Here is a 72,089-nt window from a genome sequence, read left to right as displayed (position 1 = left end):
GAACCAGCATTTGAGATACTTCACCAAGGTGCTGGGACTCAGAGAAGGTCTATAGCCCTATAGGGCTATATAGGTCTATGTGTTAGACCTTCTTGTCTTCTATGGGTGCATCTTGCCCGTGGTCAGGGGTGTGAAGGACACCCATTGGTCTCTATGACACATCTGTCATAATATTTGTTTGACCACTGCCAACAGTGACATCCACTAGTCTCAAGGCTGGTGTGTTCCTGCAGGATGGGGAGATTCCTGATGGTCTTCTCCAAAACCTTTTCATGCCCACATTTCTGGGATTTCCTTTCCTTCTTTACACTCCTCTCCCAGGATCCCAGGCAAGTTTCCCTTCTCCAGACCCACCTGCCCAGAAATCCCCAGCACCACACCTTCCAGCCCAGGAGGAGGCCACAGGAATGGTGGACCTGAGAAGGTTCCTAAAGGGATGTCCTGGTCAAAAACCATCTCTGATACCCTCAAGCCCCGAAAAGGTTGCACCGAACGGGAACCACCCATCTGTCTTTCATCTAAAAATCTGGTCCAAGGTTGGGCCTGCCTGGAAGAGACACATCTCAAAGACCAATGACCAAGAATGCAAGATGGTGGGACAAAATGACGAGGAGCAAGAGCACCTCTTTTGCCACCGTGGTTCATGTGCGTATTCATCTGGATACGATGCTCACTTCAATACTCACCTCGATGCTCACCTCGGAGCCTGCTCCAAGCCCTTGGGGATGGGGTCCTTTGGGGGCAAGCCCGGGGGGAGGCAGGGGGAGCTGGGTGGCTCCGAGGAGAAGGAGGAGGAGGAGGTGAAGAAGGAGGAGGAGGAGGAGGAAGAGGCAGCGAGGGCAGCCCCGGGGGGGGCGGGGGCGGCCAGCGCTGCTCTCAACCGAGCCGAGCCGAGCTGTATCGGGCCGTATCGCCGAGTCCAGCCGGGCGGAGTCCAGCCAAACCGTGCCAAGCCGAGACGGGGTGAGCCGCGCTCAAGCCGTGCCAAGCCGAGCCAAAGCAAACTGCGCCGAGCCGTGCCAAGCCGAGACAAACCAGGCTGCGCCGAGCCATGCCAAGCTAAACCAGGCTACACCGAGCCAAGCGGAGCTTCCCTGAGCCGAGCCGAGCCGAGCCGAGCCGTGCGGGCAGCAGGTACCCCCGGGCCGGGCATCCATCCGTCTCCGGGCATAGGCGGTGCGCGGTGTTTGCGCGGTGTTTGCGCGGTGTTTGCGCGCTGGATGCAGGCAGGAGGGGAAAAAAAAAAAAAAAAAAAAAACAAGCTGGAGAAAGCTGGAGAGCAGAGGGTCTGGAGGAGGCTGCCCAGGCACCGGCAAAAAGAAAGTTTGGGGCGCTGTTGGTGCTGTTGGTACCCGGGATGCTGCTCAGGACACTCTGCTTCAGTGATCAGTTTTGGTTCTGGTGCAGGATTTAGAGGCTGACAACCTGAAATCTAGCCAGAGGTCTTTTTTTTTTCTTTCTTTCTTTCTTTCTTTTTTTTTTTTTTTTTCATTTTTTCTTTCTATTTTCTTAAATAAGCGTTTATATTACTTTCAGGTCCTACACCTGATGCCTGTTGCAAGTGTTTGTGGTTTCATAATCACATTTTCCTCCCTTTAAAAAGTGTTGTTTTCTCCCTTGTGACTTCATGCAATACAAAGAAGAGGGGAAAATGAGAAAAACAATGAAAACTGATTATGACCAGAGTGTTATTCAACACATACACACAGTAAACAAACTGGAAAAAAAAAAAAAAAAAAAGAGAGAGGGAAAATAATTTCCTCTGCTAGCGTCTTTGATGTATTTGTGGTGTTTCTTGGCTACAGCAGTATGCAATAAGGCAGTCATGTAGAAGTTGAGTTTTACTGCGGATGATGTATCTCGCTTGCTGGGTAAATCATTTTTGGGTCAAATTTGCAATATTCAGCAAACTAGCACAGTAATAAGTTTGAAAGCAGATTTGAGCGGTAAAGAGAAAGGAGCGGTGTCTGTCCCTCCTCCGCTGAGCAGTGTTGTGAGCGACATTTCCTTCTGAAGGAGGGGACTCAAAAACCCAGCCCAGCTGCTCGGTCTTGAGACTTGGGTTATGTTCCCTCCATGCACGTTGGATGCTAATGAAGTTAAACTCTTGGGTGTAATCAGATCCTTTTTAATGAGGCCTTATCGCTGTAGTGGAACTAACTTCTCGGCTGTACTTTTCTTCAGTCTCCAGTAGTGTGATACTTTGCAGAAAGCAAAGCTTTGCAGAAAGGCAGAAATCTTTTCACGGGCCCTTTTTTTTAAATTTCCACCAATGAAATGGCAGTGGCAAAGAAAAGGACATGAGCAGCTGAAAGCAACTCAATTGAGTCATGCTAATAGCAGATTATTTAGTAAGGTTACCAGGGCAGGAAGAGATAAAGTTTCACTGAACTCGCTATTAAAAAAAAAAAAAAAAAAAAGAAAAAAAAAAAGTGGCGGGGGGAGGGAGAAGCAGAACTGTTTGCAGCAAATAGGTCAATATTCTGACTTTTGTATTTTTGAACAGACAAATCTTTGAGATCTTGGACCTGTCCTTTGATATTTCTTTGTTTGTTTCTTATTGATTGGGAAAAAAAAAAAAAAAAAAGGATCCCACATCCCAGCTGAAGCCATGTGGCATTTAGGGTCTCTGGGGAATGCATGTGAGGAGCCCAGTGGAGGGACCAGCAAGGAGCAGCTGCTCCAAGGAGGTCCCTGTCCCACCTGATTGTGGTGGAGTAGGGCTGCACGGAGCTGGAGGTATCACAGGGGCTCCTAGGACAGTCACTTGCCTGGAGCTCAGTGACCTGCTGAGCTGTGCACCTGAAATTGGTTGAATCTGGATCTTAGTGGAGGCTCTGGGTACCTGCTTCTGTTTCTTTGGTGGTGTTTAGGCTGATCATGAGACTGAGCTGTGCATCCCTGAGCTGTGCTGCACTCCTTAGTTTCTTTCCATGACTTTCTGGCCAGCCCCTAGGACACAGGATGAATGAAGCAAATAATGCTTCAGAGGTTTCAGAGATGGAAGACTCCCTTCTTTAAGCTGATGGCATAGCTGCACTGGTATAGATGATGCAAAGCTTAGCTGGGCTTTCTCCCCACTTCTACATATCCTTTGGGATTTTTTCCAAAGCCCCATCAAGGCTTCAGATCCCCCTCCTGAACCTCCACCCTGCGTCTCAGCACTCCCCCTCTGCTCAGGCTGTTTTTATAATCACCCCACTGCACGGGGCAAAACTTTTCACTTTTTTTTTTTTTTTTTTTTTTTTTTTCACAGCAAGGAGTGCTAAGAACAGAGGGTTGTTCCTCAGCCTGGGTGGAGCTAACACTTTTTTTTTTTTTTTTTTTTTCTGCCTCAAGGGTGCTTCCTTTCAAAGAAAGTCACTCAGTCAGCTCTCAGAGCTTCTCACGGATGCACTGTGCGCCTCCGCATCACATCAGAGGTGGAGGGCCTCAAAAGAAAAGCTTAGAGGGAGAGACGAGGAAGGATGGAGGGAAGGAGAGCCCCAGCATCTTAGTTTCCCAGCATGACAAGTTCTTGCTTTTCCTCCTTTGAAACTTTTCCAGGTTAGTCCCTCTATTATCCTCCCAGTCTGGTTGTTCCAAAGGAGGTGATATGGTGAATATAACTTTTGTTGGCAACTTTTTGGTTTCTTCTCTTATTGCCTGGGTTTAATTGCAAAGAACAGGCAGATCTGTAGCAGCCCAGGAAGGAGGCGAAACATTAGATTTCTTCTAGGGCTTTGTCAGAAGGGCTGCTCTCAAATCTGGTCTTGGCTTTTGGCATATATGTTTATGGATCTAAGTTTAAAAACCTGGTTGCAAGTTCTGTTGTTGCTTCCCATTGCTGAGGCTGGGGTTTGTATGAGTGGAGTGTTGTTCTTTGCCTAAGCTTTGAAAAAGGGATTCTTGAAATAGAAAAAGAAGAGAAAGTCAATACAGTGGTATGAACACCCAAAACCTGTATGCATGGAAGTGTTTATAGGACTAGCCAGGACCTTGGTCCTTTTATCACAGGTATGTGCAGCTTACAAATGCATGAACAGTTCCTTTGCAGGGTTACTCACGTGCCATCTGCTAACGCTCACACAGAAATGTTCACGGGATCATGTTCTTGCTGAACACCAGACAGCAGTCTGTGAGATCCTACAAGCTCATCTGGAGTTTCTGTTCTGCTGCATTGTTTTCTGTTTGCCTGTATTGCATCCTAACCAGAGCATCTGACTCCTGCTTGTAGGCCTGGCTAGAAGGAAAGCAGTGACAATTGCAGAGTGCTTCCCGTATCATTGCTTGTTTGTGTTCATTTTGTGATTTATTAGGCCAGGTTTTTAATTTGTCGTCACCTACCAGATCACATCCAGCAGAAGAGACAGCATTTATTAACTATGATGTGTGAAGAACAAACCAGGATTGATTTTTAATTTACGCACAGCTGTCTTAGGAGCAGATAATTCCTCTGGTTTGTCTGGTACCTTGCAGCAACACCACTGCTTTGAGGCAGCTTGCTGGGGCAGAGTTGTGCCATCCCACTTGGGGATATTTTTAGTTCCACCTGTGTGTAAAAATACTTTCCTGTGTTTGGTCTTTCGGGGCAGAAGTGCTGAATGGAAGAAGTATGTGGTGGTATAGGATGTATTCAGGATGAGATGAAAGGAAAATGGTGCAGCTTTCACAGAGCTGTACCTTGTCTCTCTCACCCTGTCAGCGTGGTGCCGTGTGGTGCGGATGTAGGGTTCAGTTATCTCTAAAATGAATTTCTTGATATTCATCTGAGCCGTAAAGAGCCCTGAGATTTACAGGTGATAAACTCTATGTAGCATTTTCATGGGTTTTGTGAATGGTCATTGCCTTACTGACCTATTTTGGGATGCTTCTCAGTAGTGAGCTGCCTCAATTTTTATATCTTTAGATTTGTTTGACTCTTGTTCAAAAGACAAGCATCCCCTTTTCGTTATCACTGTCAAGTACAAATGCCCTGCTTATCTCCAATAGATGCAACAATAGTCAGAGCATATGCATAGGAAATACCAGCCTTAAAAGACAAATATTTCAGATCGATAAATAACGGAGAACAGGGACGTTGTTAATCTTGTGACCATCTGAGCAAAGTACTCAGTGTGATTATGTTCGTCTCGTGACTCCTGTTTTATCTTCATCAGGGAAGTGCAGGGGGTCGTAATGCTATGCCCAGTTTAAGGCATCCTCACCCTGCCAGTTCCACAGGGAGAGAAGGGCTGCTGGATACAGCTCATCATGTCAATCCTTCATGCTGCACCCTCTGAAATGCATTTCCTGCATGACCAAGTGTTTTGCCCTTGCAAGCGTTTGACTCACACCATCGCTAAGCTGTTCAGGACCTGAGCTGTGTGTCAGTCTGGACCTGGCTGTAAAACAGCAGTAAAACTTTCATGCTTTGCACAAAGATTAGAGAGAAAGTAGCCCTGAACTGCCTGGGAGGTTATGTAAGCAAAGAGGGGCCTCAGCCACCAGAACAGTGTGAAAAACCTCAGCATATCTACAAAACCAGGCCATGAACTTCACTGAGCAGTGTCACTGGGGCTGTGTGTAGACCTCAGATGAAACAGAACAGAAAAGTTCAATCTGCCCTGTTCTGCCCAAGGCCAGGGAACTTTTACCCTTCCATCAGGAGATGACTCCACTTCTTCAGGAGCTCTTTTGCTATCTATTTCTGGAGAAAACGTATCTTTCAATGCATAATTTTTTGATTTGTATCTCATCAGGAATGCCTGATGAATACCCAAGATTAGAAAAAGAAGAAGCCCTGCATGGTTGTGAACTAGAAAACAGAAAGCACAACTGTGTCAGATTTTTCACGAGAAATATGTATTTTAGCAAACTGTTGCTACGTTGAAATAATCTCCTAGCATAAACAAGGCAGCTACAATGATGAAAAAATTCACACAGTTTTCATTCAGGGTTGCCAGACAGTAAAGAGTTAAAGGAAAGAAGCTAATGTGACATCAAAGAGAGGTGCCTATAGGAGATGGTTGAAACATCAGTGTGTAAAGGCATTCAAAGACAGCAATAACAACACTTCTCTACTTAGCACATCATAATTATCAGCAAACATGACAGTAGAAGGACTCCGTAACTACTACAGATCTGATCAGGAGATGAGGATGAAATAGTGCAGGAAGAAAGCATTAGAAAAGATCATCGTAGTCAGTTTAAAATATACGTAGGAGCAAAGGTACATTATAGCAGTGGTAGCAAAACCATTATACATATGGAAGTAGAAATCATGAGTGAAGTTAGTGGAAGGAAAAAGGAAGCTTCAGGGTTACAGACTGGGTTGGTTTTAATGGACAAGAGAAACGAATAGTAGTAATAAAAATGTTTTTCTTTCCAATGCACAGAAAAAAATATATATATTTTTTTTGGTTCTTTAGTGGAAATATTTTGGTCCAGAAAAAAAAAAACTGTTTGGATTCTGAATGCTGTTATTGTGTGACACAGGAATTTAGTTAGGGATGGTGTGCACTCCTCTGTTCAGCTGGTCTCCTGGATGCATTGTGACCTCTGTTATGTGGTGTAGAAAGATGCTGGCCCTGTCCCAGCACCCCTGGAAATAGTGCTCATGGAAGATGTGATCCTCTGGATGAACCTGCCTGGCAGAAAGAAGGAGAATATGGGGGAACTGTATCTATAGTTTCAGCCATGAGGCTGGTTGAATCAAAACATCTGATTTTGTACATGTTTCCTGGAGCAAAAGTTAACTTTTCTTCAGAAAATACTTCCTTTTTCTTTAGTTGAAAAAGTGGTTCTGTATCAAAAAAATTGACGGAATTTTCTGTGACAATGAAAACCACTGCCTCACCACCAGTTGTCTATGGAGAGTTTTATTATTTAAAAGGAAAAGGGTTGAAAAGGTCATTCGAGGTGCTGGGGGTAACATGGGAAAAGATGTGAGCCCGCCTGCAGAAGTAGATCACTGAGGGGTGGAGATAGGGTAAACCTCAGACCCAACACAACAGCGATCTGGGACTGGAAAATCCCTGTATAGACAGACTAAGAAGGAGATGGTTGTGAGATGGGCGGAAGATACTTAGGTTTATGGTGAGTGGTGATTTGGGGGCTGGAGGTGGCTAATAGGTTTCTCCCTGTTGCCAAAAGGTGAAGGTTTAAGCTTCTGAGTCACGTATTTAGGTCTAGCATACAATAGGGAAGCACTCTTCAGATTCCTCAGCTCTTTCCTTGGCTTCATTAGCATCATTCCCTGGCATGAGGATTGATACCTACACACCTTACTGGAATGGCTAAGACTAAAGCACTCCTGTTCCTTGCTCCTTTTAAAAAAAGAAAGAGATATCTCAGTCCATCCTAGGCCCATTTTATGGAGGTAACTGCATCCTCTTAGGTGATATCCATGACAAAGGACCTTTTTACTCATTACTTTTTTACGGAAAGGAGGCCTTGTAGCCCCAGTACCAGAGCACAGCCATTCAGACTCTGGAGCAATGCAAGCATTCCTTTTCCTCAAACGCCCAATTTGTAGGCAACATGGAGCCATCGTTTACTTTCAGAGTGCTCTCTAGAGATAGATATTAATTTAGTAGACTCAAATGTTCATCTTATATTGTCCAAAGCAAGTCCCAGTCCCAAAATAAAGCTCTTAACACGTGTCTACAGCAACACTGCTCCTTGCTGGCATATCTTTGGTGTTAAGCAAAAGATTGGACCTGCTGTCCATCCTTTCCTGCTGGGCCACTAGATGAGGGCAAACATGTCCAGTTCTTTATTACGTCTGGATTTATTGACAATGCTAATAAAATATGAAGTTTGAGCACTATGCTCCAGTCAGTGAGAACATGTATGTGTTAACGTGGTCCCTGGTTGTGGTCTGCTTGAGTAGCACTCTGGAAGGTCTGCTTTAAGTCACAGTGTACAGAGGAGGCATCTTGGTCCACTCAGTGCAGGACATAGGTGCCCCTGCACTGCTAATCCCAATGGTATCAGCTTCACTTCACATGCTCAGACTGTCCAGTTTGGGTTCAGTGGGGCCTTAATGACCTTGAATGGCCAGGCTTATCACAGAATTTCTAGGTTGGAAGAGACCTCAAGATCATCGAGTCCAACCTCTGACCTAACACTAACAGTCCCCACTAAACCATATCCCTAAGCTCTACATCTAAACGTCTTTTATGGTACATGTGCCAGTCAGGACAGAAAAAAAGATATGCCCTTGCTCTCAGGAAAGGTTGTAGCCAGAAAGGGATAATGAAACTGATGAACTGCCATTGTGTGGTAAGTTTAGGACCTCAGCGGGGAAAGTAAGAACAAATGTTTCTTCCTGGTCATCAGCATGGGTCTGTTCCTCACGGCTCTGTCTGGGCCAGATGTTGTAGTCTAAAGCATGGCCCTAAAAAGTCATCTATGGGGATAGGGCTGTGGACGGAATACTCTGTTTGCTTCCGTGAGGCATTTGAAAGATCCAATAAAACAGTATAACACGCAACTCTTAATCTAAGCTGTAGCTCTAAGTCAAATACAAACACTTTTTTCTGTCGTCACATGTAGATATCTCATTCCAGAGCAGACACCCACCCAGGCCAGGAAGTGTAATTCCCCTCCTACGTGTCACCATACCAGATGTTTTCTGGAAACAAACAAACAGAAAATAAGCACAGCCCATCCCAGAGAGTGTAAGTGCTGTTGCACCACTACAAATGCACACATTAGCTGGGAGCATGGATTTAAGGCAGTTCATCTCAGGGGGGCATGGATCAAGAGCGATATATTTTCAAAGCAGACTGGTTGTAGGGCTTTTGTTAACTAGTTGTTTTGTGGAGCTATTCTCATGTTTTGTGGGAGGAGAACCCCTCTAAAAAAATGTATCCATAGCTTTGGACTGACAGTAAGGTTTTTTTTTGGTTTGGTAATGTATACTTTGTTCATGTTGCCAATTAATGAAGCAGCTCAATGCTTCAGACCAAATTCTGTCCTCAGCACCGAACAGACAGCAGCAGTAGCCTCACTGTGTGCTGAATGTGTGCATCTGAGAGGACAAATTTAGCCTGTAATCTAAATAAACTGCCCAAGTGTGTGGCTTTAATACTATTTTTAAGAGAGAGAGAGAGAGAGAGATGCTAGTGGCAGTAGAATTATTTGCAAATACAGAAGTGTAAGTAACTTTCTGAAGCCTGCAGACTTGTTGCAGATTTTCTTTAGCACAAGTGAAGCAGTAATACAGCTTAGTCTTCTAGTGATCCCATGACTTTATGAAGTAGCAGACAATCTTCAGGGATACCCAAGGACACTGCAGCCAGAGACAAGATGGCTGTCACAATAATGAGGAGGCCAAGCTTTAAAGTCCGCTAGTGCCAAAGTTCCCTGGGAACCTCACTCCAGACTTTTGTGAGCATTTTGGGAGTAGAAACATAACTTCTATATTGTTTCAAAAGTAAAATTAATGTTTAATTTTTCACTTGCATTCAAGCCTTTTCAGGACGTTTTTGATGTGGTCATTTGAATTTTCTGTGGAGTTTCTATATGTTGGTGAGCATGTAACACAAGTCAGGAATAGTTGGAGTGGGAGAAGAATCCATCTGAGTGAAAGCGGAGGCATTTTGGACTTGATATGTTGAGAACAGAAGGAACAGCTGAGGCTTACAGACATTTGTTGTCTTGTGAATGGGATTTAGGCAAGGTTGTACCCTACTTATCCATGGAAACCAGAGAGACTAATAGTGATGAGGGAGTCACCATTATTTCTCTTGAAGCACTGTACACCCACTAAGAGCTGAATTTAGCCAGGTTTTCCCCTCCCACTGTTGCTTTCTGCAACAGAGCAGTGACAGTTGCTATTTATGTTCTGATTTATAACGTGGGTAAAACAGTAAAGAACATGCATCCCCCAGCTTCCGTTTTCAGCTCTCCTGTCCCCTCCTTCCCTTCCTACAAGGGGAGGGTGTTTATCAAGGCAACCGTAGCCATTGTCACTAAAACTTTTGAGTAAATTATTTCCAATATACAAGGTATCTGAAAAACAACCCGCTTTCTCCCTGTCCCCCCCTGCAAAGCAAGGTGATGCTCTGTAATGTGTTTTCTAGCAAGACTTGAAAGGATGGTGCATGTACCAAATCTCATCATTAGAAAACTGAGTTACACAGTTTAGCTCAGTTTTTCCAGTTTCTAGTTTCTAGCAGTGTCCTTTTCATTATTTATAGACAAGATTCAAAACCCATAGAAAGTTAAACAAAGATTTCAGTGAGTTTTGTTTCAGTCTACTGCACTTAGGCGAAGCTGTAGGCCAGCATCATGTCCTCGGTTTGTTCATTTCTATTTGGAAAATATGTGTTAATTCATTTGGGTCAGCATGCAGACAAACACCCCTAAGATGATCCTTGATTTTTTTAATTGCTGACTGGTGAGACACACAGCTGGGAGCCACCTGCTTATGTCTCCAAAGCCACAGACAAACTTCTCCACCTGAAGTAGCTGCCTGGTCTCTGTCTGCTGTGGGGTGAAGGGCATTCAAGGCTGGCAGACGTTTTGCCCCTATTAGACAGACACGTTGGGAAGAGAGGAATTGAAAACCCAGGAGTCCTCTTTCTTTCTGTTGTTCATGAAGGAAGCCTGGGAGGACTAGTCCATAAGCAGATTCATAAGCAGTAGATAGTAGTGTGAAGTTAAGTGTCAGGAATCCCAGACATATACAATCATACAATAACCTGAGTTGGAAGGAACTCACAAGGATCATTGAGTCCAATTGGCTCCACACAGGACCATCCCAAAACCAAACCCTATGTCTTAGAGCATTGTCCAAATGCTTCTTGAACACCAGCAGGCTCGGTGCCATGACCACATCCCTGGGCAGCCTGTCCCAGTTCCTGATCACCTCTGGGTGCAGAACCTTTCCCTAACCCCCAGCCTAACCCTCCCCTGTTCCAGCTCCATGCCGTTCCCTCGGGTCCTGTTGCTGTCCCCAGAGAGCAGAGCTCAGCGCCTGCCCCTCCGCTCCCCTCCTGAGAGAGCTGCAGACTGCCATGAGGCCTCCCCTCGGCCTGCTCTGCTCGGGGCTGAACACACCAAGGTTCCTCAGCTGCTCCTCACACATCTTGCCCTCTCGACCCTTCATCACTTTTGTAGACTTCATTTGGACACATTCTAATACTTTTATGTCCTTCTTGCAATGTGGCAACCAAAACCACACACAGTGCTCAACCAGTGTAGAGAAGAGCAGGACAGTCACTCCCCTTGCCCAGCTGGCCATGCCGTGCCTGAGGCACTCCAGGGTGCAGTTGGCCGCCCTGGCTGCCATGATGCTCTGTTGATTCATATTCAACTTGGTGTCAACCACAGCCCCCAGATCCCTCTGTGGGGCTGCTCTCCAGCCTCTCATCCCCCAGTCTGTACGCATAGCCAGCGTTGTTCCATCCCAGGTGCAGAATCTGGCACTTGCTTTTGTTAAAATTCATGTGGCTGGTGATTGCCCAGCCCTCTAATTTGTCAAGATCTCTCTGCAAGGCCTCCCTGTCCTCGAGGGTGTTAACAGCTCTTCCCAATTTAGTGTCATTTGCAAACTTACTTATACATTCTAGTATAACAAAAGTTGCAAACTTACTTATACTTTCTAGTCCTACACCCAAGTCATTTTTGAAAGCATTGAATAGGACTCACCCTAAAACAGAGCCCTGAGAAACCCCACTCGTGATTGTTTTATGGTAGGGGCAAAGAGGAGAGGCAAGGGGATCTCCAGTGTGTCAGGGTCATAAATGGACACGTATTTATGTGGAAGAAGTGACCATAGGCTAGTGCCTGGGGACCATTGGCCCTCTTTGGCAGAGGACCCCACTAGTAGAAGCAACACCAGCTGCAATTTCATCTACACTTGGGCGTATTTTTTCTAATGACACAGGGAAAGACATGGTGGATGATCAGTGAGCAGAGGGCAGTGACATGATAGAGGAGCAGGACAAAGAGTTGGCTGAATGTTCTTTAGACCATGGTACTGATCCGAGCCTCAGAGATTACTAAAGGAGTAATACCTAAAGGTGTAATACCTGAGGTTCTTGCTAAAATTTCAGTGATACGGTCAGCCTCTTCATGGTGTAGCTCCCAGTTGCACAACACCTCTGAAAACTCTGGTTCTGCAGTTATACATTAGACATCAGCTTTGCTTTCACCTCAGAAACAGGAATTATTTTACCTTTGGGACTGTGGTGAGGAAAGGTCATAACTGATTACAGCTTTTGTATTCTCTTTTTGTCAACCTTGGAGCAAAACACCTCCATGATTTCTTTGGTCAGACCTTTCTTTTCTGATCATAGTAAAAGGTATCTCATTTGACTTCAAGAAACAATTGCTTGTTCTGTCTTTGCAGTCACTGCTGTAGCTGTAACACATACCATTTTACAGAGGTGACATGTCTTTGTTCTGGATTTTGTGAACGTATCAGGGGTACTTCTGTACTGCCCTTGCATAGCCATTGTCAAGATGCAATACACTAAAAAGGAAAAAAACTAAAATAAAAGAGAGAGAGAGAGAAAGAAAAGAGAGAAAAAGAAAAAAAAAAAAAAAAAAAAAAAAAAAAAAAGGATCCTCAGCACTTTGGTCTAAAATAAATGTTGATTGAGATTTATATTGCTTTCTTCCACGCACTGTGCCTCCCATATCCCCCCAGTTAGGGAGCTAACTGAGGGCAGAAGCACAGATATAAACTGGTGGAGAAATGACCTCTCAGAGTTGGTGTGAGCTAAACGTTAAGTGAGGTGAAAAGACACAGAGAGAAAGAGATGGAAAGTCTCAAGAACCCTCATGAGGCTCTGATGCTGAGGAAAGGACACCAAACTGTAAGTGTGAAGAGGGCTTTCAGCCCAGCTGGAGCCAGAGCTACTATGTTTAAATAGAAATGTAGTCTTAAACTGAGCTCTTGTATGACTGCAGAAGAGGGAATAATGTGTTTTATGAGTTTCTTTATGAAGGTGTCTGGTGTCCAGAGCCATTTGGAGTAGGAAAGGCACAGAGGTTGATCTTACTCTTGTGTCGACAAGAGAGGGCATGAGTGTGGCATCTACAGAAAGAGTCCTGAGACTGATGGAAATTAAAAACTCATAGGGGGTGATTTTGGTGAAACCTTTGTGGCAAAGATTAATGGAGCAGAGAATGAAGGCAGAAACTGCAGGTCTGCCAGGTTATATCATGCAAAGGTATTCTGCTTTTAAGGTATTTAGCAGAGTAAACTTTAAATGCAAGGGTGTGGAAAAATCTGAATTATTTGAAATATCCACAGTGGTGCTCATTTTAAAGTGTGAGCTGGGCCAGGTGCTCACGGGAGTAAAGCCCAAGTTGTTGGTGTGCCTAAAATGTAGAGATTTGGCAACCAGGCATTTTCTTGTGATTCTTGTCCACTGAACCTGACAGAACATGTCCAGTGCTGGAGAGAAGCAGGGAGAAAACACTAATTTGCTTTAAAATAATAGAGCAATCTGTAGAGAAAACAGGGACAATCCTAGATCAAAATTAATTTTCTAAAATGTTTCTGAAGTCTTTTTTGTCACACATGGGTAAGGTGTGGTTATTTAACATGGATTTCAGTTACAATCTGAGGATCCTCTGTGACAAATTTGGCCACGTTTTTGAGGAATATGTGGTAACACTAAGCACACAAGCTTCGTTCCTGACAGATGGCTAGACAGATACGTCAAGGATGATGTAGACTATAGTCTGCCAGGAGGCAGAGGGATGAGAAAAATGCTCTTTCCCAGCCCAATATTTCCATGATTCTAGGTCCAAATACCTTTAGCAGATTTCCAGATTAAATAAATACATGAAATACCTCTACTGCTGAACAAGGTTGAACACAGGCATGAAATTCTGCCTGCAAAAGGAAGGATGTTAATATGTTCCATTATGGCCTCGCCCTTTCTTCTGGACTTATTTTATTTTATTATAAGGGAAAGAAAGTGAAAAAAAAAAAGAAGTGCAGATTGGATGGAAGGTCAGAACATTACTGGCAATTCTGGTACATGATGGTGAAGTATTTCAGGAAAACGCCACTTGTGTCATTTAAAAACACACACAAATAATACACAGCAAGAGCTCTGTTAACCAGTATCAAAATCTTAGAAGAAATACAGGAACTGCTGGGCTAACGAACGAGAGAGCAAAGGAAAGGCGATAGTTACATAGGAAAGGAGATAGCTACATCTCGGTTCAATATATTTTATTTTCCTCATTACACCAGATAGCTCTTTGAAAGTGTTTTGTGTGCAGTGTTTGAAAAGCTAGGCACTGTCTTTTCAAGTTTGGCCTGTGTTTGTTAGAAGACAGATAAAGCCTGAAAGAAAATTCAGTATTAAAAATTATAAATAAATAAAATGGGGATAGTTATTTTTTAAATGTTTCTTTGGTGTTTGTGTGGCTTAAATGTTGCAGAAATGAAGCGATGCAGGAAATTAAACTAGCCAGAGCTCTCTAGGAAAATAAGAAAGTAAAACCAGTAAGTTGCTTTTAAAAATCTGGGCCCAAAAGCAAAACCAAACAAACAAAAAGAAAAACCACACACACAAAAGAAAGCATATACAAAAGAGAGTCATCTGAACAATTGTGCTTCTTTCAGATAGGACAGGTAAGGGTGCAAGTTTGCTTTGTTTCAGGAGCATATATGACAAACATCTGCTAAAGGTGGGGTTAAAAGGGTTCAGACCTAGTTTCAGTGATGGAAAGCTATTCCCAACAGAGGTTTGGCTTTCTCTTTTTGGTGGGTCTGCTCTGCTCCTCTTTCTAGTTTACAGAAATAACAAGGGATTTAGCTTTTAAAATCTTGCCTCGAGAGAGAAAGAGAAATTCAGAGTCTCCTGGAAAACAAAAGGTGTATTTGAAAGAGACTGTCCTTCTGATGGGAGAATTTGGCTCTTTTATATAAGAAAATTAAGAAGTGTGGAGGAGCATTGCTCCGGACCCTCTTTCCATTTTTAGCTTGCCTCTCAGAGCGGATGGCTTTGGCCCCAGCCAAGCAGAAAGAGTAGGGTCCCCACCCAGTTGTATTTCACTGTTCTTTCAGGCTATCACAACTGTTAGGCATGAATGCACCTGCTCCCAGATCAAGCCCAAAGGTCTGTGCCCTCTACACTAGACACCAGAAGTAGGTCTTGTCTGACGTTGGACTTCTTTGGGGTAGATGTAGTCATACTGGCTAGCAGGAAAATAGTGATTACAGGATGGCATTGACCTAACTTGTTTTAAATGTCTTCTTCAGGAGGGCATGAAGCATGCCCTACAAGTACTTATATATCTTGAATGGGTAATCATAGAATGAGATAGGAGCTGGGGTGATGAGCTCTTCAGTTATCTGCATATATTCATGTGGATCCAGCAGCAGAGTGGCCACAGTTTCCCAGTCTCTTTGTCCCTACCAACACGCAGTTGCTGCATGCTTTCCCACATCAACATTTCTGCTTCATGCAGTCCCCCATGGCTGCACAGCTGCAGGATCAGTCAGATCAAGAAACAGATACAGCTGCAAACTCAATTGAAGAGTAAGGAAAAGAAGAAGGGCTGCTTTTAGAGAAACCTGTTCCCTGGTCCCATACCGTACACCAACAGCTGACACAGTGCTGGAAGAGGTTTGAGAACCTGCACTGTGAGATGGGGTGGAAGGCTGAACAGTATCCTTGCACATAGCCTGCATTTAGGTATGCTGAAAGCAATTGTCAAATGGTAACATAAGGATAACAAAGCACAAACTTCCTGTTTTTAAGACCCACCCAGGCAAGTATCTGCTTCAAGGGTAGTAGATCCCGTTTTAGAGTCCATGGATGTATGCAATAAGCACTGGTACTACCAGCATACTCTTTTCTGTGGGATGAAATACCAACCTCACACAACTGTAAATCTGTTCACCTGCTTAAACTCCACCTTAGCTAAATAACTCGTAAGAAAATACATCTAAAGCTCCTGTCTTGTCTTGTGCACAACGAATGCAACAGGAAGAAACCACGTGAATTCAGCAAGTCCAAACAGCTTTGTTTTAAGGCTATATGTAGGAGACCATGACCAGTTAGCAATGCACTCAGCTTGCCCTAAACACAGCATCGCAAGATGGTTCGCAGACATTTAAAGGGAAATCCCCCATTCACATGCCTGCTGTGGGGGCCCCACAAAAGTCTGGAAGCCTGACTTTCACGTGCCAGAAGAAATGCTTTGCCTGGCTCTGCCAGCCATGGGGAAGCGTTCCCATGGTGAGCATCACCTGTGAGTTGAAATCAAGTCATTCCAAAAAGTTTTGGGAGGCTCTTTAGTTGGATGGAGGCTGGTACAGTACCAATTCCATCAGACATGGCAGTTGGTCCTGCCTTTCCTCGTCCACTCCTTCTACTGCCTTTGTGAGCCTGGCTGCAAATTGGGTAGCTACTATGGGAGAGCAGGGAAATTTAACAGCTCTATAAATTTCCCTTCCTTTCTTCATCCTCCCCTGATCCAGAACCATTGTAAAAGCAAAGTGTGAGAAACACTGAGCATAACCCAGAGGGTGTCTGAACTTCCTCCTTTACAAACAGGCTGTTTTGATCTCCACTGAAATAACAGGAGGTACGGGCAGACAAAATGAAAGTCACTCAAGGGAGTTACTCATACTGCATGGGCTATAGAAGCACAGAATCACAGAATACCCTGTGTTGGAAGGGACCCACAACTGAGTCCAACTCCTGGCTCCACACAGGACCACCCAAAATCAGACCCTGTGTCTTAGAGTGTTGTCCAAAACCCTCTTGAACTCCAGCAGGCTCGGAGCCATGACCACATCCCTGGGCAGCCTGTCCCAGCACCCGAGCGCCTCTGGGTGCCAGAACCTTTCCCTAATCCTCAGCCTGATCCTCCCCCGTCTCAGCACCGTGTTGTTCCCTTGGGTCTGTACATATAGCAGGGTTGCCCTGTCCCAGGTGCAGAATCTGGATTTTGCTTTTGTTAAACTTCACATGGCTTCTGATTGCCAAGCTTTCTAATTCATCAAGATCTCTCTGCAAGGCCTCCCTGTCCTCGAGGGTGTCAACAGCTCCTCCTATGAAAGTTTTGAAGAGAGCAATGGTTATGGGATATCCAGAGTCAGGGGGCAGAGGCAGGGACGCTAGCCATCACTGTTGGCATCCAGTATCACTCTAGTGGAGCTTCCTTGAAACCTGCAAGTAGACCTTGATGTGTGTTGAGTTATGCTGATGTGCAGGTCTCCACCGTCCATACAAAGTGATCTTTGCAGGGTCAGGATCTTGCTTTTTGGTTAGCAGATGTCTGTCAGGAGGTGGAGACAAGTTCATAGCCTTCAGCTGCAACTCCTGGCTCCTTTGCCTCTTGGTGATGCTGATTCTTGGATAGTGAATTAATTCTGCATGCACAGCTTTGCCTAAAAGAAAAAAAAAAAAAAAAAAAAAAGGAAAGAGCTGAAATTATTCCCTCTGACTTCTAGAAAATGAGAGTTTGATGACATTAGGAAAACAGCATCTCAAATCCAGAAATATTTCCACTCTCCTCTCAGTTAACTCTCATTCAATAAATTGCCATCTTTCCTGCATCACGCATGCATCCATTTTCATTCAGCGTAGCACAGGAGCATCAATCCCACTAAAGGCAGCCGTCTTCAATGCAGTTCTTCTGACTTGGATCAGAAGCTCAGTTCTTCCACTCTCTTTAACCACAATTGATTAAGGATATTAAGGAGTTTATTACTTCTTAATATCATATGAGAAGGGTTTCCATATGTTGCATTATTCTCCAGAGTGGGCAAAACTCCCTTGTGCTGATGATGCGAGGTGCAGCATTGATGAACCCCAAGTAAGTTTCATTGGGTAGTTTATTGGAAGAGAGGTTGCAGGTGGCCCTTTATAAAAAGATGTATTTCATCCTTAATCTTCAGATACCTTACAGTATCTTTTCCACTGGGAAATTAAGCAGACACTCTCCATATCCATTGCAGCTGCTTCTAGTGTTAAATTAAACTGCTGCTATTACAGTGAGCCATTGCTGGAGCTGAGTGTGTTGTTCCTTAATTGTTTATGGCTGTGGATTTGAGCCAAGTAGCAGTTCTGCAGTGGCAAACACTGGAGAGATGACCTGGAAAACAGATGTTTGGGCCAAAGCCAAGGTGGTTTCAGGAAAGACAGTGAGAGAGAAGCAGGAAGCCAGTTATCTGTCTGATTTATTGGACAGGGTGAAGAAATTCACTACAGGGCGGAGTGCTGACACAAAGCTGCTACAACACAAAACTCTGATTCTAGACAGTTTTTGCAAGGTTTATATGGGCAGCTATTGGTTTTCTAGTGCGAGCACTAGGTGAGCCAAACCTACATGCTTTCATGGTGGCTGCAGAACATTTTGTGTGATAGAGTGGTGTATGTGAGGTCCCAGCACAAGTCTTTCAGATCTGATACAATGCAATGGCTTTTTTGAAAGCTGTACTGGCTTTAGGAACCTGATCAAAAACAGTTGGAGCAGTGACATTAGTATTTCACAAGACAAGGTGTTTTCTCAATCTTATCTGTGTTGCAACGACATTGACTTCATGGAAATATGATGAATACCAGGCTCAAACTCTGCTTCCAGAGACATTTTGATTTGCTTTTCCTTTTTTCTTTAGACTAAGTAGGCTTCTAATATTTTGAAAAAAATGAAATGTCTAAATAATTACAGAAGGGGAACAGAATGATATATATCTAATATATGTAATATATATATTATATATATATAGTGTTTATATTATTATATGCATAAATACATACATTTATAAATATTTTAATTCCTGTTAGAGAGATTTTTCCCTACCTAATTTGATCAGATTTCTCTGCTTCTGTCAGTACAGACAAAAATTTGAGCCTTTGTGCCATGGACCATTCATAATCCTTCCACTGTACCACTGAGCAGTGCCATAAATGCCCCTCTCCACAAAGCTAACCATGCTTAAATATCTAAATACAAGTGGTTTTCCAGAGCAAGTTCTTCAGAAACTTGGCTAATGTCTGTCTGCAATCCCCTTCAAAGAGATGCTGCCGTCACCCTGAGAAGAACATGAACGTATGAATCTCTGACATCCAGCCTCAAACGGAGCTTTGCCTTACCCAATTTTTTTCTTCTCTTTTCAAGTACATTACCAAAGAGAGTATCTGAGTCCCTGCTATTTTGCTGCAAACTCAGTCCGTTTTTTAGTTAATTTAACTCAGGAGCTCAAATGGGAAGTAGAGTCTTCCTATGTTGCTCATTGCATGGATTGGCCTTACTTAAGACAATAAATTGAGGGAATCTCCTGCAAAACATTGCCTACTGAAATCTCTGTAAGAATATAGTTGCAGTTTACTGCACAGGCCACCTGTTTGCAACAGTCTCAGAAAGCATGGCAGTGTGATTGCTCAGCACCTGTGAACATTCAGGCCAGAATAGCTGGCAGTTCAGTCCCAGTGCTAACTGTAGCCTTTTCTCTTCATTTTATAACAGGAAGCAGAAGATCTCACAATATCCAAGAGGCAAGTGAAACAACTACCTGCTGAGACCTGGCCATGTGCTAACAGAAAGTTGTTCTGACTTTTACTGTCACACTAGACTTTTGCACAAAAAGGGGCTGATGGAAACTCATCACTCCACACTGCTGGGTAAGAGGGGAGAAACTCAGTCAAAGGATTATGTCTTGGTTTCTCCAGTTTTCCTCTCTCTTTGATGGTCCTGTCTCCTGTTTCTTTGAACGGAGAGTCCAAGTTTTAAAGTCGGACTGGCCAGAGGAGCTCTTATCCTCATTCCTTCACCTGAGAAAATCCTTTCCATGTTGTCCACAACTGTGATGACCAGAGAAGCCCCTCCAGCCAAAGACTGAGCTTGTATATCAGGAAATACCATTTACAGGTAAGAAAATGTCATTCCCAGCAATGAACGTGGATCATCTGACATGTGAAGCTAGAGAAGCTGTCTTTAGGATTGAGCATTATATGTGTAAAAGGGAAGAAAGGCTTGTGGTGCATCCTACCCCACATGTCATTTGACTTTTTGCTTTTGTAGTTGAACAATTTATTTGACTGTTAACAGCTGGTGGTAGGACTCATGCATTCAGCTATGGTGGTCCAAGACACAGACATCTACAGATGAGTTCAAAGTGCCTCTTGCTCCCTGTCGACTAGAGGGGGAGCCAAGAATAACAAGCTCAGGAGTTTAAACAAAAGTTGTTTGGTAAATGCCAGTCCTTGGGTCCAGATGGCACAAAGATGGGCACCAACTACAGCGGTTAATAATTGCTGGCTTCACTAAATCTTCTCACTAGGAGCTCTGAAAGAGCCTGCAAAGAAGACGAACCCACAGGCTTTGTTGTGTTTCCTGGCATCTTGCTTTTATGTGTTTCTGTTTTCAGCTGCTTAGAATTATCCTGAGATCCTTTTTTTTTTTTTTTTCTCCTCCCCTACACAGTGTGGTTCATACGAGCTGAATTTTCTCTTTATAGCTTCACTGATGAATGTGGGTCAGCACCCAGTCAGTTGGATGCCTGAGATCATTTCCATGCTGCATATAAATAGTGTGCAGTTATTTCACGGTTTCATGTTCAGCTTGCAGTCTTCCAACAGCCTTGTATTACCGAAACCCTTTCTATTCTCATAGCATTGAGCTTCGTGAATGCGTGACTCAACATCAATTACAGCAGAGGTTGTCCCAGCCAAGAAATTCCTGATTTGGCTCCTATGTATTGTTGTTCTCATTTCTGACAGCTGGTGTCGAGTCACTAGTCCTCAGAGCTGCTACTGCGGGTCCTTCCAGCCTTGCGATGAGTTCAGCTATGTGGTTAAGCTGACAGCTAAGTTACATTACCTTGTGCACATTAAGCAGTGCTTGGTCAGTCCATCATTTCGCTAGGCAGTGGAGGAAGTCAGAGAGTCTCCAGCTGGATGGATAACTAACGGCTGGCATACCCCTGTCCGGTGGAGATAAGAAGCTGGTTAAAACCAAGGGAATTTTTAGACTCTTCCCAAATATCGCCTGTCTTTTGTTTGACACAGGACTTGTCATGTCTCCCTTTCTGCGTATTGGTTTATCCAACTATGACAGTGGCCCTTACCTGCCATCCCAGGGGGAGGTGATTAATCCTTACTGTGCTGTGATGGTTAAAGAAGCCGTGGAGTCAGGTAAGTGGGGAGGTGTTAAACGTGCATGTGAACTTTTTTAGAAATGTGTGAGTTTTACTTTGCCATTGCTGGTGCATAGGAAGCATGTGGTAAATCCTTATAAGGGTTTGTGAAGTGCTTTTCAAGTCTAAACAACATGCAAGTTTGGGTTCAGAACTGCCTGCAAAAAGTCTGATTTGAAGATGAAGCTTAACAAAGTCTCTTTCTTCGGTGTGAGGTTATTATCAACTGAATTACAGGTCCCAGCATATGACACAGCTGACGAGCTGAGCTATATTCAGTTTCACTTTTATATGAGCAGTTGCTGTTTTGTCAGCTGGGGCTCTAGACAGATAAAGTCTGGGTGTCCTAGGAATATCCTGGAAGGGCTGTCCTTGTTTATCACATTTTTTGAGGAACATACAGGTCCAGTAACTTCCAGCCTAAACAAACAAACAAACAAAACAAACAAACAAACAAAAAATAAAAATAAATGAATAAATAAAACCTCTCAAACATCCCCAGGCTTTGTAGAGGGAGTTAATTTCCCCACATAACTGCTGTACTGTGTGATATGTTTGGAGGTGAAACTGTCTGTTAAGCTGTTTTTTGTTGTTTCTTTTTTTTTTTTTTCTGTGTCTGGATATATGGATTGTTGTACACTTTTCCTAACTGAACAGGAATGATGAATCCTCATTGGGAAAACACTTCGTATATGTCTTATGCATGAAAATAGTCTCAGTGAGAGGATGAAAAGTTTTTCAGTTCTGCTTTTCAACAGTCATTGAGATCAAGACCTTCAATGTTAGGAAATTTCTCATATTGGCTGTTATTTATCTTAAATCTTGGACAAATTCCTAACTCAACTGTTGCAATTCTTTTAAAGATGAATTTGACTCGGAAATCCCTTTTTATGCCTTGAACCCCCCACTACCACCCCCCACCCCCACTCCCAAATCAAACCTTCAGGGGATGTCAAAGTAGTTTTAAAAAAAGAAATTTTAGAATTTAAAAATAATTTGGTATTTCACTGTTTGTTTTGTTGTTTGTTTGGTTGGTTGTTTTTGTTTGTTTGTTTGTTTTTTGTGGTGGTAGTAGTGTTTTTCTTGTTGTTTTATTTTTAAAGAGTCATCATTTATCACACTGAACTTCAGCTTTGTTTAAATTACACTTTCAATGATTCTGAAAGATGTGGTGATTGGTAAAGTCAGAAGGAAAGAAAATGTTGCATGACAAGATATCGCTAAGATTTCACTTTTCACTGAAAATGTGACTTATTTCAGCTCTATGCTGTGCTTGGTTGTTTGCTTTAATGAGACCTTTGAAAGAGCCATAACTCAAACTGAAGCCTCTGTCAGTTCAAAAGTGAATAAAATCAATTTGGGCAGAACAAACCTATATTTATTCATCTTACACAGAGCTGAAATTGTTTTCTGGCACCTAACAAACAAAAATGTACTAACTAGTGGCTATAATTTCTGTGTTTTGGAGAACCTTTAATAATAATAATAATAGTAAATAATAATAATAATACCCTAACAATGAGAAATGAAAAAATGTGTTTGGAAGAACATTTTTTCCATTAGTGAGGATCAAATACAGAAAACAAAATGACATGTTTCTGTTAGGTGGGGTGTAATTGCAGTTTTCTGACGGTTACATATTGAAACAGCCAGAGGAACTCTTCTCTAGTGAATTTCGTCTCTGGTCCTCATCATGTGCGTGATAGCAGCAGGAACCTCACAAGACTGATTCATCGTAGACTCTTGGGGAATCACCCTTGGAAGACGTTGCTCTTAGACACCCTCTGTCAGTAATTGTGTCAATGTCTAACCTCACCTAAAGGTGATTAAGCCAAGGTGGTAGGATACATCTCCCCTATTTCCAGCCTTCTACAAGGATATTGGTATCTGAGCAAGTTGGCCACCCTTGAATTACAGCCCAGGGGATCAAGCAGAGAAGGTGGATTCATCTCATCTTAAGGAAGACACCTAGAATAGGTCTTATGAATTATACCCTAGAAAAGCCCCGTGCTCTCCGCTGACTCTGAGGGTAGTTTAGACAATCTGCTCAGAGGTACGTGCCTGATATTCAGTGAGATGAGCCTAGTGCTAAATGCCAGAAATGATCTCAACATGACCATCCACAAGTTTTGTGCTCAAACAGCCTCAGAGAAGGCAAAAGGCAACGAGGATCACAGGACGAATGTTAGCTGAGAGTATCTGAAATAGCTGCATTCTGGTTTGTGATTTTTGTTCACTACTCTCCAATTCCCAGTTTTCACAGAGCACTTGTAGTGATGAAATTCAAAACATTTTTATTGTGATGCCTCATTATGCAAATTTTGGCTGAATTGGCATGTCCAGGAAACAGAAATGTGTCTGCTGCAAAGGCTTTAAGAGATACAAACAACCCTGACTGCCAGACTTGTGCTCTGTCTAATGCATGCCAAGTATTTCTTCAGATCAAATGATTGCTATACAACAGTAAGAGCTGAATCCATGATAGATCCAATCCCAATTTCCTGCATTTTTTTTTTCTGGAATTATTTTGGTAGATGTGTCTACTGTGGCTTTTGCAAAGACCTTCTATGGACTGGATATATTATGTGTAGCACTAGGAAAGTAAGGGTATTGGTATTTGTTTGTTTGTTTGTTTGTTTGCAAAGGGACAAATGATAGATGATGAGTATGTTAGGTTCCCAAAAAAAGGAGTTTGATTCATTTTGTGTTTATGCCAAAAGTTGCCTCATGTGCACCAGCAGTTATAATTAAGTCACGGGGGCAGAGGACACAAGGTCTGGGAGTAATGCCCGTCATCTGTGGACACAAGGATGTCACAAAAAAGGGCACCCTAAAGAATTTCAGAAGCCCAAGAAGGATCTTAGACTGCCTCTTATATATTTTTGCCACCTACTTATGTCATAAAAAAAGATCTTGGTAATTTGTGATATAATCTTTAAAAAAAAAAACAAAAAACTACACATAGCTAGATACGTTATAGCAATTTATTTCTGATTACAAACCATTCCAGAGATCATAGGCACCTCTGAGGTGTAAAAATATCTGTCCTTTAAAAATGGCTTCTGCCTTCCCAAGCCACCTGGCCTGGTGCCATTTTGACACCTGTCTTGGTGACATTTACTTCGTGAAAGATCCTGCTCCGTGCTTGAACTCAGCAGGCCTGCAGGAGAAGTGCTTCCAGCTACAGTGGGAGCTGCTCCCCAGGAAAGACAGATGCTATTTCATTATTCAGGAGCCAAGGGTTAGACTAATCCTTGGCAGGACTCCACAGACGTCAGTGGGGATGCACTGGGGATGCGTGTCTGATCCCGTGCACTGGCCAGTTCATTCGCATTCTAGGGTTTGTTTGTTTGAGCTGTACATTTTGGAGTGTGATGCTAGCCAAAGCACTTGTTTTTCAAATAGTGTGTTTCACATCCTTGGAGTAGTTTGTTGAGGTGGCAAGGGAATAATGTTCCTTACTGAGATTTCCGTCCTCTGTTGCACTTTTTCTGCCTTATTTTGGTTGCTTTCATTGAAACAGTGGCTTAAATATATATTTGCAAGTTTGATGGGAATGAGTTATGCCTCTGAACAATGGTATTTGACTGCTTAAATCTTCATACATGAAAAGCCAGCCCCACTTAACTGATGAAGATTGATTCACCTTTGACTGAGGTGCTCTAAAATTAGAGGAAACTGAGTTTTAACCTAAGATTTAACTGCACAAGTATTTGCCATACCAGAAAGTGATTTTCTGTTGTGGGAGTGACCTCTGCTTAGCTTTGCAATGCAAGCCAATGCTGATGGTCAGAGCATCCTGCAGCTCCAATCAAGTTTATGTGGATAAAACTAGCATAAAACTGTTCCAGGAGAGGCAAGTGCTGGGCTGTGGAGTGAAATTTCAACAAGTTGGTATTGATTGTAGGATAATATAAATCCTTGCCAAGTTGCTTTCTCAAATTATAATTATCTAGTGGTGGTGGGACATTTTTGTTATGGTCTCACAGCTCTGATATTTGTTTTATCCCCAATAAATGTTCTCTCATGTCCTGAGAAGAATGTTGCACAAATTTAATCCATCCTGTAGGTGCGGTGCAAGCCTCAAAAATCCCTGAGTTCCTCCCTGGGGAAATCAAAGCTGATTAGAGGAAAGAAACCTAAATTAGTTCTCCCATGAAGGGAAAGGCAGATAAAGATTTCCTCCACCACATGTCATGTTCCAGGCTATCGGCTGCATGTGCTTTTCCAGCTGGTGGTGTAAGGGAAAGGGCTGGGACTGTTGGAAACAGGAGCAGGGTCTTGAGGAGACAGGAGTCACAGCTCTACTGCTCACACAACTGTTTTTTATTCTCTTGTTCCATCTGCTTTGACATTTGATAGACTGAAAGTTTGCAGAGGGTAACTGTGAAGTAGAATTTTCCTTAATTTCCAAGCCTTTTACAGGGTATAAAACTGGCCATGTGAAATGAAGCAAGCTGGCTGAGAAGCTTTTAATTTGACATATCGAAGTAAAGAGATGACTGCCAGTTAATGCTAGGGCTCAGAGACACCTTACATCATTTTAAGATGTGTCTGTTGTGAAGGAAGAGGAACGAGCGCATGAAGAGGTGCAAGAAAGGTCTGCTAGGTCAACCTTGCTGTGGATATGGTTGCAGGTTTGCAAGAGAGTTATTTATTTTTAACAGACCTGAGGTAGCTGAGAAGTAACATCAGACTCGCCATACACAGCAGCTGAGCCTAATCACAAAGTGCATCCAGATTTTGGGGGCATTGAAGCAAACCCTTTCATTTCGCATTGCAGTGGGACAGATGACACATGTAACTGGTTATCTGTGATGGGTCTCATGTAATTAGATGTGGGTATCTTACTGTGTCAGAATCTACATTTGAGATCTACTTAATAAAATTAATGTAATCAGGGTTGGAAATTGTGTTTCTCTAAAGTAGATGCCTATATTTGGTCAAATAAACGCACCCTAACTCCACTGATGTATATGTACTAAATTCCTTTCACTATCTCTGAAGGCAGCTGATATTCAAATAGATCAGATATTGACTTGCACATTGTAGACACCTAAAGTTAAGTGAGATGAATCCTTTCCCAGCTTTAACTTCACACAGTAACTTCTTAAGACACTTTAACATCATCCATTACATACCTTCCCCAGAGAGAGACCTTAAAGTGTGTAAATAACACAAATCTGTCTCAGGGACTGTAGAGTGGCTGCCTTAATGCAGATGAGAAGAAAATGTAGCTAATCCAAACCGTTTCTTGTTGACAGAAAATGGCCAAGTGTATGTGCAGAAGAAGCCCACCATGTACCCACCGTGGAACAGCACTTTCGATGCTCACATCAACAACGGCAGGGTCATGCACATCGTCGTCAAGGACAAAAGTGCCGAAATGGTCTCAGAGACCACAGTGGAACTCAAGGTGCTGGCGGAGAGGTGTAAAAAGAGCAATGGGAAGACAGAAATATGGGTGAGCTTCATTATTTCCTCTTGCAGCATGTGATGGAAAGCTGAGGAATAATGTTTTGAGTCTGCTTGGGTTTATCTTGAAGGAAAGATTTCCATGCATATCACAAAAAAAGGGAGCACAGCAAGTTTGTATTACCCGCTGCTGTTATATTGAAACATATGCTCTCTATTAGCAAAGATTCTGGTTCATGTGAGCTGTGCCCATGTATTAATTTTTGCTTAAGGAATCCACTGGGGACAAATGGTAATTTAAGTGGCTAAATGTGAATTATTTTATGTGCTCTAGGGGAACAGCTTTAAAAATTTAATCTAATATCAAGTAACTGATTCACAGCTACCTGACATCAGAATTATGCCAGAGGAACTCCTTTAAAATCACCGGAGTTACAGTGGAGTAAATTTGAAATATCAGTCTTCATAAGGATGCTAAATGTAAGGTTGTATTCCCTGACAGTCCAAGCAAGAAAGCTGCTGATAAAAGTCTTTAACATGTAGTATTCAGGAGCAATGTCATGAATAACTAAAAAGGGGAACGGCATTTGGAGAGAAACTGATTTCCTGGAATTGTTTTGTTTTTCTTGCCCGTTATCAAGTTAAGCTACTTGAATTAAGCAGCGAGTGGAAATGTCAAAAAGGCCTTGGCTTCTTAAAAGACTTAAGGGCATGATTTGGTAGAGAATTGCACTTTTAACACAACACTTGGAAGGAATGAAGATACTTAGGGTTGAAATTGAAAACTGGAAGGCCTTGCTCAGCATCACTCCAACTCCAACCCAAGGCTTCGAAGGTTTGGGAGGCTGTAGTGTGGTGAAGAGGAAAGGGGGGATGTAGGCAGAGTACTGCTTGTTCATAGCAAGAGTAACTAATCTGAGATTAAATAAAGTAGGGAGACAATAGTCCTGTTTTTTCCCAGCCTGGGAGCATCTCCTAAGGTCTTCACTCACTCTCAGATACAAGTTATGACCTAAGGAGGCTGGTCTCAGATATCCCATCCACCAAAGATTAGGATGGGAATGAAAAATGTTTTTCTCACTTTTCTGTACAATGTCATTGCTTCACCCAAAACGTAGAGAGGTAGTCTAGCTCAGACTGTGCTGGAGATGGGTGGGGAAGACACTGCTGTAGTTTTCAGCCTGAAGAAATCCTTGAATTGTTACTTCCTATACAAGTGGACCCAGATTTTAAAAAGGCACGTACGGATGAAGGTTTGGATAGGTGCGTCCAGTAGGAGGACCTAAAAAAATACCTGAGAAATTTTGTACTATCACTCACATTGACTAATGAAAGTTAGAATTGCAGGTGCAAGTTTCTAAAGATTTCAGAGATTTCAGTGTTCTTTTAGCACCTGTCTGAAGTTGGCTGGATTTTTAGAATACTTCCCCCTTGTATAATCCTCTCGGAATGACAAGTTTTCTCTATAGACATGCTGGTCCTGACCTGCTGTTTAATAACTTGCTTATAATTTCTGTTTTAGTCACTTTTATCTGTTCAGTCATGCAGCTCTGAGATTTTGATAAAAGCTGATCAATCTACAGTTGCTGCCCACTCACCATATACCCCCACATCAGTATGAAAACTCAACTATTAGTATTCATTGACATTCATCAGTTCCCACTGGGAAATTGAGGTAGCTTGAGCCATCTGAAATGATAGTTGTTTCTTTGAACGTCTGTTTAACGATTGCACTTTTCTTTTTCTTGTTTCTTTTTCTTTCTTTTTTTTTTTTTTTTCACTTATCACAACCAGCTAGAACTGAAACCTCAAGGGCGAATGCTGATGAATGCAAGATACTTCCTGGAAATCAGTGGCAAGTGAATTTATTTGCTAATTGATAGATGTAATTTCTGGTTACGTGGGGCAGATGTGGTGTCTTCACTGAAAGCAGAGCATACTTTATTACTGATTTATTCATAGGAACTATCATAATGTTTTGAAATGAACACCACAGAAAAGCAATTACTATCGCATGGTGGGGATGAAGACTGACTGCTCATCTGTAATTTGTAAGGCAAATTTTTGGTTGTTTTGTCATTGAAACAGTACGTTCTTCTTATTATACAAAGTAAGATGGAATAGATACATAAGGAGCCCACTCCCTCTGAAATTATTGCACGTGTATGTATGCATACAACATGTACCATGGTGTGCATGATAGTGCGGCCATAAAGGATGGGTTATGTTTTACAGCTGACAACACCTAAATACACGTGAGTTGCGTGCCTAAGAATAAGAGCAATCTAGGCAAAACAGAAAAAGAACCTAGAGAGTGATTCATCTGATCAGACGCAGGTGCCTGCTGCATGGTGAGCTGAGTCATTTGCTAGGCTCCATTGCCTGCACCAGCTGGACCTCCAGGGAGGTAGCGCTGGCTTAGTCACCCTGCACAGGACACACCTTTGTTTAGGTGTCTTCACTGAGAACTCGATCTCATCTGCTGAGCTCAATGTCCATGGGAAATGTATTTGCTTTGTTGAAAGAAATGGGTTGCAATCAAAATGGTCAGTCATGATCTCCTGTCTTTGATGACAACGTTTTTGCAGTCTTTCAAGGATGTGGGGTGAAGCTATAGGTTGTAGATATCTACAAGGACCTTTCATTTCCAGAATCACAGAAGTACTGAAAGCATCTAATAGAATGTGTATACCAATATTCTCCTCAACCATTCCCAACTTTAAAATAGCATAGATTCTTGTTGCCTCCTTTCATGTTATAAAGCATCGGAGAGTCCAAAGCATAGAAAATGCAAGTTGCATTAGTATTACAAATAGCAGGATCATCATCAGATCAGTCAGGGGGGCAGTTTCCACAGAATATCTAAGTAATTTGCTGTGTAATGCATGACTAAATCAAGACAGAAATTGAGAGTTAGATATTGTGTGCATATCAAGATTTGTAGACATGAGCGTGTACCTAAGTGCACATGCATATATGCATGAGTAGCCAGAGTTGGTGTGTTTTCTGTTCTAAAAAGTTTAAATGCGAACTCTGAATAATGACATGAACACAGGAAACAGCGAAGCAACTGTTGGCATGGAAAAATAACAACAACAACAAGAATATCATAAGAACATACATAAATGTTTACTCACAACCATAGACACGCACACATGAAAGATTCAGTTAAATGCCCACATTTCAATATCCATTTATCTATCCATCTATCTGTACACGTGTATGTGCATTTATAAATAGATATTCTTATGTAATTTATCTTTTTTATTGTTCTTCAGTGCTATATAAAGTTCAAATGTAATATTTAGCTGCAAATTACCTCTCCTTGGGAAATTTCTGGTCTATATTTCAAAATAGCATTATGAATATTCAGGGGAGCTTAAAATCCTCAGTTTGAAGTCATTTTAGTGTCCCTGTAGGAATGGTAGATAAAAAAAATCCAAACAAGCCTTGTGTGGATTTCAGAAAGCAGGATTTCCTTAAAATATTCATTCCCATGAGTGAATCATCAGCTTCAGTCAGTTAGTTTTTTTGGCAACTGCATTTTCTCAAGGTGCCTGACCAGGACAGTGTACCCTAACAAATCTTCTGCTTCCTTTCAGATGCAAAGGACCTAGCTGACTGTGAGACCGAAGGCTTTTTCTCCTTGCATCAGCGCAGGGGAGCCATCAAACAGGCCAAAATCCATAATGTCAAGTGTCACGAGTTCACAGCCACCTTCTTTCCACAACCTACCTTCTGCTCCGTCTGTCATGAGTTTGTCTGGTAAATGAAAATAGATCTGTGCACGTTTTCCCCTTTCAACTTGAAGGAGCAGCTCTGCTTCTTTAGTGAATATCTGTGTTCCTGCTGTCAGCAGGACTGGAGGCTTGGCATTCTGCATGTAGGAGTTACTGCATCACTTCAAGGATGTGGTTCACAGTTGTAATTCCAGCTGTGAAAATTCCTTTCATTTTTAGCGTATTATTGTTACAAATACTTTTGTCTTTGGCCAAATGCATGGACGTTTCTAATCAGCCTAGTTTGCTGTTTAGATATTGCAAAATTCAATATGTAACTGGACTGGAAGGGCTGTGAAAACCAGTTTCCAGCAGTTAGAGTGAATGAAGGTAGTTAGATTAGAGAAACTCTGTAAAGATGGATAAAAAGCAAGACTGTTTTATTCTTTTTCTTTCCTAACTGTTGCTTTTCTTTCAAATGTAGAGGCAATTCAGAAATTTCAGAAAATTCAGACTTAACCATTTCTCTGTTTATTTCAGGGGTCTGAATAAACAAGGCTATCAATGCAGACGTAAGTTTTTGTGTTTGTTTTTGTTGTTGTTTTGTGTTTTCTTTTTGTTCTTTTTTTTTTTTTTTTGTTACTATCATTATTTACTTTGTCTTTTCTTAAGGGATTTTTTCATGAATGCTATGACACATTTGTTCTTTCAGAGTGTAATGCTGCCATTCATAAGAAGTGCATTGATAAAGTAATAGCCAAGTGTACAGGATCAGCAGTCAATAGCAGAGAAACAATGGTATGTATTATTATTTGGTTGCTTATTTTTGGTTGCACTTGAGTGTCATTCATATCTCTCCTGCATTGCTGTAAAAGAACTTCATATGAAGCAAAGCATGCTACTGAACTAAAATCTGTGTGATCTGATCTGCATCCTTTGGTTTTTGTATGCCCAGTGGTTTCATTACCTCCTACTTGTGATTTACTCAAATCTGCCACTGAATAAGCAGTCACTGAATCAGGACTGACGTTTTCCTAATGTATGAAGTATAGCTCAGGGAAAAGCCATGGACATGAGGTGGAGAATTACTAGAGGAAATTCTTCACTATCCAGTGTTAGGCAGGATGTCATACTGAATTTTCAGAGCAGTACTTTAACATCCCAGTCTGTGTCATCTGAGATTTCCAAACTATTACTGGAAGATCTAGCATCTCCAATATTATTTATTTTTTTTTATATCAGTTTATGATAAAATTTATTTTTGGTGGGCAAAAACTGAGTTTATACTCCTGATATTACTTTTTTCTTAATTGTGTTCTACAGCTTATGTTTTTCTCCAGTCCCTGGAACATGTTATCTTTTTACAGTCTTTAGAGATGAGAGTCATCTCACCTGTCTTCTAACACCTCCAGTGTAAATGTATCCAGCTTTGTCATCACATTTAAGTCCCTATATACGAAAAGAAGAAGAATAAGCTTTTCTAAGGACTGATTCATGGCAACAAATGTAGACATCCATTTTCAGGATGAGATGAATCTTTTCTTGAATTATGTCTGTTTCTCTATTGAGAATTAGGGAATCTGGGTGAGTAGCTGAGATGCAGACAGCTACGTGGTCAGATAAATCAAACTCAAGGATTAAATTACCCAACTTCCAATGAATTGCATAGATATTATGCATTAAAATTTGTCTTTGCATATCTGAATGTTAGATTTCTTCTTGATGATCATACCCAAGAATAAAACAGCAGTAAATACCCCACCTTCTTTGGTACAAGGTTGGGGGCTGTTGATTTTTCATGCAGAACTGCAGCAGAGGGAAGTGAATTGCCAACATGGCTTTTCTGTTACAGTTCCACAAGGAGAGATTCAAGATTGATGTGCCTCACCGCTTCAAAGTCTACAACTACAAGAGTCCAACGTTCTGTGAGCACTGTGGCACGCTGCTCTGGGGCCTTGCACGGCAAGGACTGAAGTGTGATGGTGAGTCCCTGGTGTATGTGGCACAGGCTGAGCATGAGAGCAGGCTGCTGTCTTTAAAGAGCTCCAATCTAGAGAGCCAAATCACATTTCTTGCATTTCTGTCTGAAACCTGGATAAAATGGTGTCAGGGATGGTGAAGTGTCGTCAAGAGGAGCATCCCTCAAGGAGGATCTGTAGAAGAATATGTGATCCATGAGGCTGAAGAGTCACTTCCCAGAGAGACAAAGGAATATTGCAGTGCCTGCTACTGATATTCCAAAATCAGGAATTTTGGAATAAAATAAACTTCCACACTCTATTTTCACTATCAGACAGACCTAAGACACTTCCCCTTCATGATCCTATGCCAAAAGGGCGATCCTGTTCTGTGACCACAGTTATCTCTGAGCTGAAGTGCATTATAGGATTTTGGAAGTCTGTATTTGCCAAGGCTGATGGATGTAAAAATGCCCAGTAGTAACTATAAAAATCCCATCTCTGGAGACTAACCAAAAGGCAACATGAGTGCAGTCTAATCAGACATAAATGATGCTGTGGAGCCCAGGCTTTGAACTTTTTATGCTGGTCTTTGCCATTGGCCAACAGCAACATCTTCCTCCCCAACGTGAAGTTAAATCCTTTACAGCCCAGCAACCTTCTGTTGTCCTGACACCTCCGTTCTTTCTTTCAGCTTGTGACATGAACGTCCATCACAAGTGCCAGACAAAAGTAGCAAACCTTTGCGGAGTTAACCAGAAACTAATGGCTGAAGCTCTGGCAATGATAGAGAGCACCCAACAGGTATGTACTTCAATCTATGAGTGACCTGCAGAGTGAAGGATCAATTGTTCAATGTTTGTCTCAGTACAAGAAATAAAGGCATTGAGTGGAGCACTGTGGGTAGCTAGTTCAAAACAGAGAATGGAAAATGAGTCCCCATGGGCAGGGATACCTCCCACCACCCACCAGGGATGGGACAGCCACAGCTCCTCTGGGCAGCCTGGGCCAAGGCCTCACCATGCTCCGAGTGAAGAATTTCCTCCTAATGCCTTGTCTAAATCTACCCTCTTTTAGTTTAAAGCTATTGCCCCATCCTATGGCTTCACCCCCGACTCAGAGTCCCTCCCCAGCTCTCCTGCAGCCCCTTCAGGCCCTGGCAGGCTGCTGGGAGGTCTCCCTGGAGCCTTCTCCAGGCTGAACAACCCCAGCTCTCTCGGCTTGTCTTCATAGAAGACAGGCTAATTAATTGCGTCAATGGAAAAGCATTGTCTCTGAATCAGGAGTTCTCTGAGCTACATATCTCTGGAGATAGGGAGAATCATTTGAGGAGCTGGCCTGACATGCTTTCACTCTCCTTACATCTTTACAGGGTGTCTGCTTAATGCCTGTCTCAGAGAGGACATGACCTGGATGGACTCTCTGATTCAGTACAGCTGTAGTTACATTATGTTTGTAGCTTAAGTTGTGTAACAGGGTCCGAGAAACAGGGAGAGGAACTTGGTTTGGGTCCTTTGGTGTCATGACCTTGCTATGCGGTTGTCATTCAGCAATTTCTCCTGTGTCTCTCTGACTTGTTTGTTGTGAAACTCATCAGAGCAGGCACTCTCATGAAGAGACCTGGACCTTGGAGAGAGGGTCTAGATAATACTATCATGTAAATAATACTGTGCAAACACAGCAAGTTGACTTAAAAGAAGGAAAAATAGGCTGTCACAAGCCCCAAGCCTCTAGAGAAGATTCTAGTTCCAAATCAGGATTGTTAGGATGCCTCTCAGCTCTTGAATAACCTCAGAGGGGGAACAAAATGTGTAGGTTCACAGTCCTGCATATTTAGGTTCTTCCAGTATACCAAGGCAAAATCTTCATACACCCAGCAGGTGTTTTTCCATCTGTAACTTCCTGAGAGTCTACCTGCAAGGTTTAACTCTGCATACTGCTCACCTTTATTCAATAGGCGGTGTTGCCAAATCTTCAAAGAGGATTTTTTTCTGCTTTTACTTCTCCATTTCCTATCTGCTGGCTGGCTGCAGCTCCTTGAACTACATACAGGTGTCTTTGAGTCACTGTTGAAAGGTGAAGAGGGCAAACGCTAGATTCTTCTACCCAAATATTCTTCTTATCTCCAAAAATTTAGGCCATGGGAACTTCTTGAGCTGTAGGTGGGGTCTTAGCGTTTTAATAGCCCTCACTTGATTTCTCTTTCATGCTTTTGTCTCATTATACTTGAATCCAGATGAACTCTTATCCTCTGCAACATGCCAGGAAAAGGAGTTCCTCAAAATGACACCCAGGCAGTGTGCAGAGATAAGACTGCAGTATGATCCTGCCTACAGGTTCCCCTTCAAAGAGAACTATTGGGAAGGAAAATGATAGTTAAAATGTCCTTTGTGAGGATAGCCAGGGACACAGACCCCTGTGCAGAATAGGGTATCTTTGCATTGGCATACAAACACCTAGTAACACACACAGACACATGAGAAGCCTTGCTGAAGGTTGTGGGTTCCTCAAACCCCCAAACATTGGGTACAGTTATGCTCCTTTCAAATACAAAGACCTCTTCTATATTTTGGCTTGTGTGACAGTCACAGTCAAGAAGCAATGGTGTCCATAAGCTCAGAACATGACATTTGGCTTAAAAGTCATTTGCTGTTTTCTGTAATCCAGGCTCGATCTCAGCGTGACACAGAACAGATCTCCAGAGATGGACCTCTTGAAATTGGCCTCCCAGTACTTGTGAAGGATATAACACCTCTTCAAGCAATTCCAACATCTACAACAGGAAAAAAAGGTAGTTTCCCCTAGTGGTATGGTACAGCAGGCTTTTTTTTTTTTTTTTTTCTTCCTATTGTACACAGTTTGGTGGGGGTTGCAAGGGTTGAGAAGGTTGAGAATATATTAGCCAATTAATCTTTCATGCATCTTTCCTACCTAGAGCAAGACATATCCTTCCTCATCCCTGAATATCTTCAGCTCTTTCCAAGTCACTTAGGCTAGGCAGATACCCTAGATCTCAGCCTGGTTCCTTTCTTCTCTGTAAACCTGCACTTTCCCTATGCCATCCCAGCCTCTAGCAACATAAGACATCAACCACTACTCATCCAGCTAGTCCCTAAACTCTCTGATCCAGTACTTCAGCATAACTCTTACCTCCATTGGCAATAATGTGTTTATTCTTCTCCTGGGACTCACAAACCATAATATATGAAAAATTTAAAGAGAATCCAAGCTTGGAACAGGAGGCTGGGAGACATTCTGATCACCATGGCTAATTTTCTTTCTAATTTCTGATTTTTGGGTAGAGGTTGACATCCAGTCCCTCTGAATAACATTGACTCATCCCCACTTCATTCACCCAAGGAAAATTACACTCCTGGGAAGATCCCTTGTTTGTCTGCTTTATGCTCAGGTCAGAGAACTCTGGATTTTAGGATCAGAAATGTCACTTTTCTTTCATAAGACCTGTGTGTCCCACATAGAAGGTCTTTTCAGGACCAGCTTCATGGTTTATGGTGCTCCTCCAAGCACCATACTGAAAGTGCATCAGACCTATGATGGTACTGACACAACGTTTTTGCAGACTCCCACAAGCTTTAAAATATCAGAAAGGGGAGGAAAAAAAAAGAAAAGTACTGGTGAATCAATACCTAAAAAAAAAAAAAAAAAAAAAAAAAAGAAGGACTAAGACAGTAGGTCCTCAGTTCAAACCCTAAACAAAGCTCAAGATCACCATCATCATATTTCTCAATGCACGTAAGTACTGCCCTGTGTGGAGTTAACCACTCAGAAACAGAAACTAGAATAAAAGCCAGATGGCACTGGCTAAAGCATGTCAGAGCTACATTACACAAGTACTCTGGGTTTGATCCAGGCTATTGAGACTCAGAGGCTGGTTTTGGTACCGTACGATGTTAGACCCCTGAGAGAAAATTAATGATGTTCCCATCTATTCTTATTTTCTGTGGGTTGCAAGGAGAACTGATGTGTATGGTAAAACCCAAATGGATTCACATCTGGTTTATTTATGTCTGTTTGTCTGATGAGTAGTGTTCTTGCTGGTCAGTGATTTAGGACAGTACAAGTGTGTGAGTGCATGGGATGAATCCAGAAAGGGACAGGCCCTTTTAGAAGTTTACATACAAGTGAATGGAATATTGAATAAACTCTCAGTAATTCCACTCCAGAACAGCTGGAGTATTTGATCAGAATGTCACAACCAGAGCAGGGACCCAATATGAAGATGCTGTCCCTGCCATCTGATTCACATGCTGGTTTTGCCAAGGGCCTTAAAAGAAACCATAACCCCATCATAACAGCAACCAGCAAGAAGGAATGAAGAACACAGGCTGCCAGAAATAAAGGGTTTGTTCATGTTTTGCTGCTATGAAGAAGAAAGACAGATGAAAAAGTTTGTAAAAAGGTAGTAATGCCACTGAAGAAGGTGGAGTTACACTGGAGTAAAATTTCCTCTGGAGAGAAGGCAATGTGAGAGCAGAGATATTCTGCTCACCTGACATGGCCACCACATTTACATGTGTTTGAAAAGACCTTTTTAAAATTCTGTTCAAAATACCTTGTAAGTATTCTGGGGATTTTCTCCTTACTTCCAGGGGTTTATTTGAATGCTTTGATGTGTGTTGCAGAGCCACAGGGCATCTCCTGGGAGATTCCAGTGGAGGGCACAGGGAAAGGAGAGTCTCTAACAGAACCAGACTTGGGAGGAGAGCAGCGCCAGATACAGCAAGAGGTCCAAGTGCAGCTAAAACTAACCATTGAAGATTTTGTTCTGCACAAAATGCTGGGGAAGGGCAGTTTTGGCAAGGTAAGCATTAAGAGACTGCAAAGCCACTGCACAGGTGTGCATATTGCTTGTTATGATACTAAATTATATGAGGTTTCAAGGTCACTTAGGGAAAAACAAACATCTCTATGCCCTCAAAGAACCATTGTTCCAGCATGACTGAGTCTTGAACCCAGTCTTCTGCTCACCCATTCCTCTGCCTGATTAGTTGCTCTCTCATGAGCACCCATGATAGGAGAGGAGAAAAATGACTCCTGTGCAGGTTGTTAGGCCCTGGGCATCCACAGAGAGCTGGTGAGAAAAGTCTTTTTGCTGTCCTCCCTCATACAGCTAATCTCACCAGTTTAGCCAAGCAGCCTTGGTGGGAGGCAGAAGCACGAGCCAGAAAGGTGAGTGGGGATCACCTCCCTTCTCCAGAGCAGCAGGTCCCAGCTGGGGACGCTGATTTCTCTTTCCCAGCTCTGATCTGTGCTGGAGCATAACACAAATTTCACAACAGCTAAGAATGTGTGTTTTTGAAACAAGAGCCACCTGTTTTCAGTAGTTTCATTAATCTTGATGAATGGTGGATTGTTCCTCCTTCTTGCAGATGTCCCCTGGAAGGAGACTCATGTTATTCAGTGCCAGCTCTGAGCTGCATGAAATAATTTCAGAGGGACTCTCCACTGTTTTCACATACAATAAGGAGAAAAAGAATCGTTATGTATCACATTGCTCAAATCCCAAACCTTTCCAAGGTGAAAGCTGCCTTAAAGAAGGCCTGCTTTTGGCTGCTGAGTTGGAGCAATTGCTGCAGCCAGTTCTTAAACTGGAGAGACATTTGCTGTGTTGGCTTTCCATACTTGAAAACACTTGGCATGTCTACATTTTGCACGTGAAGCAGAGCTGAGACATCTGAATTAGAGCTAAGTCACAATACCTCAAATTCCACAGCCTGAATTAACCTGGCCTCAAGATCATAGATGCGATAGAAGCATTTACATTGTGAGGAAGAGACTTCTATAAGTCATCTAGTCCAGCCTCCTGCCCAAAATAGGTCTCCTCAGATGAGATTACTCAGGAGCTTGTCTAGCTGAGTCCAGGACATCTCCACAAAAGCAGATTCTGCACCTTGCTTCAGACCCATGTGCTAACATGGACTCTCTAACATTGTAAGCATCTGTGTTTCTCTGCTATGCACCATGTGGGTGTGGAGAGGATGGGCTAGTTCGTGCCTTTCTGCAACAAACCTCACCCACAAGTTTCCTGTGTAGGTATCACTCCCGTTGCTCTGATCTATTTGGAGTGAGATTCACTTCCCCATAGAGGAGACAGGGTGTGCAAATCTCCACGCCTGAGGGATCTCTCCAGTTCTGCATGGACCTGGGGAGGTTGAGGGCCATACCCATGCGAGACCTCCCTTAGCATCAAGTCTAACATTACCTACCTCTGCCTTGGAAGTCACAGCACAAATCACACATGTTTTGTGCTCTCCAGTTTGCTTGGTAGAGCAGAGCCCTGCCCAGAAAGAAAGTTTAAAAGGGTCTCTGCAGCATCTGCACTGTTAGCATTTCTGGTCATTCACTGTAGGGAGGCTCTAGGTTCTGTCTACTGCTGCAAAGTGAAATAAATCAGTAGCCAAAAAGGCAAATAAAATCTTTGTCAAGGTTAAAAAGCATCTGAGCCTGCTCAGTAAATAGTGTGTCTCAGTGAATTTCAAAGGTCTCTCTGATGAATCTTAGATATTTATTCAGTCTATGGGAAACACTGTTGACAGGCTGTTGGCATCAAGGTCAGGACTGGTACTGCCTTCCAGCAGAGTCTACCTTGCTTTGTGGTCTCTAGAAATTCCTTTCCTGCTGTTTCACCTCTCAGTTTCCCTGCCACAGAAATTAGGCAGAGTAATGTCTCCCCTGTGGTGTGTTTTGCTCTTCTCAGAGAAGTCCTGCAGAAGCACAGGGGGCCTGTTTTTTCTGCTCAGACTTTCTGCTAACAGGGAGGAACTACTACTGGTGGACTCCAGTTTACACCTACTGAGGATCTGGTGCAGGGTATTTGCATTTCACATGTTGACAAAGCAATATTTTATGATTTGTTATTTAAAGTCAGAAAACAGGAAATGTACCTCATGAGGATTTGCATAAAGTTGGTTTCTGTCGTCAGAAGTGCTCTGCTCTCTGACAAGTCCTGTCCACATGAGCATGCAGCCCATGCTCTTGTAATTACCAAAACCTACTCATTCTTCCCCAGAGTCCAACTCCATAAAACTGTTCTGGATATGGGGAACAAGCACAAAAGCTACACAGTCTTAATAACTTAATCCAGACTTAAATATAAACCTTTTTAAGGTCTGCCCTCATTAATCCCTCATTTACCCATGCAAAATGTTCTGCTGAGTGCTGCATTTCAACCCATCTCACTCAGTTCCCATGGCTGTGTTGCCAGCTAAGAGAGAAGAATGTTGGTCTTTCTGAGCAGCTGTTTCTATCCTAGGTGTTTCTTGCTGAGCTGAAGAGCACAGACCAGTATTTTGCTGTGAAAGCCCTGAAGAAGGATGTGGTGCTGATGGATGATGATGTTGAATGCACGATGGTGGAGAAGAGAGTCCTCTCCTTAGCTTGGGAGCACCCGTTCCTGACTCATGTCTTCTGTACGTTCCAGACCAAGGTAAGATGAGGATCTGTCACCTTCCTCCATGAGCTGAGGACGCTTGGCTGAGATAAGAAAACGTGGTGAAGTGCTTAAATCTTCTAGATGTTAGGTAGTAGCTTGGACATGAAGTGGTGATAAGGGAAGGGATCTCCAGATTAACCACTCAGAAAGTGGCTCAAAAAATTTATTCTACATTCCCCATATTAACCTGGAGGAGAGGATTTTTGAGAATTATGGCATCCAAGGCTGATTGAGGCTGCTATGCAGAGACAAACTATTAAAATCTGCATCCTGGTACCCTGGCCAAGGATGTGCAAAGGCCACATCCACAGCCAGGGTACAGATGTGCCCACACTGGTGTTATCTGAACCTCTTGGACCATGAGGCAGAGGCATTATGCTGCAGTGATTAGTGTGGATCAGAGCTAGCTCAGGAAGCTCTGGTTATAGAGAATAAACATGCTGCCACTCACTTTGGGAATCTTCTTTGACCTCCGTTTCTGTTAAATTACATCAGATGCTTCCTAATTCATCCAGGACCACTGGCGATGAAGGCTGCAGTTCAGAGGGGCAGTATGAAGAATCTTCACCTGAAATGCCTCTTGATACTCCAAACCAAAATTGAAGTAGCATTTAAATAATGTATAAATCTGGCCTTAAATGACAATGAACCACTGATTATCTTTCCAGAGCCTTTTCTACAGCCAATCATCTTAGTGCTGAAGCACACACATTGGAATAGAAAAAAAAAATGATGGAAGGAAATCTGAGAGACTGTTTGTCTGTCTAAGCTACCCAAACAACTCCTGATAGACATTTGCTATCCCAGAGCTCAAATTCAGACCAACATCACTCTCACAAGGCTGCTTTTTCAGGGTTTTGCTAGGGTGCTCCCAGCTCTCACTCAGCCCCAGGATTTAGTGACACAAATTACTGCTGGATGTGAGGTTAGGACCTGCTCAGCGAGCAGCTCACTGCTTCTGCAGGGTCAGGAGAAATATAACCTCTGCCATATACCCCAGTTGCCTAAGAGATGTGGCACCTGTTTAAAGACAGATTAAATTTATAACAGGGAATGTCTGGGAAATGCCGTAAGGGGTGTGACACCGAGCCCAGGCTTTTGTGTTTAACCCCTCCAGGGCTGTTGGTGAAGAGGACAGCAGGTCCCAGGAATTGATCCTTGCCTGGAGAGGAAAGGAATTAATTTTATTTTTTTTTTCCTAGATTTTAGTGGAAAAATCAAATTGCCCAACAAAGCAAAGACAATCAAGACTTGATTAAAAATACAACATATTCACCACTATCACAGCTTTATGAGGGAATTATATTCCAGAGAGAATTGCTTGGGCTGATGGTAACCGCAGGTGCCCAAGGCGTGGCTGGCTGATACCAGTGGCTGATGCACAACCCTTGCGTGCAGCAACTGAGCCCTGTTGTCTGGCATCTGGCTTGGTGCAACCCCATTCTGGAGGACAGGTTAGGGTTGGATGTAGAATGGGCAACCTGCAGCTCTGTTTTTTGTTAAGCACTCCTGCAAAAGTCAATTTGACTCATGAGACCACAGCGAGAAGATGATGACCAAACAGGGTCAAGCCAGGAGCCAGGTGGGATTTTCTGACTGTTTGGGGAGGGCTGAGATGGGGCTGAATTGAGGAAAATCTTCAGGATGGAAAAGCATTGAGTGCCTGCAAAATTCGTGGGTGCCTTGTGATCTTTTCCCAAGTGATCTTTTCCTGCTCTTTCTCCTGGGCAGTGTCACAAAATTGCCCTCTTGACATATAGAAAGAATCTCCATCCATCTCATCCCGAGTCAACATTGCCACATTAAAAATATTGGATCTCTCCATTTTGCCCTCTAGTTCACAAACACAGAAGCTGGAAGGTGTCTGTCCAGGCCAAAGCTGCTCTGGGCTATGATTGATTTCTGGCTTACGTTTTTCTCCTCTGACCTTTGCAAACCAAGCAGTGCTCACTCAACACGTGAGAGTCATTCTGAGCAGGAGAGCTGTGACAAGCCATGGACTGTTTTTCACAGCTCAAAGGAGAGCATGGTTCATTCGTAATATCTTTTGGAGCAATCATTTTAGAAGCCAGGGCAATGCTGTTTAAGGCCCCTCTCTGGACTTTAATATCAAAAACTTCTTTTCTTTGGAAGGCTCCACTGGACAGATAAGTAGTTTCAAACAGAAATGCATGTGTCAGTGCCTTTCTGAACCCTCGGTGCTTTGGTTTGCAACATTTCTGAGCTGCTTTGGGTACTGAAGCCTCTGTAAAGGACAGTGAAAACAGGAAAAGTCCTACGCTGAAACAAGAGCCTCAGCAGTCCCTGTGTCCCCAGAGGGAGAAAAAAAAAAAAAAAAAAAAAAAAGTCATATAATCTGTTGACAGTTCTCTGAGCTCTAGGTTGAGTTTCTTCCTGGCCTCGACCCAGGTAATCAGTGCATGCTCAAATATATAAAGCTTGACAGCCCTTCAGAGAAGTTTTTTAGGCACCAGGCTCCTAATGCCCCTTTTTATTCCTACAGAGGTTGAGTGATCAGTGCTTTCAGAACTCAGAATACTTGTTGTGTTATGTTACATTAGAATAGATTCAAACACATGTTGTTGTTTTTTGTTTTTTCCAATCTGTTTTTGAACTTTTTTACTTTGCTTCAGTCGTCTTTGCATCCCGATATTCAGCTGACATAATTATATGGTGTGAATTTTAACAGCAAGCTCAGAGAGTTGTTCTGTTTTATTACATTTAAAGAGGCACCGTTATGTTAAAGAGAAAGAAAAGCATGTTTATAATTCTTCAATATCCCAAAATGTTAATGTCTAAACACAGTGAATAGCACTCCAGTGCTTGCAACTTATTCTTCTTTTTACATTTCACTAACGCTCTGTGATAAGAATAGTCTTTCCCTTTTTGAAAGTCACTTTCATTTCTAACTGTTTCTTTACTTCATTGACCAGGCTTTTATTCACACTCTTCACCTAAATGCAAATTAAACCCATAGGTTTTTTGGCTGGTAGTACAAAATAGCAACATAAAAGACTATCTCAACCCAGAACATAAGTAATCTTTATTGTAATTTAGAAGCAAATGTTGCAGAAACATTTCTATTCTGCTGTACTGGTATATTATATCTTTCCAAAATCCTAGTGGTGAGACATTTTCACATGCTCTGTTGTTTTAATATACTTCATACTGACTTTAAAATCTCTTACATTGTCAGGAGGGAGAAAAGGATTGTAAATAAAAGCGTGGTCTTAATTTACAAATTCTTAGACTTTGAAGTGTTTTACATGAGTATTTCCAGGGGGTTCTCATCAAAATGTCTCCTCAGACTAAATTATAATTCCTGCAAAATTTTCCAAGGGCAATTTTGTTTTTCTCCTCTCTTTGTCTTGTCATTAAAGAAACAGGGCTGAATTATCTGACATGAATCAAAGCATGTGGGTTTGGCCCATGTGTATATGAAACCCACTGGATGTTCATTCCCATCACCTGGCTGTGCCACAGACTCTCTGAGAAGTCCATATCACAAGATGAGATGTCCTGTGAGGTCAGACCGGATATCTTTCTAACCAGCATCCTGATTTTGTCATCGACCAGCAAGGAAGGCTGAAGAAGCACAGGGTTAGGCAGTGATTTTTCCCATGGAAAAAACATCCCCAGCTTTGGTGCTCAGCCATTTAAGAGACAAGATCTTGAAGGCTCAAGGTTTCTAAGTGTCCACCTTCCTGGTCCTTTGTTGGGGATAAGTCATCTTGGAAATTTCTGATTCAGATCTTGTAAGCCAAATTTTAGCCAGTTGATGGAAAAGCTGGGGAAAAAATAGGAAGTTTAGGGAGGCTTTGGGGATCTTGCAATCTGCAAAGCAGGCAGAAAAACTGGCAAGGTCTTGTTCGATCCCGGCCAGAATTTCAACGTGGTTCAGTAGAAATAGCAGCATCTCAGCAGAGCGTTGGGATTTCAACAAGATTCTGCCAAAGTACATGTGAGCATCTGTAATTATAACATCAAAAATCTGAAGTCTAAAAGACACTTCTAGGTGGTGTCTGCCTATATGGAGGGAACAGGTGGATTGTCTTGGCAAAGAAAAGAGGGGGGCAGCTCACAGACAGGGGCTTTTAAGTGATAGATGATCAATCTATTAAATATACACATTCTAATTGCCTTCCTGTTGCCCAGATCTAAGGTATTTCTGGTCCCAAAAGCATTCAGCTTTGACTGGGATTTCTAAAAGCCTGCAGTGTAGCTGCTCAGTTCTTTGTCCCAAAAAGAATCTTCTTCTTAAAATAAAAACATTATTTTTTCTCCCTATTTTTCAGCTGATAAAATATTCAGGGTTTCATGAAGTTTGCTACTTTTTGCTTAGCATTAGGTCTGGAAATTTTTTTATCCCCCTAATTTTCACAGAAATTTGTATTCAGACTGAGAAAATCAGTGTCTTTCCAAGTTCCCACCCTATACTGATAGGAGAAGCCACTTTCTCTTGCAAGACAGGGCTGACAGTGACTCAGTTTACCACTGCAGGTGATGTACTCTTTTTGCTCTGAGCCATGAAGAAGGGTCCTGGCATACAAGAACTTGAGTGATAGGAGTTATTGCCAGCCATGTCTGCACCCGTATGTATACCTATATATCTTTATATCTGTATATAAAGATATTCATATGCTTTATAGTAAGTAGATGGCCACATAAAACTAAGCATCCCAAATAGCAGTTTAGTGTACAGTCAAAACGCTGGCAGTGCAGAAATTAGAACAAAAAAGGAATCATGAGACAAGGGACTGGACTGAATTATCTGACAGCTAAAAGAAATGCTGCCATCTCCAGAAGACAGACTGATACTACACAGGGAGAAAAAGAAGCAAAGTCTTTAGACCAGAGAACAAAATTAGACCTGGGGATGCTTTAATCTGTAACAATTTGGCGTTGCTAATCCAGATGATGAAAATAGCAAGGTCAATACCTCTCTTGGTCACCTACTAGCAAGGACTGACCCTGAATTAACTGATCCTCGTGGGAGAAGGTGCGACGGGGAGCTTGTGCATTGCTCGCTTTCCTACAGGATGGGATTCTGTGAATGAGACAGCAATGGTCACTGGGTGATGTGGTAGAGAAGGGCGGAGAGATTATCATCATTTATCCCATGAAATAAAATAGATCCAAAGCATGGATGAGCACCCAGAGGATTGAATTGTTAGGGTGCTCCTCAGCGTGGTTGTAAGCAGTGATACCTATAAATCCAATGTGCAGGCACATTGTTCATGAACAGCATGGACTGGGGATTCAATAGGCATTTTGAATATGACTATTATGTTGCCTATTTAATTAAATCCCAGAGATTCAACCTATGCAGGACCTGCTTTTCTGCAGCACAGCATCACAACCTCTTCTGGTGTCCCCATCTCCCTGCAGCTTGCTGGGATGGGAGCCCAGGTCACAGCACCTCTTGGAGTCAGACATGGGGGGGTCCCAGGGCAGGGGAGAGACCACTCAGGAGGGCTGGGCTGAGCTGATGGAAAATGTAAGACAAGAAGCAGATGTAGGAGCTGCATCATGACAAACCTTTCTCTTGCAAGGGCCAATGTAATTCAATGGGCATGCAGTGGAGTTAGGGCACTTACTCTGCACTAAGGAGCCTTATCCGCAGGGTAAGGGTAATGCTACGCGGTCCTGAAACATTAATTATTCCAATATCCATCCTCCTGGGAGCCCTGGGAAGAAGAATTTTGCTCTGCAGTAAATGGTGTTAAATAGTATATTTGTATGTGTGCAAGTGCTTTCAAATGCAAAGAAAACAGAATCTGATAGTCCCCACAGAAAAGTGCTCTGGAGGGCTTCCAGCTGCTTTGAGGATTTTAAGAGCCTGTTCTAGGCTGTACCTTCAAAAGATCGATTTAAATGCTGCCTGCTTTGTACTCATTGTTTATAAAGTTGAAAGCGTTTCTGATGGTGACTATTCATTCTCACAGTTGCGTGCAGAACAGAAGCAGGTTGGTTTAACTCCTTCCCTGCCACGTCCTGGGGAGATCAGGCGGCTCCGCAGAGAGATCAGCTCAGCATGGGCACTGAGGGACTGACAGGTCAATAAATTGAATTTCTGCAGTAACCTGGTGGGGTGGAGTTCACCAGGGCACTGTGTTATTTTGCATTCAGAATGCATGCTTGTACATGTCTGTGTTGTATGGCTCTGTGTTGTATGGCACCATGTTGTAGTTCTGTCTGCTGTAGGAGCAGAACTTCATCACCCCACAGAAGGGTTTGTCATGTTCCCTCTGGAGCAATGGAGAAGGTCCCTGGAAGGTGACCTACTTGTAAGGAATGATTGACACATTGATGTCCTCAAGGCAGCACCAACTATCCTGGAGCAGCACCCACTGTGTAGGAAATGTCCTTCCAGTCCGCCTTGAACTCTGGGGTTATAAAGGATGGCCCCAAACTCTGCTGTAAGAGCAGACTTGTTCTGTTCTACTGAGTTTGGAACAGTGGCCAGAAGTTTAACTTGAGTGTTTCTACCCAAGGATGCTCTCAAAGGGGGTCAGCAAGCTGTCCGTGGTCTGTCTGCAGGGCAGCCAACAAGGGTGAAGGGGGGGACTCCCCCCAAGGCTCCTTCAGAGCTTTGTAGGTCTCATTGCTGAGGGACAGCATTCATGTTTTCTTGCTGAGCACCCCTGACCTGGGGCCATCACAGGGGATACAGGCATCTTATCTTCTTGTCAATCTTGCCATCTCAGCTGCAACTTCAGATGTACCTTCTCAACCCACTCCCACCTGCTCTAGGCCCTAGCAGACTTCAGAGCCTTGTAGAAGCAGACTCAAGAAGGAGCCATCAGAAAACTTTCCCAGGACAAGAGGAAGTGTAGGTTGCAGCCTGTCTACAAACATGTCCTCCGTGCCATTCTAACCCTTTTTGCCCTCCAGCACACTTAATTTTTGAGTGGTTTCAAGCAAGTTTTTTTCCACTTCCTATTTTTAAGCTATTCGATGTCTCCATAGATCTCAGGCTTTGGTAGCTGTCTCTAGTAGTTCATTGCAGTTTGCACTGCTTAATTACATCTCTCATAACTGCATACTTAAGGTTGATCTCAAGCAGTTTTTCTCCATAGGCCATGCCAGACAATGGACCTTTGTAAGAAGCAAGGGCAACTTCCCATTTGAGGTTAAAAAACTCAGAGTTATGCCATCTTTCTTTTCAACAGCATTTAAGTAGCATCCCAGCACCCTATAGACCATGAACTTTAGTAGTAAGTATTCCTAAGTCAGGTTTGCAGTCTTCAGCTTCATATCTTTAGACAGTTCAGAGGCTGAGCTCCTATAATGATCTTTGAATGCCAATTAATCTGAGATGTTGTCCACTTTTTCTTTCCCATCATGGCAGAAGGATGTAATAAGAGTTCCCCGTTCAATTAAATGTGTGCATTAGATGGTTGCGCAAATCCATGAGCAAGCAGAGCATGACTCCTTGTTCTGCTAGGTGTGGACTACAATTTGTGCTTAAAGAGGGGGGATAAGATGTAGCCAAAGTCAATGAACCTCCCAGGAAAATACAGGGTTTTTCTCCTTCCCAGTCCACTGAAGCTGAATCTGGCCCATCTGAAGACCCATGAGGTTCCTCCTGTCTCAGTGTCATCCATGCATCTTCTGGTTTGCTGTTAGCTAAACCTCATCATCTTGCTGTGTATCTTCACAACGAACACCAGTCAAATGTTTTAACTGGCTCCTGAACTCGTGTTTCCAAGATTTTTGCATTTCTGTACTAAATTACCCATCTTCATTTGGTCTCCTTACTTCCTTAAGCTGACTTATGTCCAAACACCTCTACAGATGCCAAACCTTCAAACTGAAAAACCTGAACCCAGTTATTTATTGGAAAAAAATGTGTATTCTTACCCTGGGAGACCAGCTCTGGCCCTGTGCTTGTCAGATGACAGGTGGGGTTTCCAGCCAGACTTCCATTTAAACAAGAGTACTGTAATTAAAAGGAGCTGGCTAAAGAAATTGCACAAATTAGAGCAGACAGCTGTTATTTGAAAAGAACAAACACTGTGTGTTTTGTTGTTGTTGTTTTGTTTTGTTTTAAATGGCCAGCTCTTGGCTTGCTGCCAGAGATGCTTACATTGGATTTTATGGATAAAAATCTTCCTTCAGCTGTTAAAAATATACGTGAAAATTCCCCCCCTGTCCTCCAAGTTGTGATGGGTGCTAGGCAACAAAAGGAGCATATTCATAAACTTTAGCGTAGCCTGGAGATAACTAACTTGAGATGTTTAATAAACAGAGAAAATACAGCATCCATTTTATTTTATTCATGCATTTTTGCACAGAAGCTGAGAGTAGTGAAATAGAAGTTTAAACTGGGAGCATCATAGCTCATTGCACAATAAAGAGAATGGAGCTCTTCCTGCTTTATAGGTAAAGTGAGTGGTTTGAATCAAAAAAAAAGAAAATCTGATATCTCCCTGGTGGTGGAGGCAGTGAGGGGATCAATATGGCATACACCAAGGGCTGGAAGGGAGACCTAGGTGACACTTTCTGCTGTTTGTTTTCAGTTCAGAGATCCCCCCATTCCTCTTATGTACCAGAAAGAGAGTTTTCTGCTGTCCTGGTAGAATAGCTGATGGTTGCACGTGATTGGGAACAAGGACTGGATATTTTCTCAGTCTTCTTTGGCATGCAAGCACCCAACAAGAATGCAGAAGAATGAGTAATTAATGAGTATTCCTATTGGCACGTAAAATCCTGCCTTATTAATAGAGCAGCTCCCAGGCTTAAAATCAAACAGAACAGGTTGCTGCATTTGGCCAGTGTCTCTGGTAACTTGAAAAGGGGCAAACCCATGTTCGCCCATAAAAGATGTATGGGAATGCAGGTTATACCAGCCTGAGTTCACTCCACTGAATGGATGATGATCAGGGCTGGGACCAGAGGATTTGCTGGGATTTGCTTCTGCCTAGTCCCCCAGTAAACCTGTCCCTCTGTCCTTCCATTAAACAAGCACTGTAGAGTCACTCGTCCCCTTTTAGGGACCGTTGAGCTCTGCTGGTAAAAAGCAATGGCACCAGCTAGTTATTAAGTGGATTCACAATGTTTGCTAATGCTAATTATACAAATTAAAGCACAGAGGGTGAGTATAGGCTTGGAGAACAAAGAACAAAAATGAGGAATTTGTAGAAGAAACTGCTTTCTCTCCAAAACCCTGGCTGTAATCTTTTCCTTCCTCTTTTTGAGTGATTTCTGGGTGTTCTTTTTCAACTTTATTTCCCCCTTCCCCACCCCTAATGTTCATCTTGTCTTATTCTCTAGGAAAATCTCTTCTTTGTGATGGAGTATCTCAATGGAGGAGACCTCATGTTCCATATCCAGAATTGTCATAAGTTCGACCTTCCCAGAGCCACGTAAGATGTTATGATTACCTTTTGGCTTGCAGCTCTCACACACGGTAGAAGCAAAGATGGCAGCTGGGGACACCGGGGCTCTTAGTTTTATTCACTGCTCTAACACTGTCCTGTGAGGGTAACCTTGAGAACATCCCTTGACCTCTCTGTGCCTTACCCCCATCTTCAAAGCACTCTCAACTGGATTTTAGCATGGAAACAGAACCACTTCCAAACCCAGCACTCTCCAAAACGAACAAAACAGACGCACAGGTCATCACCCCAACTCACTGGCTGACTTGGAGCAAGTCACTTCCTCTCCCTGTCATCTTTCCCCTCCCACAGAAGGCTTTTTAGAGCATATCTACACAGTTCATTGCAGTCAAATGTGAACTCGCTTTGCATTCTTGGTCAATCAGGGAAGCTATTTCTGTCTGGAAGCATTACAGATGCTGCTACACCCTCGTCAGCATTACATTTGGCTGCAGTCTCATCCTTTAGCTTACAAAGAAGGGGCCTCCTTCCAGCATGTGAATTGGCTCCCATAGCTTGTGCTAACCTCAGAATATTCCCCCAAACACTTGCTTACAGCCAAAAGCTGGGCTGAATGGAAGCTGTGCCTTAGGCTGCTTTGCTTGCTGGATCAGTGCCTTTCACAGGGGGGCTCTTCACCTGAAATCTTACCTCTGAAAGTGCCTAGAGTGTCTATAAACAGCCCTGAGCATGCCTAAGATCTTATTTAGATGGCCCATGGATGAGGTTCATGCTAAAGCAACCTACAGGTGCCTGCTTTGAATTACAGCAGCCCTGGGGTTGCTCTACAATTGCGCTCATTGAATTCTTGCTCAGCCCAGCACCAGAGGCCCCAGAAATGACATTGTGCACCTAACCTCCACCCTGGCTTTGCCACCATCAAAGAAATCCCACAGGTGCATTTTCAGCCATCTCAACCTCTTGTTCTTTACAACACCACTTCAAATGAGGTTCACAGTCCAGTGATCAGAGGCAAAGCTCTTGTTTGTTAGAAGTAATAGAATATGTTCGTTTTTCCTTTTAAGGTTTGAGTCAAAAAAAAAAAAAAAAAAAAAAAAAAAAAAAAAAAAAAAAGATCAAGGCTTATCAAAACTGCAAAGGTAAATTCAAATCAAAAATTAATACACCAAAAGAGAATTAAAAATATATTTAGCTCTGTTGAAAGTAAATAGAAGAATTCAAATACATGAAAGGTGTTTTTAATCCTTCTGCGAACAAAAGGTATTTGAAAAGTCAACACTGAAACCACTATAAGAATTAATTCTTATTTGATAATTAAAAAAAAAAAAAAATCATTTAAATCAGTGTTTAATTTGCTGGGTGTTTTCTTTTCCAAAAGCATGTGAATGTTCAGAATTAAGCCCTCAGGCCAATGCACTGAAGACTGGTGAAGCAAAGGATACAAATACCTGGGGGATATGACCTGTGGTTACATTCCCTTCTGGGCAGAGTGCTTTCATTATGCAGTGATGCTTCAGCTTTATGCTGCCTCTGCAGCAGGACGTGTTTTTGTCCTTTAGGCAGAAATGTGTTAAGAACAAAGTTCTAAAACTCCAAAAGACTCCACAGAAAGGCCACTGATTTGCTAGCTTATCCACATCTTGAATAAAATTTCAAAAGCAAGTCATTAATCTGGGCAGTGAAGAGATCTGTGTGACCAGCTGAGGAGCTTGTTGTCCCCAAGCCCAGATGTCCTCCTGCCTGTCCCCGTGCTGGCACTACTCAACTCTTTGTGCAGCAGCCACTGAACACAGCTGTTTCCACCTGCCTTTTTGAGTTCTGAAACATTGACTATAAGTCTGATGCAGTCTGGTACATTGTTGTAAATCACTGATTTACATGAAATATGTAAATAAGGGAGAGGCAGAAACCACCCACTCTTCCTTCCTTGCTACAGGAACCATATCTTGAGGCAAGGCAGGGTACAGAGTTGGAGCTGGGTAATGGGTTTTTTTGCTTCACTTATGACCTGGAGGCATCCTCAGGCACTTAAGGACATGTCCTCAGAAACTGTTAGATATCAGAAAATGACAGCTAGCCATGTTTTGTTGTCTCCGAAGCCCCAAAAACTAGTAGGCTTCAAATCCCTGCCATTTGCCAGAGTGGTTTCAGTACTGGTATGAGTACTGGCTACGTGGAGTGCTTTTGGGAATTCCACATTGTCCATTGGTTACTTGTAAACTCCAGTTACTCTAAGCCTTCTGGAGACACTCCAAACTTACTGGGGACTTAATGAAATTTTGGCTCCTGTGAAGGCAAAGTTTCCATCTTTTGGGGGTCTAGTTGAAAGCAGCTGTTGGAAAGCAACCGTCCTAACTTGTTCTTTCTGTCACTCAGGTTCTATGCTGCTGAAATCATATGTGGGCTGCAGTTCCTCCATTCAAAGGGCATAATATACAGGTAATTTTACTCCTCATTGTCCGATATGTTAAACCTTTCTTACACTTACTGGCATCACACTTCTATGCAGATTCACTTTTGAAGATGGCCTGCTGTTTTCTTTTGAAGAGATGGCTCAGAAAAAGGCAGCTTCGAGCCCTTCTGAGGAATTCAGTCCTATTTCAGTTAACATTAAAGCAAACTCTTTGATGCATTTACACCAAGTCTTTCACAGAGCACTCAGAATAAGCACACAGTTTAATCTTTCCATGGATGAAGATATATAAGGTTAAGCTAACCATGAGAAATGTGGTATTTCTGCTGTGTAGCTTACCCTGGAACAGTGGTGAAAAGGTCAGCTCAGGTAACAGCAATAGGGAGACAGCAATACCTTAATTTTGGGGTTATCTGCACAGCCCCATGGGATCCATCTTATCATCATGACTCTGAGCTAATCACCCAAGCCTTTCTTGTAGTAAGTAAAGTAAACAGAGAAAAATCATGGTTTTTAGGTACTAGTTCATCCAACCTGTATTAGAGTGTCCATGAGAAGTGGACTTTCTATCAGTGGGCTCTGTAGAGAGCAGATGGATACTAGGTCAGGTACTAAAGGCAGCCGCACTCAGGCAGAAGAATCTTCTCCCAGATTTCCAAAACTGGGAGGAACTTACTCCATGATGCATCAGCCTGCTTAATCCTACAGAGGAAAAGTCTTCTACTGTAAAATTGTGCATTCCATTTTCTTCTTTACCTCCTTAAGAGCTTGGAAGTTATACATGAATGTTTTGATCTAATACACAAAAGTTGTGGTTAAGACCTGCATGAAAGGCCAAGGGACAAGATGAAAGCAGGAGGGGCTGCAGATATCAGGAAATGGTCTGTTTTCTGAGAGAAACTGAATTTCTGGGGAACACTCATCTAACTCATCTTCTTGGCAACCATTAGTTACTACACTGCAGCATTTTGTGAAAGAGGGAATTAAATATCTTGTCACAAGCACATGAGAAAGTTCACTAAAGCAATGTTTGCTGAAACCAAAATGAGCTTATTTCAATGTTTGTCACATAGCACGAACATTAGAAAAATGCTAAAAGTGAATGGCTTGTTTACAATTCACTCTCCCATTAAACTCAAGCTTTGATTCATATAAACTCTCATTATTCATTATTAGTGCTCATGTGAGAGCTGTTTATTGACCAGTGAGGGTGACTGCATAAACATGAGATCAATATCAATAACATTAAGCCAGGATGGTCTCTGGGGTCTCAGCATTTTGTGAAGTGCCCAAACCACTTAGCCGAGTCTGCTGTTCTTACTTAGACTTCTTAAAAAAGTTGATTAAAAATATCTACAGGATGTTTTGAATTCGTGATAGCACTGTTAAAGCTGGCTTTTTGCTTGTAACTCACATTTTTATTTGAAACTGCTACACCAGTAGTGTGCCAGGTTTGGAGGCCCATTTTCCCATGAAACAAGAGATTGTGAGAGTCTGGAGCCATAGACTGTGCAGGGAAGTGGGGGCAAAATGGGATAGCTAGACATGTTGGTACAAAGAAATAGCTTATTCCTAGGAGTCAGTGTGACTTTGCTCTGGACATCAGGCTTTGATAGGAAATATCTGACCAGTCCTACTCCTTTTTCCTTTTTCCTTTTTCGTTTTTCCTTTTTTCTTTCTTTTTTTTTTTTTTCCTGAAAGCAATAACCACAAGGTCACTTGAGAACTCACAGCCATCAGTATCTCAGTCAGAGCTAACTAAGCATTTAGAAAAGTGAATAGAAATCATTTCTGAAACTACATCACTTGTGATGTAGTAAGAATAACGAATCCAGCTGTTCTGTCTCATGCACCCATGTCTGGAAATGTTGGCTTAAATTTTAATGAATGAGCCGAGGCATTTTTGGCAGAAAATCCAATCCCTGGAGCCAATGAGTTTGAGACTCATCAAAATAATGAAAGCGAACTGTAGGTGATGGGTTTTTTGTTTTGCTTCAAACTACCAGATGAATAAAAGCAGTGCTGGCAGCCAGAGATTGATCTCAATGGTGTAACTAGAATAAGTCATTCCAGCTGGAAATTGTGACAACATGAGTGTCTGCCACTTGGAAAGCAAATGTCTTGGTTGTCTCTATATTTCTTTTTGATTGATGACTCCTACTTTTTATTTGGCTGTATTCTAGCAGCAACGAACTATTGCCCCATGACAAGTTTTGTAGACACTACAAAGGAGCTTTGCAGAGGGAGGATGAAGAGACACCTTTCCCACAATTGTAGGTGACTGAGGAAAATCAAGTATTAGAAGTGATCTTCTCTGAGAGAGTCAAATGGTCAAGGCCATTTCTGAGAAAAAAAAAAAATACATTTATATATATATGTATGTGTAAAACTGTTGTCACCAGGAGTGTGGCTATATAGCAGCCTCATAGTAAGGACTCTTGCCTGAGATGTGGAAAATGTGAATCAGCAGATGTTAGAAAAGACCAGTTGTTACCTCAGCTGTGCACAAATCCAGTTGTTTTATCTGGGTGCTCAGGGAGCCTTGAGAGAGAGCAGTGACTGAGAGTTCAGGCAGTGCAAGAACATGGGTGCTCCAAGACCAGGTATGCAAATTCTACCTACATCCCAGGTGAGGTGGAGCATCACTGATCCAGGCATCTCCCTGAATCATTGTTACAATGAAAATCAAAATGTTTAGGCAAGATGCAAAAGTCTAACACAGAAGCTATGCCAGCCTTCCTTTCTTTATGCCTTTTTCTTTATTTCTTTACATTATTTTCTATCCTTTCAGAAGTTATTCCCACATGGAGAGACCCTTTTGTTCTCTGTAAATGACCAAGATTCATCAGCTCACTTGCTTTTATTTCTTTCTTTTTATATTCACTTATTATTTTTTTCTCCCTTTCTGGGATCTTTTCGTCCCACTGCAGCTCTCAGAGCATAAAGCCTCTGACAGAAGCCTGGCAGCTATGTGTGAAGGGCTTGTAAATCCCTGGGGTTCAGGCAGTACAGCCCGCAAGTGAAAAGTTGCTGGATGTTCTGCTGATGTCCAGGGTTGTTCTTACCATGCAAGGCTCGCAGGTCCTTACCTCTTCCAACATTTGTACAGCCTGCACTGGGAGGAAAAGCTGGCAGCAACTTCAGAGGCAGTATTGAAGCTCCCAGGAAAGGGGGGAGTGAGAACTAGCCAGTCCCTTCTTGCTCCCCTTCTCCGGGCAGTGTTAGAAGAGAAGCATCAACCTGGACAAAGCATTTTTAGCTTCACTATTCTTCATCCTCCAAGGAGAGATGCAAATATCTTGGGTAAAGTTAGATAAAGCAAATGAGTCAGTGCTCATACAGGAGGAAGAGGAATTTTGAACTTCTAGAGATAGCAGCTCATCCTCTAGCCCTCAGCCTTCTTTTGTAATTGGATCATGTAGGCAATTAGTGAATTAATGAGTGTATTCTGCTAAAATCACTTGCATGGCTCTGTAACACTTTAAAAGAAGGGATTCCTTTCTCTTCTTCCACAGAGACTTGAAGCTAGACAACGTCCTCTTGGACAATGAGGGGCACATCAAAATTGCTGACTTTGGGATGTGTAAGGAGAACATGTTTGGAGATGCTAAGACAAGTACTTTCTGTGGGACTCCTGACTATATCGCTCCGGAGGTAGGTGCTGGATCCAGGGAGGTCAGCAAGCTGTTGTGGGACAGAGAACTCATCTTCAGACGTGGTTGTTGGTCAGTGGTGGTGGGGCATGCAAAAAGCAATAACCTGCTTGTGAATGGTTTCAGGCTAGAAACCTTATTTTAGTTTGACTCCACAAGCTGCCTCCAGGTGAAGGAGACCCTAAAACTTGAGGTGATGTGGCTGTGTCAGGGTCAGGCCATGCTTGAGTTAATGAGTGCAAGGCAGAGCTCACAGCTCGAGTTAAGGGCCTGCTCTGCCCTCTTGACTCAGGATATTTGTGCTACACTTGAAGTACTGCCCTCTGAGGCTGGGGTTTGCTTGGAGACAGTCTACAAGGTCTGTGCATTGCAGACATATCAACAGGTGCTCTTCTTCTTCCCCAGCTGATACACTTGGTGGAGAAAAGCTGAAGCTGGCCTTCATGTGTCCCTGTAATAAAGCTGGATGGTCACAGACACCAGACTTCAGTTTTCCCACAGGATCCCCTGCCCTTCCCCTTATTTTTTCAGGTTTCCCACACAGAAGTTAGCTCTTATTTTCTTTTTCTAGCAAATGTAGATTTTTTGGTCTAGATCCATTCAGAAAAGAACAAACTCCCTTAACCTGTTGAGTTCAAGTAATGACAGCTCTCACTGTGGAGAGACTTTGACTAATTAGATGGCAAACTGAGGCCAAAGAAGACATTATTCATCCTGGAGGAAAACTAAGAGTCATCCATGCATCATGTTCGACATCACTCTGAAATCCATTTATTTGCCTTTCAAGCTCCCATTTCATGATTTCATGATGGATATCAGTACTTTCCAAATGGCTTTTAAAGCTCTTGTTTTTTTCCCCTTCTCTATAATTCATTGATCATTTAGTGTGCACCAAAGGCCTCGATTCTGATCTAAGTTACACCACTGCTGACACGGGGGCAGGTCTCTTCAGTAATTGGATTTGTATTGCCTGAGAACAGGTGTATGTGTGCTCTGCCATCAAGTTGCAATTGTCTTTTATTCCATTTCAAAATGCTTTTATTAAATTAAAAAAAAAAAAAACTTTATTTTTTCTGATCCTAAAAGAGAGCTGAGTGATAATCCATTATCTGTGATTTTACTTTATAGGTGAGAGCGAGTTGAAAATAGCTCAAAGGTTTTATTTCTGTGCTATCATTTATTTTAGAGATTCAACGAGTGCATATAAAACATTTTACCTCCAAATTGAAAGAACTGCTAGAGTTTATGGATCACCTCTCCTGCCAGAGGTTGAAGCCATGGACTTCTTGTCAGTATTTCAATGTGGCTGCTAGCACTGTAATTTGTTGCAGGCACAGCACCTTGGCTACAGCTGTGCAAATACAGGGATTTGGGGTCACCAGGCAAGAAATTTTTTATCTCAAAAATGTTTGACAAAAAAAAAAAAAAAAAAAAGAGTTAAATTAAATTTCTAGAGTTCATTTTTTTTAGAGAACACAAAACTAATAATTTTTTTTCCTTGACTAACATAAATAATTTAATTTAGTTTTCCAGACACTTTAAACTTTGAAAAGTAAGGCCTTATAAAAGAAATGTGTCTTTTCAGGAGGAAAGGCTTAGATGATTTTGTTTATTAGCAGCCCAAAAGAAATGTATTAGGGAGACTTGCTGCTTCCCTTTTTTCACTCTGGATGAAACATATTGTTTATATTGCCTCTTCTGTTCAAATAGGGTTTTTGTTTGTTTGTTTGTTTGTTCTGCTTTATTTTTTCGGCATTTTTTCTCTTTTTGAATTTTGGAGACAGATGTGTTAACCATGAACACTCTACATCAGCTTGGACCTTCTGATATTAAGGTCCTGCTTTGCTAGATGCCACAGGTACATCAGAGGGGGATACTGTTCACATTAGGTGAGAAAATTCATCTAAAAATGAAGCATCAAATGGCACTTTATAGCACGGTAGGAGGGCTAGCTTTGCCAGAAGCCAGGTCATCCCTTCCTACCTTAGATATGTAAGTCAGATAAATCACCATTTTTCCTCCATTGACTGTAGAAAGACTCTGGATAACTAGCTTAATAATAAGACAACTAACTTTTAGGAAATAAGATGAATCCAGACCCAAGTGGCAAACTCTGCCCTAAAGCATTTAGAAGCAACGAAGACAAGGTACGAAATCACTTTAAAATAACTCAGACAAGCCTACAATACCTCAGAGCCAGGAGTAAAGATTCTCTAAATCACAATTTTTATCAGCAATTTAATATACACTAGTTTAGATAATTGCTTTCACTGGTGTTATGCCATGCTCATGGCTTGCTACTGATACCTACACTGTAATCATAGTATAGAGGATGGTGATGCGACCAGGCTGTGGGTGCAAAAGCAAAGATCGTGGCTTAAAATAACCTATTTTAAGGTTATTTCAAGCTCTATTCAAGCTCTAAAACTGCAATAAGGATCCTAGACATCATAGTCTTCACATGTATCTTTAGACATCTGCAATGAAATTATCTATATATGAGCAAGTTGTCCAGATTCCTTAATAACTGAAGGAGATGAACAGAGGGTTACATTTTACAGCAGGTAGATATTTAGCTGGATGTCTAAAATTTGCATAATTTTCTTATCTGCGTACCATATATCTAAAGAGAGATTAGATGAATTTAGCTCTTCCAGAGAGAAGTCTGAAAGTTTGGTGGTATCTGGCCAAGTTTGCAGGGGAAGAAAATGACAGATCTGTTCTTTGGGGAGGTCATTACCCCAACCGACCTGTCCTGGTCACAGTACACTGGATATAACCTTCATTTTATAACTGTCACAGAAAAGCACAACTCAATGGACTGACTGAAGGCAAACTCTCATTGCTCTACTTGTAACTCAGTTCTAACATTTGATTTCTGTCTTCTTTTCCCATCCCTTTGGCCTAAATAAAAGCTACCTAAAGTTCCATCTCCCTGCTTAGCACATAGTTTATTCTTCACCAAACTGACAATTGCATGGTAAGCTGTTTGAAATTCCTTTTGTTGAAATTGAAACCTCTTGGCAGACCTCTACTGGCAGATACACTGGCTCAGGGATCAGGTAGGGGAGAACACCTCTGCCATCACATTCAGTACAAAGCAGCTTTTGAAGGGTCAGGGCCTGACCACCGTTCTGAAGATGAAATACTGATGACAGACATTTTGTGTCTGTCTTTTCCACTCCTCTCTTTGGGCAGATATTGCTGGGGCAGAAGTACAACACCTCCGTTGACTGGTGGTCCTTTGGTGTCCTTCTGTATGAGATGCTTATTGGCCAATCTCCTTTCCATGGCCAAGATGAAGAGGAGCTTTTCCAGTCTATCCGTATGGATAACCCATTCTATCCTCGCTGGCTTGACAAGGATGCAAAGGACATTTTGGTGAAGGTAAGAATTACCATACGTCAAATAAAAGTTTTTTTGACAGAAATGTCATCTTTGGCTTGTATATCTCCGTCTGTTTTTCAGAGAAACAGCTTTAGTATGATAGGGGCAGTGAGAGTCACTTTCTCTTTCTTGTTTGGGGACCTCAAAGCCTATCCAGACAAAAGCTTTCAAATGCAATACAGAGATTTCAGCTATGTAGTTGTATGCTTGCACACTCAGACACATATGTTGTTATTATCTCTACATCAAATCTGTACTCTCTCTCTTAAGAAGATAAAATACAGCCAGATCTTGGCCATTGTTTTTGGCATGTTAGTCTAAGAATCCCAATCAGAAATTTAGTAAGGTAGAAGAGTCTTCACACTCTCACCAACATTGTTTGAGTTTGAGATCCTATCTGGTAGAACTGTCCCAGTCAATACACTGTTATTGATAAAGAGTAAAGTATTCCTCTTTTTTTCAAAATTTTAGCTTTTTGTCAGAGAACCTGAGAGGAGATTGGGATCAAAAGGGAACATCCGCCAGCACGCCTTTTTCCGGGAAATAAACTGGGAGGCATTAGAAGAAAGAAGGATTGAACCTCCTTTCAAACCAAGAGTGGTAAGGATGTATCTTCATTCATTTCAACCCATCTCATGCCATTCTTTCCTGAATCATTCCCTTCCCAAATATTTATACCCTCCAATATGTGTTTGCAATAAACCAAAGCCAGAACCCACAGTAATACTTTAAGCCACTTTAAGAATCCAAGCTCTTCAGACGTGGGTCTTTAATGTCACATACCTCAAATCCCTAGTATCTTAAAGGTGGTTACATGTTGACCTCATAACTAGCAGTTTAAGGCACCAAGTTAAAGCTTTCAAAATGCCTTCAAATTTTCAGGGAGTTGTTCTAGAGTTGTTCTGCCTATCCAGCAGATGCAGATGGTTAGCTAAGTCAGGATGGAATCAGTCCTATTAATAACAATAATAAAATTTAACTTGACAAGTGCAATTCCATTTTGCAGTCCTTCACAAGCATTCTTTACCTGATGTGACCAGTCTGCCGTTTTACAATGTTGTAACATCCCTGCAAGGCAGAATTAATGGATCACAGCCTCAGTGCCTCCTGCATAAAATGTATTCCCATTACTACTTCAACAGGACAATAATAAGCAAGTCATTAGCATTGGTTGCTGGATATTAAGAGTTCAGACAGGCAGCAGGTCACTGCAGCTTAACAACTTACTGTGCACCGTTTGGGCTACAGTAGACAACTATTGCGGAAAAAGACTGAGAGCAAACACTTTGTGGTTTCCTTGGCTGAACCAAGCTTTCTCCCAGCTAGTTGAGCTGAGCCCATAAGAAACAGCCTGATAAGGCTCATACTATTATAATGAAGACCTGAATATTAGTGATTTGACACTGTTTTCTTTTTCCTTTTCTTGAAGAAATCTCCAAGTGACTGTAGCAACTTCGACAAGGAATTTCTAAATGAAAAGCCTAGACTATCGTGTGCAGACAGAGCACTGATTAACAGCATGGACCAAAATATGTTCCGCAACTTCTCTTTTGTGAACCCTAAAATGGAGAAAATATTTTCCTGAGATTTGTCTTACTGAAGAAATTCTCTGTAATGGTTTGAGTAACACTTTGTCAGCTGAAGACTGTGCGTGGTTATTTTAACCAAGAATGTGCCAGAAAAACACGTCAGTGAAAATTCATACCAAGCCTGGAGGCTTTCAGCTCGTTCCAGTCTGTAGCAGATGCCAGCCATGCTTCACTAATAATGAAGTCTCTTCATGGTATCTTTTGGTCTCTATTCTCTCTTTTCCCAATGTTCTTTAAATTGAGAACATCTGAAAATGAAGAGGTGCCAAAACCTCTTCCTCTTTACTTGTACCTACAGCCAATGGATTTCTCTATAAGAAAAAAACAAGCATGTTTGTTCTTCTAGTGTTGTCAGTGCCCATTTCTGCAATTCTCACTTAGGCCCACCTCCTTCTGCAGGATGAGTGGTGGGCTCAGGGCCTGAGGGCATCTGGGAAGACTTCATGTTGGGTGTCTTTGCAACCTCCATTTGTACATGTGCAGAATTGTGCCTGTGTTGAAGTTAGAAGAAGCAAATTAACTCCCCTCACACTTTAAAACTGACCCTCACATGTATTGGGATTTAATGCTGTGCCATAAAGTCCACTGAGAATAAGAAAATTTGTAGGTGCACATTCCAGCATTCATATGTCTCAGCCAGAGGCCATGAAACTAAGGCTCAACCATGAAGGAAGATCACAACAATAGCAGGTGTCAAGATCCATACAGAAACCCAGAGGTTTTATCTTAATACTTCAGCAGAAAAGATGGGAATTGTAGTACAGAAGAAAGCCTTAAAAACCCCTTTTCTAAAGCTTTAACTGTCCTCAAATTCACCAGATTCAGAGCAAAATCTGCACTGGTCTTTCTGGAATTTTATTCTAAATCTGCATCAGAAATGTGGTAAAGTTTTCCTCAAACCATTCTTTAAGCATCATAATATTGGCCTTTCAGTCACAGCATTGGCATATTTTACTGGAATGCTAATAACCAGTCCTTGTAAAGGTTGAAGTGCTTCCTATTGCTCTAAATGGTGCCCTGATGCCTTGAAGACATGATGGGCATTGCAGATGTGATGGGCACACTGCAGGACAGCACACCAGGAGAGGGTGGCCCTCTCCCTCCCCCTGTGATATTTTGCTGCATATTCTACCTCTTTGCAGTGTGTGGATACGTTGTTGGGTTAAAAATGATCTCATCTGTGATCCGTTCATGACAGAATCCTTTTAAATAAAGATGCACAGTTTTCAGAGGTTGGAGAAACTCAGAACCTCCCAATTACTGCTTTCTATGGAGACATTAGGTAAATACTGGGTCAAAGTTAAATCAAAGCCCCAAATGAGGAATCTGTAATATATATGTAATAAATGCTAAGGAATTAAGCAGTCATCCCAGCTTGTGTTAGGCTGTAACTGAAGCATGTAAATTTGGAGCTTCATTGCAAGAACTCCTCCAGCCCATTAAGAAGAGATGTTCTAGAAGGTGAGTCATCCCGAATTTGGATTATTTTTGGAGGTGCCCTTCTGGATTCACTGGAATGGGCACTTAACATGGACCCTCCAACAGGACAAACACAGCTTTACAGGCTGTGCAGCCACTGTGGGATATCTCTGGCAGCAGCTGCAGGTGCTGAATCCTGCAGGACCAACAGCAGAAGTGCCTAAAATCAATGAGAAAAGCAAATTGCCTTAAAAAGGACTCATGCTGGTGACTTTTGTAAAATCCTTGCTTGTGCTGTATAGAGTATAATGGGGTTCTGTGCACACGGTTTGTGCAGCCAGTCATCATGTTTAATTTGAATGGTAAACATGGATTTCTAAAACACCAGTGCAGTTTGTACAGTTTAATAAAATGTTGTGTACAATTGGAAAATGTAGAAGTGATTAAATGGGGACGAAAACCAAAGATGCTTGGAAAAGCTGTTAAAAGGCTCTGTGCTTTCTGGGAGATGTTCCCCAGTGGAATTTCAACCCATAAATACGCGGGAGCATCAAGCATTTTGACAACTGTAACTACTCTGTGGCTGCAGGAGCAATTAAAAACCCAGATGCTACCTGCATTTTCCACTGATGCCACAAAATACACTCTAGGACAAAACCGCCCCTGGATGTGACCGTGTTTGTATCTACAAGTGTGTGGAGCTTGTACTTTCCATCAATTACAGGTCAAAATCTAAAGCCAGGATCTGGTGCTGTGGGAAGGTGCCCAAGAAGAGAATAAAATGTCCCTTTTCACTATCAGCAGAGGAGACAGCTGGTAACTGGGGCTGCAGAACCAGATGTGAAGAGATGGGCAGTGTTAGAGGGCAATTAGGCCACCTTCCTTCAACAGCTAAATGAGGATGTATCAGGCATCTGTTGGGAGAACATGACTGTCCACATGCTACGGAGCCCGGATGGCACAACCAGAGGTTGCATGTCGATGTATTTGAAACTAGTTGAGCAGCATCCCTCTCTAAATGCCTGTTTTGGGTGTTCTCTTGTAACAGCGTGGTGGTTCATGCTTGACACCAGTGCAGGGACAGCCTAAGAACACAGCCGAGGGAGGTAAGGTGCTGAATCACCTCTCATGCTTGCATAACTAAAGTTCATCAGTGTTTAACACCTCTCTGACCACAGACAGGGCTCTCTGCACTCCGGCTGTGGTCCTGTCCATCAAAAGCAGACAAACAAGAGTGATTTGCGAGCAAGTCCATGTTTGGTTAACTGCTAGGGCAGTTACATTGTTAGGCTTACTGCAGGGCTTTCAACACAAACCACAAGAAATGGCTGCTTCTCTCTGCTGAGCATCTTTGGTTTAAAAAAACAAAAGAGACCCAGAGAGGATGGGGGGAGGGAGGCAGGAGGGCTGGGTACAAGCCACCGTGTGTGCTGTACGTCTCACCGGGGCCACAGCCTGAGAACCCTCCCAGCTGTGCCTGTGGTGTGCGTGGGGTGACGTGGCGAGCAGCGAGCGTTTTCCTGTGGTGAGAGCGATGGAGAGATAGGAGTTGACAAGGGCTGAAAGCCAAACACTCACACGGAAATGAGCAGGAGCCCAGGCACTCGCAGAACTGTTCCTTTCCCTTGGCTAAACCTGGCACATCCATAGCTGTCTGTTCTTTTTTTCCTTTCTCCTCCTCCAAATAATGATCTTGGTATAGTAGACAGGGCTTGTCAGGTTTGGTTATTCATTTGCTAAAAGTCCAGTCCTGTTCTGGAGCCCTGTGGGATCACAGCACTGCTGTAGGAGCACTGTGCCTGCAAACATCAGGGTCCTTCCTCCAGCACCACCTGCTTCAGCTCAGGCTTTGGGAGCCCGTCTCACTGCTTCACTCAACAGATGCACAAATCCCTGCAGTTGGCATCCACCAAACTAAACCTCAGGCTAATCAAGCTGATTGAGAGTCACCAGCGAGCGACAGCCCTGGTTTCAGCCCTTCTGCAAGGACAAAGCTGCCTGCAGAGAAGGATAGCTGGCTCTCACCTTTGTGCTTAGCACAAAGCCTGGAGGTAGGGCTGCCACCCCGCAGGGAGCACCAAGCTCCATCCTTCACCCTGCCGTGCCTTTTGCTGCTCGTGCTGAGAGGGAAGGCAACTTTACCCCATGGTTACCAGACACATCTTGAACTTCTATCAGTGTGGCTCCAAACAGCACATACTTTAGGTAGGTATGCTCTTCCCTTTGCTCTTGTATTTGCACCTCAGACACACTTAAAACCCAAGAAGAAAGATTGCAGCCATGATCTAAATCGATCTCTCACTCCACGAGGTGCCAGCTCAGCTAGAGTATTGTGTACAGCAACTGAGATCACAATCAGCATGTGCCCAAAGTGTGCCTTGCGGTGCCGTGAAGCCAGTGGAGGTCTCAGTGCAGACCACAGGAAGCTTTACTGCCTTTTTTTGCTTACAAAGAAGTTTTATCTTTGCTGTATCACAGCAGCCAAGACAATGCATGCACAGCTTGTGAAATAAGGAATTAACTTGGTTCTGGCTTTTCTGTAACTGGTGCTGCTTGCAAGCCAGTTGTCCTGGTCAGCTCAGCAGTTTTACCAGAGTGTGCTGAGGTCTGGTCTACTGCTGGGGACAGGCACATTGGAGGACAAAATGGACAAGCACTTCTACTCTGACATCTCCTTCAGAAATTAAGGTATTTCTGAATCTGAGTTCAGATCCCAATTCAAATAAGTGAATCGAATAAGACTACAGCATAGGGATGCATTTTATCTTAAGTCAGGATTCTTCATTGAGACATTCTGCAATATCCTAGAGGACATCCCAGTGCCCCTCCCATGAACTTGGGTTTCTCCTACAAGTTGTGGTGTGTCCCTCATCCCTGTTACCCCAAAACAACCCAAACTGCAGCTGGACACCTCTGTAAGCAACTGAATCAAGCCCAGTGAAGGCAGTGGAGTCCAGACAGTGACTGAGTGCACCCTACAGCAGCATGGAGGTGTTCAAGGTTGAATATGGTACTTAAGGACATGGTTTATTGGGTGATATCAGTAGCAGGGGAATGGTTGGACCAGATGATCTTGGAGGTCTTTTCCAACCTTAATGATTCTATGGATTGCTAAAATGCCACCTTCTTGAAAGTGAGTGAAAAGGGCTGCATGGGATGCCTCATGTCTTGAAAAGGTTCAGAAAAAAAATTGCCTTCCTTATGATGCTCACCAGCCTTCCAGCCAGAGAAAACCAGGGCTGGAAAACCAGATAAAAGGTGGGCTGGATCTACATCCATGCAGGGGCTGTCTGGGGGACATTTACCAGCACTGAGCTATGAACCAGGCTGACCTATAGACTGGAAATGCCATCGTGCTTTGTCACTGTCAAGGAAGAGCCTTGCAAGAAGTGACATCAAAAATGAGTCATGAGCATGTTGCCTGTGGTTACTGAAGAGACTTCAGGAAGGAAATTCTCAGTCATCATGGTACATCTTCATTAAGGGGGACCTGAGGACATTATATCCCCATTCCCATTGGGAAGCCTCTTTCCTTCTCCCACACTCAGACACTGATAACCAGAGAGGCACAAAGTTTGGGATTTATGGTCCTTTGGGAACTGTCTTTGGTTTCAATCTCTACAAGGACATTCAGTTTCATTTTGAATCTGAGAATCTGCTGAGTCAAAAATTCAAAGCAAAACACAGCCATAAATCTTTGTCCTCACCTCTGTGAAAAACTTACAGAAGCTCATTGTAAACCCTTAACACCTCTTGAAATTTCCTCAGAAGGTCAAGTTGATCTCTCGGTGGGTTTAGGTTGGAGCAAAACTGTGAACTAACAATATTCAACACAACTTCGCAAAGAGGCATGACTTCGGGGAAAGAAGATCTTGCGGTTAAGGTGCTATTGAGTCTCTGTAGAACTAGGTTTATTACCCAGTTCTGCTACATGTATCTCTTGTGACATGATGCAAATTGCCTTGCAAGGTTTTAACTTTTCCTCCTCTGAGTAGGCATAGTTCATACCCTGTTGCTCCAAGTTGTTCAATTGTACTGGAACAGCTGAACTAACCAGAGTTGCCTAAAAATCTCTCATCTTTAAAGTTCATTAGGACTTATATAGGTGCATCCAAGTTAATCATCTAGGCTTCCTCTACTGTCTGTATAAATAATCTAGGACTGTGATTCATCCCATCTTAAGACAGACACCCAGAGTAGTCCACTGAACTTTCTCTACCTTCGTCTTCCAGAAAGAGGAGTGAGTCCTGTCCTGTGTGTATTTGCACATCACTTTGTGCATCACCTTGAGGTTCAGTGGAGCCTTGCTCTTGGACAAATACAGTATTGCCACTATATAAATAAGAAATAAATAAAATTGCCTCAGCTGGCTGCAAATGACAGTTGGATGTCCTAAGACTGGTCCTGAATGAATGTGCTGTTTGATGGGACTGAGGTCTTTGCTGTGACACTCTTGTTTGGTAACCAGAGCTAGGAACAGCCAAAGAGCTGGTCCATCTCACAATCCAATTGCTTAGGTTAGATTTCCTCTGTTTATCTATAAGGCTGTTATGAATGAAAACCTTAAAGTCAAGATAAACAGCATCAAGTGCTCTCCACTCATTCATTTCTTCATAGGAGATCTTTATTCAGGTTGGTCAAACATGATCACCACTTTATAAATCCATGCAGACTCCTCCTAATCAGCTTTTCGTCCTCAGAAAGTTTGGAAATCACTTCCCAGAGGATTTTCTCCCCCACCTTACCAGGAATAGCAGTGTAGTCCCCCTCAGGTTCCTTCCTGAGCTTCTTGAAGATGGGAATGATGTTTGTTTTCTTCTAGTCTCCACACCAAATGAAGAGCAGGTTAATGAGATAGGGCTTAATCACTTCAAAACAAATAGTCCTACATGTCTGTCTGTATGCCAGGACATAGCCCAGTTGTAGCCTGCCTGCAGAAGGCAACTGGGATCTGCCTGGGACCCAACTGTTGTTCTCAAACCATGCTGCTCCACTGCCTAAACAAAATTCTGTCGGTGTATGGCAGTTGGAGAAGTGAACTATGATTTTAACAATCACCTAGAGGAAAACATGTTATTTGAGTGGCGAGAAAATAAAAATTAAGCATTGCAACTAATTTATGTTGTGGCCCTTTGTCTTAAAGGAACATAAACAGAAAATACGCAGGCAGCAAAGGGAGAATCTCAGCTTTCACTTCAATATTCTTTTTTATTATTGTTGTTAGCCTCCCAGTAGCAAAGGAAATGAGTTCTCCGGTAATCATTTCCATTTAATTTTCAACTCCTCTCTGTTGATAACATTGTGTATAACCTTTTTTTTTTTCTAACAGTTACTTTAAATTGTGTACTTTGATATTCCATTCAGCTGGTGAGGAAAGAAAAATCTGTTCTAAAAAAGCCATTTTATCTCTGCTGTACATGAGCTCAGCAGGGTAATGTGATATCTCAGAGAGTATATTTATTTTAAATCACTGGTATTTTCCACCAGGGTGAAATTCTTCAAGATATAACCTCTCATTGCTTCCTTCCTTCGTCCCCAAAATGTCATAGGGCCAAAGTAGTGGAGAAATAGGGACAAAATAGCAACTCTTTTTCAAAAGAAACAATAATCCACCCAGCAAATCAAGTCAATTCTGGTCATACTAAGCATAATGAAAAGAGTAAAAAAAATGACGGAATAGGGAAAACCGAGCACGCTGTTATCATAAGGATAATAAATCCCATACCACAGTGGCATTAGTGAGATAGTGAGGTAGGAGTCAGCAGTGACACAAAGTGACCTTTCTTGAAAAAGATGATGTTAAAACTTAATAATGCATTTTAGTTCTCCTGGAGGTCTGGTGACACTGGAATTCAGATGGGAAGAGGCGCATTAGCTGTTTCTTTGTGCTGGGCAGTCTCCACACCAAATTATACACTTGCTTGTCTTTGTTTGGGTAGGCAAAAAAGAAAGGCATAAATAGAAATCCCCCATAGCAGATTTGGCAGAACAGCAACCACATTTGGGCCAAAAGCAGGTCAGAACCTGCTACTGTGAGCTGTTGCCTTAAGATTTCAGTTAAAACTCTTGGTAGAAAACAGCAACCATTTCATACCCTCACACGGACTGACTGCTCAAGGAAGACAGATGTATCAGCTCAAGCCATTATTTTTAGTAGCAGCAACCATCTTGAAGCAAATCATCTTCCAAATGGAGGGTCCTCCATGGACCTCTTGGGAGCTGTGAAGTGGTTCTTCCCCAGAATGGGAGTATACAGGAGAACAAGATCTCCAAGACCTGAAGTATGCCAAAATTTGGGTTTTGACATAGCAGAGAAAGTGGCTACAAAAGTTCATGATACAGACTGTGACTTCAAAGGACCACTGCAAGAGAAAAGATGCATTTGTTCTTGGTATGGAGAATTAACAAAATCTGGCCTAACTCTGAAATACACATTTCTTCCTTGCCATCAGAGCTCAGTAAAACACTGACCGTAATACGGAAGGCTTGTGGTAAAGCTATAATCAAGTTCTTTTCAGTTTCAGAAGAAATAACTTAGTGTTCAGATGAAGCCAGCTTTCTACCATGACTTACCACATATAACTCTTTGTGCCTGTAGAAAGATGCCTTATTTACACAGGGAATCAGACCCAAACAGCTGCCTATTTCTTTGATTGGAGATTTTTGATTAACCTTGTGGTTCTTCAGCAGAGACTGCTGCTAACGTGACCTCGGCCAGATATTAAAAGAGAAAGGTGGAACCACAGTCTAGAAAGTATTTCTATTTGAGTGTGGCTCACACACATAGGAAATGCAAACCTTGCTTAGTACAGTGAAGATCTCTTTTCTTCAGGATCTGTAGACCCTGAATTTGTTAGGTTAGCATTAGGTTCTTGGCTTCATTTCCTCTGATAGCACAAGCCATATTTCTCTCATCTGACTTTAGCTATCTAGATGTTAGGGTCTAGTCTAGCAAGTCAGGTACATTGTCTCTGCAGTCAGCGGAGACACATTAGGGTGGTGGTTCATCCCATCCCAAATGGGAAGCCTAAAAGTAGTTGAATGAAAGACTTTCCAGTTTCCTAGAAAATTAACATAGTCTAAATGCCTTTTTAACACCAAAAGCTAGGTAAGAGTGTCTGTGACACTTGCAGTCTGGGTAACACAAGTGGAAGTGTCATAGAAATCAGACCTGTGGTTTACAAATATGCAAGAACACACAGTGTAGGTGTTTGTACCTGAACAAGTACAGCCTCAGCTCCCTCCACAGTCACTGAGGGTTAATTATTACTATTAAAGAACTTGCAGCCCAAGTGAATTATTCTTTAAGTAGATACCCACATAATTCCTACCCGAAATTTCATCAGTAGTTTTGACTAGGTGTCCATGGACTATCAAAGGATCAGGAGAGCTGTCTCCCATGTAGGCATATAAGGTCACTTACAGTTAGGAGGAGACATAAATCCCGTTTCAGGTGAGATAAAAACAAAGAAGATCATAATCTGCACTAATTAAACTGTAAGCTAATAGAGTCAGCAGAGTGGCTGCATGGACTTTGTAGTCCACATGGACCAACTAAGCCCACTACCAGAGTGCTAATTATTTATTAGGTAGATAGTAATCATCGAAAATTCAGTTTGGTCAGCCTTTGCTGTGATATTTGTGCTACCTTTGGCTGTGTTCCTGGTGATAACTCCAACAGGATGAAGTTACCACCCAGTCCTTCAATGCCTTGGCCTGCAGTCTCTAAATGAGGACAAACCAACCCATCTTGAAGTGACCTTATCCCAAAATTTTACTGCTGTTGTTCCAAACTTACACCATTGTAAATTAAACCAGAATTTAAGTAAATTAATTTTAAAGAAAATTCGTTCGAGAAGCTTTAAAGGTTCATCAGAGTACTCTTTTCCAGAACAGACGTCACTTTAATTTACTACTATGCACAGCATCATCCTTCAGTGCTCTTTGAGGTGTCCTCAACAAGTTTAGACCTTAGATCCACAATTCCTGAATTCCTGGCCATCTTTGGACTTGAAGATTTCATTTATATCAGCCTCTCTCAGACTCCTTTTTTTCTCCTTCACTCATTGTGTTTAAATTATTCCTTCCTTTTTACCCAGTCAGCAGAGAATTGGAATTTGCTGATGTCAGGATCTCTGAACAGATGGGAGAGCAGTATTGATTATGCAGTCAAGAGTAGGACATAAATAGCTTGTTAAAAGTAAATAATAATGGTTTAAGTGCTGTGTACAAACCTTTATAAAAGCCAGTGAAGCAAATAAAATAATCTTTACAGAAATCTATCTGAGTTTTTAACAAGGTGATGAAATTCAAGAGCCTTTTCCACTTACTTATGTTAGTGCTGATATAAGAGCTGATTGAATTAACAGACTGGAACTGCTGGAGATGAGTCTACCTTCAACATCTCTGCCAAATGAGATGTTTGCAGCTGATGTGTGAAAAGGAAAAGGGAATTGATGAGGGAAAGAGATGCAGGAGGACAGAAACTGCAGAGTACAAGCCAGTTTTGTTCAGAGTAGAGAGGGAATTTTTTTTTTTTATAAGTTCAGAGTCTGAGCCTGAATTTACTTTTCTGTGTGTGACACTAACACTGGTGTCTAAGGCAGGGAATGGTATAAAGCCATGTATGAAATGTGTCCTTGTTGATTTGGGTTCAGGTTTGATATGTGTGAAGTCTTTTGTGAAGCCCATGCTCAAAGTCCATCCTTCCCTCCATCCACTAACTTTTCAGCCCCTGGCTGCTCCAAATGGTCATGTTAGGTAGACAGACAGGTAAAATTTTAAGGTCAGGCAACACGCAGGAGATTTGAAAAAAATGATTTAGAGCTTGGGTTGCTCTTACCACTGGTGTAAGTGCAGTGCTTTCCTTATTTACATCTATGCCAATCAATCAGAATCAGGACAAAGTCTGCAGTAGAGACAGAGTAAGTGTCTCAATGGGAGTGCTAAAAATCACCATAATAATGATAATGAACACTATGATAACGATCCCTTGAACCAGGGAGCAGGATATTTGAGATAAAGCAGAGTTTTCTTTGGGACCAAGTCCATATTACTTTACATCAAGCAATTTTAGCTCCAGCTCAGCCAGTATCCAGGAGATGGCCCAGCAGGACCACCACGTTTGCAGACACTCAGAGACGTACATGAGATCAAACACCCACACAGAGGCACCTGTGCACCAACACTTTTGACAGGGTTGGCCCTTTCCCCTAAAATGACAGTGCTCTGAAGATGTCTCCTCCAGAAGGACATTGCTTCCCTCAAGTGTTCATCACTGCTGCTGCAGAAAGAAACATGCTGGCATCACACTGCCTTCATCTCCCTAGAGACAACTGCCTGAACAGGGCAGGGGTTCAAACCAGACAGGGGTCCCCTAATTGCTAAATAATATGCACCTTTTGTCCTGAGCCTTGATTTTCATCTTTGATGTGTGTTTGGGCACTGTGAACATATTTTTCAAGGTGCTTTGGAAAAGTCCCCACATAAAGAAAAAGCCAGAGATCCCAAAGTCAGGCCTTTCAAGCAGGTTTGCCCTTTCAGTGAAGGGGCAAATCCTTGACCCCAGGACTTTCAGCAGAAGCCACAGTCTAGAAATATGGAATATGGATAAGGGCAGTGTAAGCAAAAAAGTCCACATTCTCATATGAAAAAAAAAAAGGGGGGGGGGGGGGGGAGGAGGAGAAAGGTAGAAATGGAAAGGGAAAAGAAAAGGGAAAGGGAAAAAACTCTATTACAAAATTAAAATAACATCACTTTAAATGACTTACTAACCTGTGGAACTAGCTTCCAAAGGACAGCAAAGAATTTATGAGTACACCAAATGTTTCAGTCATTTCTGATGAAACCCCTGTGTAACAGGGGAAAAAAAAAAAGTGACAAGATAACTCACAGCTGGGTCAGATCTATTGTCCTCCTGGTGCACAAAGATCTCCCCACCCACGCTGGGTGCCTACACAGGGAAAAAGTCTGAGAACAGAGTGATCCTTCCTATTTTTTTTCACTTTCAAGTACAAAGCATATAGTAAAAAAAGAACAGGATGATCAACAGGAAAAAAAATGATAATGGCAATACAGAAGAGACTGAGGTAAAATTCCATTTCCCAGATTTACCAGATATTTCCAGGGTATCTTAAAAAACAGCAAATATTCCCTCTGCACTACATTTCCCTTCCTATAAAACAGTGATGATAAGTCTTCTTTAACAAGGAGGTGTGATAAGGGTAGAGCCCTAACTCTTTGGAGATGCCCACCTAATATGGTGATGAAAAACACTGATGAAAAGACCACCAAAGAAAATGTCGTTTGGGTCAAGGTATTCCTGATTCACATCAAAAAAGAGGGAAGTTCCCACAAAGAAGAATTTTCCTTTTGAGCAGAAGGATGCTGTGTAACAACACCAAGGCATCACATCAACATTAAAAGGAATTGCTGCTATAAACAAGTTATTTGATAAACCGGGAATCTTTTGTTTGTTTGCCTTAATTATTCACAAACAGGTGGTAGTTTTACTAATTTGTTTTTCATTCAAAATAGTTGGTGTAAACATATTTTTGTCTCTCTGATGGCTAGGCAGTAGTGCTCTTGTTAGTCCTTCCTGGCTATTTGTGCCACATGTTGAATATTAAATCACACAGCAATGATGATGATTGTG

At 42.3% G+C, this 72,089-nt stretch overlaps 1 protein-coding gene across 2 annotated transcripts; it reads left to right on the top strand.

The window, feature by feature from the left end:
• The first annotated feature begins 20,968 nt into the window (after positions 1-20,968).
• On the top strand, positions 20,969-60,975 carry PRKCQ (protein kinase C theta). Of its 2 annotated transcripts, XM_032197462.1 has the most exons (17): positions 20,969-21,086; positions 26,353-26,552; positions 28,298-28,358; positions 30,106-30,268; positions 30,763-30,794; positions 30,935-31,020; positions 32,075-32,204; positions 32,875-32,984; positions 34,848-34,971; positions 36,824-37,002; positions 39,454-39,627; positions 48,910-49,001; positions 51,351-51,413; positions 54,903-55,041; positions 58,239-58,427; positions 58,899-59,027; positions 59,857-60,975. In XM_032197462.1, exons 1-17 carry the CDS (start codon positions 20,969-20,971, stop codon positions 60,010-60,012), a joined length of 2,145 nt encoding a protein of 714 aa, XP_032053353.1. In that variant the 3' UTR covers positions 60,013-60,975. The 2 variants fall into 2 exon arrangements, with proteins under 2 accessions (XP_032053353.1, XP_032053362.1); XM_032197471.1 differs by lacking the exon at positions 58,239-58,427.
• Positions 60,976-72,089: the final 11,114 nt, after the last annotated feature.

Source organism: Aythya fuligula, chromosome 1 (genome assembly GCF_009819795.1).
Source record: "Aythya fuligula isolate bAytFul2 chromosome 1, bAytFul2.pri, whole genome shotgun sequence".
Taxonomy (NCBI): domain Eukaryota; kingdom Metazoa; phylum Chordata; class Aves; order Anseriformes; family Anatidae; genus Aythya; species Aythya fuligula.
Note: the sequence above shows the minus strand (reverse complement) of the source record. Positions and strands in the feature narration are given on the sequence as shown.

Coding starts and splice junctions, on each gene's coding strand:
- PRKCQ (XM_032197462.1), top strand. CDS start 20,969: ATGTCTCCCTTTCTGCGTATTGGTTTATCCAACTATGACAGTGGCCCT. Junction 30,269..30,762: donor GTCTGTCATGAGTTTGTCTG/GTAAATGAAAAT, acceptor TGTTTATTTCAG/GGGTCTGAATAAACAAGGCT. Junction 34,972..36,823: donor ATCTACAACAGGAAAAAAAG/GTAGTTTCCCCT, acceptor TGTGTGTTGCAG/AGCCACAGGGCATCTCCTGG.